At 46.1% G+C, this 53,700-nt stretch overlaps 2 protein-coding genes across 2 annotated transcripts; both read left to right on the forward strand.

The window, feature by feature from the left end:
* The first annotated feature begins 14,403 nt into the window (after nucleotides 1-14,403).
* ZNF544 (zinc finger protein 544) lies at nucleotides 14,404-26,106 on the forward strand. The gene is given in 6 exon segments (XM_032847635.1): nucleotides 14,404-14,605; nucleotides 18,209-18,300; nucleotides 18,884-19,010; nucleotides 19,321-19,404; nucleotides 23,993-25,055; nucleotides 25,057-26,106. Coding segments are annotated over 5 exon segments (2,208 nt in total). The 5' UTR covers nucleotides 14,404-14,605; nucleotides 18,209-18,267; the 3' UTR covers nucleotides 25,958-26,106.
* Nucleotides 26,107-37,763: 11,657 nt separating this feature from the next.
* On the forward strand, nucleotides 37,764-45,664 carry ZNF8 (zinc finger protein 8). The gene is made up of 4 exons (XM_032847660.1): nucleotides 37,764-37,957; nucleotides 42,022-42,148; nucleotides 42,443-42,538; nucleotides 43,897-45,664. The coding sequence occupies exons 1-4, from the start codon at nucleotides 37,892-37,894 to the stop codon at nucleotides 45,336-45,338; spliced, it is 1,731 nt and encodes a 576-aa protein (XP_032703551.1). The 5' UTR covers nucleotides 37,764-37,891; the 3' UTR covers nucleotides 45,339-45,664.
* Nucleotides 45,665-53,700: the final 8,036 nt, after the last annotated feature.

Raw genomic sequence — 53,700 nt, forward strand, 5'->3', positions numbered from 1 at the left:
CCAGTTTCTACATATGGGTGCTAATCTGCACCCTAAGGGATGGTATATCTCAGTGGAAAGCACTGGATCTGCGGGAGGGAATGGGGTAGACACTGAGCCGTGGATTGACAATCTGAAAGGAACTAGTGCTTTGGTTCAAGTGGAATGACTCTTAGTTCTCATAGAAATGCAGAGATTGGTTAGGGAGGAAGTCTAACAGTCAGAATGAGTGGGATGCTCAGACTTTTTTGGTGAGCCTGGGACAAGGACTGTTGTCTGCTAGAAAAGGGTACAAACATAACGTCTGGGGGAGAGGCAGCTGCACTTGCAGAAGTGGATGAGGTAGAATTATGAGTCATTTGAAGGCTGGAGAAAATGCTCCAGTTCACAAACTGAGACCTGGCTTTCCCCGGAGCCTTAGATCACAACATAGAAGCAACCGTATTACTCTTCAGAGCTGGCATTTAATGATAGCCAACAATCTGGACAACCATCAGAGCCCCTGCTTGGTTTTAGTATCTTCTTCGTGCCCCCAATAACCTGGACAGGTCGGCAGTATTCCTCCTGAATTGTGGGTGAACAGAAGGAAACTCAGCAAGTTGTTCAAAGGGATAGAAGTAGGAGTGGCAGACAGGGAGATCTACATGCTTTTGGTCACTTGCTCAACAAGCAGTCCTTAAATGCCTGGAAAAAAAACAATTCAAGGCCACATGAGGATCAGCCATCTGCCTCCAGGGACTTCAGTTATATTCAGAAAAATATGGCCAATGGAAGATCATAAAAGAGGGGCACCTCGGGGGCTCAGTTGGTTAAGTATCTGCCTTCGGCTCAGGTCATGACCACAGGGCCCTGGGATGGAGCCCCGCATGAGCTCACTGGTCATTGGGGAGCCTGCTTCTCCTTCTGCCTCCCCCCAACTCTCTTAAAAAAAAAAACATGGAGTGCCTGAGTGGCTTAATCACTTGGGCATCTGACTCTTGATTTTGGCTCAGGTCATGATCTCAGGGTCATGGGATTAAGCCCCAAGTCAGGCTCTGTATTCAGCATGCAGCATTCTTGAGATTCTCTTCCTCTCCCCTTGCCCTTGTCCCTGATGCTCGCACATGCATGTGCATACTGTCTCTCTCTTTCTCTCTCTTTCAAATAAATCAATAAATCTTTCAAAAAAATAATCAAAATGAGAACACAACAAAATAAATGGTGCACAGCTAAGCTGTATAACAGGAAAAATTAGGGCCTTGATTGTACTATTAAAGTAGTATTATCAAAAAGAAAGGAATCAATATTTTGCTTTAAGGAATTGGGAAAACAGTATAATAAAGTTTTTTCTATACAATAAACCAAATTGTTCAAGTTCATTGAGAATAAAGCCAAAGTTAGTGAAAAACAAAGGGAAAGGAAAGGTTAAGATGATAGACAAACCCCTCACAAGCCTGACTGAGAAAACAAAACTAGTATAAATGAGAAAAAAACGTAACCCAGGTAGAGAAAAGATTAAAGGAATTATATAAGACCTTACACAGAACTATATGAATATTTTCCTAATACAAATAATCAAAAGTGACCCAAGAAGCAGAAATAATTGTCATGGAAGTGACATGGACACAAAGCCCGGGAGACTATATAGCTGACTTTAAATCTAACATTAAGGAATAAACTATTCCAAATTGTTAAATAATTCCACATCAAAACAAAATGGACAGCTTCACAAAATATTAAATGAAGATAACATAATATCCACATCTGATAAGGATGGTATAAAAAAGAAATTTACCACCCAGAATCATCTATGAATATAAATACATAAGTTGAAAATAAAGTATCTTAAAAAGAGAGAAAAGAAGAATTTTTTTTTTAATTTTTTTTTTTAATTTTTATTTGTCAGAGAGAGAGAGAGACCACAAGTAGGCTGAGAGGCAGGCAGAGGCAGAGGGAGAAGCAGGTTCCCTGCCGAGCAAGGAGCCGGATGTGGGACTCGATCCCAGGGTGCTGGGATCATGACCTGAGCCGAAGGCAGCCGCTCAACCAACTGAGCCACCCAGGCGTCCCAGAAAAGAAGAATTTAATCAAACCCAGCAGTGTATCTAAAGAACGGCATTTTGACAATTTATTTCAAGAATACAAGAATGCTTCAGTTTCAGAAAATTTATCAATGAAGTTTATTCAACAGTCTAAAGAACTCATCCCCAAGAAAAACTATGAATAATCAACATGGGATGCCTTTCAGCTGACCTTCCCTAACTCTTAGACATTCTATAATGCATACTGGAGAGGGATCCCATGAATATCATGAATGTGGCAGAGCTTTTGGTAGGACATCTCAACTAATTAGACATCAGAAAACTCACACTGAAGGGAAATTATTCTGTTGTAATTAGTCTGGGAAATCTTTCAGTCACATCCTTTCTTTTTTAAAAAAGATTTATTGATTGATTCATTGATTGATTTGACAGAGATCACAAGTAGGCAGAGCGGCAGGCAGAGAGAGAGGAGGAAGCAGGCTCCCCACTGAGCAGAGAGCCCGATGCTGAGCCGGATCACAGGACCCTCAGATCATGACCTGAGCCGAAGGCAGAGGCTTAACCCACTGAGCCACCCAGGCACCCCCACATCCTTGATTTTAATATTTATCAAAGAAAGCATCACAGAGAGAAGCCTTATGAGTGTAGTCAATATAGGAAATCTTTTTCAGAGCTCTGGTTTATTTCACAGCAGAGAACTCACATTGTAGAGAAACCTTATGGATGTGATCAGTGTGGGAAATACTTCAGTCGGAGTTCTCACTTTGTTAGTCTTCAGAGAATTCATACTGGAGAGAAATGGCCTGTGTACCCTCAGTGCAGAAAATCTTTCCGCTGGAGTTCTTTACTTATTAGGCATAGAGAAAACACACTGGAGAGCAATCTCATGAGTGTCACAAATGTGAAAACTCTTTCAACTAGAATTCCAACTTTACTGAACATCAAAGAACTCATATTGTAGTCTATGTTCCCCAGTTACAGCTTTACCCCAGGGCCAGGGAGTGGGTGCACAGAATGGGATAAATCTAGTGTTGTAATACTGTAGCAAAATTAAAAAGTAGCCATTTGATGTTATACAGGATTTTTTAAAAGATTTTATTTATTTATTTGACAGAGATCAAAAGTAGGCAGGAAGGCAGGCCAAGAGAGGAGGAAGCAGGCTCCCTGCTGAGCAGAGAGTCTGATGTGGGCTCCATCCCAGGACCCTGGGATCCCGACCTGAGCTGAAGGCAGAGGCTTTAACCCACTGAGCCACCCAGGCACCCCTATACAGGATTTTTAAAAAATATGTTATTTATTTGAGAGGGAAAGAGAGCAAGCAAGAGCATAAGAGCAGGGGGAGGGAGAAGCAGACCCTCTCCTGAGCAGGGAACTCAGTGTGGGGCTTGATCCCAGGACATTGGGATCATGACCTGAGCCAAAGGCAGCTGCTTAACCAACTGAGACACCCAGGTGCCCCACAGAGTTGTTTTTTTTTTTTTAATATGATTTCCATTATCTTCATTACTTTATCTACCTGTGACAGGGCCATGGTACAAGACTAAGGTTTCATTGTCCTTCCATCTCAACTCTTTCTGAGTAGAAAGATTGGGGAAGAATGTCCAAGTTAAAATAAGTTGTTCTTGGGGATGAAAAGGTCAGGCCCTAAGATAACACATCCAGCTCTGGAGGGAAAATGGTAAAGTAACCAAGTCCAAGTCAGTAAGTAGAGAGGCAAGATGTTAGGGTAAGGAAAGCGACTTTATTCAGGAATCCAGAAGACTGAGAAGATAATAGCTATGTCCTAAAGAACCATCCTAGCATGAAATTTGAGCTGCGTTTGTAGCCCAGGCACCTGGGTGGTCCTAACAGAATAGGTTCAGCCACTCAACACTAACAAAATCCAAAGGCAGAGAGACAAGTGGTGGTGAAACAGGAAAGAGATTTATTCCAGTGAGGCCAACCCCAGGAAGACAGTGGACTAATATCTCAAAGACTATTTCCAAAGTGCTGAAAATACTTCCATATTTATAGAAGGAAAATGTGGGGCAAAGGTGGGTGGGTATGTGAAGGTAAACACTGAGGGTCAAATCAATCACTGTCTCAGAGTCAATCACAGGTGGGGTCTTGCTGGCTCAGGGTCAAGAGACAAGCTGTAAAGAACCCAACTAGAAAATTGGAGGTCAAAACAGAGGGACCTGAAGTCCTCTTTCTTTCTCTCTCTCTCTCTCTCTCTCTCTCTCTTTTTTTTATAGATTCTATTTATGTATTTGAGAGATTAATACAGAAATAGTGAGAGAAAAGACCACAAGTAGGTAGGAGAGGGAGAAGCAGTTTCCCCGCTGAGCAGGGAGCCTGATGCAGGGCTCCATCCCAGGACCCTGGGATTATGACCTGAGCTGAAGGCATATGCTTAACCATATGAGCCACCCAGGGTCCCCAGTCTTCTTTCATTTTTATGTTAGGAAGAGGGGGAGTTGGGAGGGGTTGGAATCAAGACGTGACTGATATCTGTGAATATTCAGGTGCCCAAGGGTCCAAGGAAGGTTGTGAAACTGTCACCTGCTGGACCACCCCCTGACCCCAAGATCTGACCTTTACTCCTTACCTGCTTGTATGTACGGACCTCTGTCCAACATTTTCCCCTTAGCTCTTCTTTCCAGCTTATCTCTTAACTCAGGCAAAAGACCCAAGCGGCATAGCATCCCATGGTGGAAACCAAAACCACTCCTCAAGCAATAACAAACCACTCTAAAAAATACAGTTTCTCAGGGCGCCTGGGTGGCTCAGTTGTTAAGCGTCTGCCTTTGGCTCAGGTCATGATCCCAGAGTCCTGGGATCGAGTCTCGCATTGGGCTCTCTGCTCGGCGGGAAGCCTGTTTCTCCCTCTCCAGCTTCCCCTGCTTGTGTTCACTCTCTTGCTGTCTCTCTCTGTCAAATAAATAAAATCTTAAAAAAAAAAGTCTCTCAGGTTGACAGGAGGAGGAGGAGCAGCAGTAGCGGCAGCTAGCACGATGGAGTTGAGACTCAGTGTGGCAAGGCAAGAAGCTCTGAGTTCAAATCCTGTCAGCAACACTTCCTAATTGGTTGATTTTGAACTTGCTCTCTCTAGATTCAGTCTCTCTGCATTTAGAATGAAGAAAATAAAAGCTACTTCACAAAGTATTGTGGATATCAAACTGTTTAGTGTGTGCATTTAGTATTTAAAAGAACACAGAGCTCTGCCAGCACTAACTTCACAGCTCTCTCAGATTTCTGCAGAGGGGCTTAACCCTGACTGCACACTGGACTCACTTGGAGCACTTGAAGAATACTCATGCTGGGACCCATGCCCAGAAAGCCCATATTGTTTACAAATTGTTGGATATTTTTGAAATTATTTATAAATTACATTTACAAATTGACCACAACCTTTGTGGATTAAAACAATACAAATTTGTTGGTGTGCCTGGGTGGCTCAGTCAGTTAAGCAGCTGCCATCGACTCAGGTCATGATCCTAGGATCCTGGGATTGAGCCCCATATCAGGCTCCTTGCTCAGCAGGGAGCCTCCTTCTCCCCTGCCTGCCGTTCCCCCCGCTTGTGCTTGCTCTCTGTCTGGCTTGCTCACTCTGTCAAATAAATAAATAAAATCTTTTTAAGAAATACAAATTTGTTATCACTCAGTTCTGGAGGTCAAAATTCTAAAATGGGGTTCATTGTGCTAAGATGAAGCTGTCAGCAGGATGGCATTCCTTCTGGAAGCTCTAGGACAGAAAGGTATTTCGCCTTTCCAGCTTCTAGAGCCTGCCTCCATCCCTTGACTTGTGGCCCCCATCAGTAATTGTATCAGTCCAGTCTCAGCTTCTGTTGTCACATCTGTTTCTCTCTCATTCTCCTGTCTCTTTCATTTTTAAGGACCTTTCATTTTTAAGGACCCTGTGATTGCATTGAGCCCACCAGAATAACCCAAGATGATTTCTCCATCTCAAGATGCAGAGCTTGATCATATCTGCCAAGGCCCTTTTGCCATCTATATAAGGTAACATATTTACAAATTCCAGGCGCTATGATAATGTATATCTTAGTAGGGAGGGGAGTGGAGGACATCATTCTGCCTATCACAGAAAGTTCCAGAGATACCACATTCCATCTGGAAGTACGTCTGGGGCAGCAGGGTCAAGGAAGGCATCCTGGCTAGAAGGTCTCTGCTGCCACTTCCCTTAATTCCAGCCCTTTTCCATGCTTACCTCTCCAGCTTTTCTTTGCCTGAAATCTTTCCAACAGGGTCCTTTTCTGCCTCAAATCAGCCACCATCAGTTTATATCTTTTGCTACCAAGGACAACCAAACTGATTAAATTGGAAGATGTGAAGAGGCATTTACTGTCCCATGTGGCATTGATTATCAGGTCCAGAAAGCACCAGAGGATTCTCCCCAACGCTAAGCTAATAGGATCCAGTTACTAGCTAAAATCAAATCCTCAGCAATAAGAAGCCCTCTGCTAGGTTCTGTACCTGCACTCTCAGGAACATCTTAGTTATTAACTTAAATGAGACACAGACTCTCAAACTCTGTTTAAGTCTAGCAGAAACCTAGAATCCCATCCCAGGCACAGTGCTGGAGGGGGTTGGGAGAGCTGGGGAAGAAGACATGGCAATAACTGTCTTTTGGGGCATAACAGTGTAAACCCTCCCAAGACTCTGCAGGTGTCAAATGAGAAAAAACCGGACTTAAAAGACTTTGTTGGGAAAAAACTACTGTAATAGAGAGGAAGCTCTGACCACAAGATCTGCCTCTCAAAGGTCAGGCAGAAAAAGGTTTTACTTTTTATAGAGTTATTAGAAAAAGAGAACAAACATTGGACAGTTGATCAAGGAACGTCTTCTCTCCTCCCTCTCCACCTTCTTCTCCTTCACCTCCTTCTCCCTCCTCCTTCTTTCCCTTATCCTTTTCCCTTTTGGTCAGCTGATTTTCCTGAGGGATGTCGTGGGGCTACTATTCTGCATTCTGATGCTGGCCCAAGCTGATGGCACCTCAGCTTTTAGAGGCTGTGGGGAGGAGAGATTAACTGAAGTTTGGTCATATTAAAGTCAGAAATATATACTTCTTACATTTTTTAAAAGATTTTATTTAGGGGCGCCTGTGGCTCAGTGGGTTAAGCCTCTGCCTTCGGCTCAGGTCATGATCCCAGGGTCCTGGGATCGAGCCCTGCATCGGGCTCTCTGCTCCGCAGGGAGCCTGCTTCCCCGTCTCTGTCTGCCTGCCTCTCTGCCTACTTGTTATCTCTCTCTCTCTCTGTGTCAAATAAAGTTTTTAAAAAGAAGCTAAAAACTCACAAAACAGGAAGAAAAATGATGATTGAGCAATGCCCTATAAGGGAGTGATGCCCCCTGGAGTTGTGTGAGGGGCTGTCCAATGGGGTAATTAATGTCAGGCAGAGTGTTTTGTTCTTGTTGCTGGGAACACATCCAAACCAGGAGGCCCAGTTGGGTCAAAGGAGAGCTGATCAGCAGCCTCCATCCAGTCCCAGGGTGGGATGCTCTGGGCTGCTTCTGCCTGTCATCTCCCCTCCTGTGTGTGAGGTGGAGTGGTTCCTGACAGGGGCACCAATGCTCAGCCTGAACACCCTGACTTTGAGGGCTCCAATTAAGGGCCCTTCCTGGCAGCAATGAGAAATTGAGGTTCCAGGAGAAGAGGAGACATGGCTGAGACCAAACCAGGAGTGGAAGAAATCCAGGATTTCTAAGTCAGTGTGGTCTAAAACTGACATACAGTGGGGAAAAACCCAAGCTCTGGAGTGAGACGGTCTCTGTTCTAATCTCAGCTTTTCCACTTATCAGCTGTGCCACCTCAAGCTAGTTATTTAACCTCTCCTGTGCCTCAGTTTTCCTAGCTATTCCACAGGGAAGTTTAAAATAGTGTCTATCTCACAGGATTGCTGAGAAAAGTACTGAGTTAATACATACGTGTGCTTTACAGGCTGACAGTAGGTCCTTAATCTATTACTATTGTTATTATGATTATTATTAGCTCCTTTTCCAACCCTCCAATTTATAAGCCCTAAGAATAATAAAAAAGTGAGAAGAGCCAGAATCACCCTGAAAAAGGACAATGAGAGAGGGTGAGCTCTACTAAATAGTAAGACATAAAGCATCTATAATTTTAAAATTGTTAATATAGGCACATGAATAGATCAACTCAACACAAAATCCAAAAATACTCAAATGCATGTGGAAATTTAGTGTATGATAAAAGGGGCACCCCCAAACAGTGAGGAAAATGTAAACTATTTAGTTAGTATAACTATGGAGCCATATAGCAAAAGATAAAATGAAAGTCATTCCTCACACCATACACTAGGTTGAAGTACTAACTATTCATCTAGTACTACACAAGTACTAGAAGATACATGGGTAAATTCCCCCATAACTTGAGAATATTTCTTGTCTGTGAATCAAAATCCAGAGGCAATAAAGGAAATAAACTTTTACATGGAAAAAAAACCCACCCACAACACTATTCGCAACATAAAGATTATAAACTGAAAAACTGCAATTTGTAATTTAAACCATTTAAAATATTGCCAATCAAGAACTTCTAAAAGCTAGAGTAAAAGACTAACAACCCTACAGAAAAATGGGCAAAATATGAACAAGAAATAAAATCGCTCTTAAACATATTAGAAGATGCTCATAATTAGAGAAATTCTTACTCATAAAAATATGCCAACCAAAACTACACTGAAATAATGTTTCTTACCTATCAGATTTGCAAAGAGTCAAAAGTTTGATGCCACATCCAGCTGATGAGATTGTATGCACTGCCATACATTGTTTGTGGGATGCAAAAAGGCACAACCCCAAAGGAGAGAAATTGGGCAAAATTACATATACATTTACCTTTGACCAACCAACTCCACTTCTACTCTATTCCAAATATACTGTTGCAGAAATAAAAAATGACCCAGACACGGGAGTATCCACTGCAGCACTATTTTTTTTAAAGATCTATTTATTGTATTTTAGAAGAGAAAGGGGGGGGGTCAGAGGGAGGGGAAGAGAATCTCAAGCAGACTCCTCCCTGAGCACAGAGCTCAATCATGATGTGAGCCAAAACTAGGAGTCTAGCTTAACCAACTAGCCAAGCAGTTGCCCCATGCAGCACTGTTTTTAGAGCAAAAAAGCTGGACACAGCTTATATGTCATCAATAGAGGACTGATGGAAGGAACTGCCATCCTGCTGCTCAACGGTGCCAAGGGCAACTGTCAGACAATGGTCTCCCCAGCCAGTTGGTTAGATGGAACAACAAAGCACATCACAGGACTATGCGTGGCATAGGACCTTTACCTAAGGAAGGGGATGTACTACACAAGCAAAATGTTATTTGCATATGGAAGGAGTGGGGAGCAGGGATGGGGAAGAAAAATAAAATGGAAGGATAACCCAAAACTTATATAAATGGTTACCAGTGGAGGAGAGCAGGAATAGAGGGACGAACAGGCATAGACTCTAGGCTTCTGAGTGTAAGTTGTTTTTGTAGTTTTTTCTTTGAAGCCATGAAAGTGTTCTGTATTAATATAAATTAGGTTTTTAAAATTTTTTTAAATTTTGATTTTTTAAAAGATTTTGAGAGAGAGAGAAAGAAAGAGAGAGCACAAGTCAGGAGAGGGGGGGAGGGATCGTGATGCCTGGCTTGATCCACGACCCCGGGATCACGACCTGAGCCGAAGGAAGACATGTAACCAACTGAGCCACCCAGGTGCCCCAAATTAGTTTTTTTTTAAGTGATCTCTAAAAATTTAAAGTCTTCAGTGAAAAGGTTACCACATTGATAATAATTATTTCCAGTAACTTTAGAGCGCAGTAATCTCACTGTGGAAATATAGTCTAAGGGCAAAAAGAATTGCAGAGAAATCTTGAATTCTCAGTAATAATATTGAAGATAATTTGAAACATAAACCAAGTAATTCTACTGATGTAATTAAGAACCAAGATTTCAGCAATAATAATTAGTCCTGTAATCCTAAATTTGAGCGAGAATACTATCAAGATTAATCCAAAATGTGTTTTCTCTTAAAAATATATATCCTAACTTTGTCCAGTGAAGAGGTTTGTAACAATAACTACCCTAGTAGTAATGGTACTCTTAGTGCCCAGATCTCTAAAACACACTTCCCGCTAAAAAATAACAAGGGTTCCTCAAGGATGTAAGTAATTCCAGGGCCAAGGCAGGAAATTTACAGAATGAGCCTTATAACAGCTTCACTGACTGGAAAGCAAAGAAGTTATCAAAACCTACTCAGATCATGTCAAAAGTACCCAGAAGACAGCTTGAAAGAGATGCTCGTGGCCACCATTTGGACAACCAGAGCATTAAATTATTCACTGCAACTGATTAAAACACACAGAATGTATTAAAAATCCATGTATATAAAACATACTCACTGGCTACCTTTGGAGATTGCTAGGACATCTGATTTCTCAAAGCAAAGGCAAAGAATGCCTTTATTTTTTTATCCTGCTTATCATGTTTTTCCTGAACTCTACCTCCACAGCGTAACCAAAAATTTAGTAAGGGAAAGTTTTTCCTTATGGAATAATTCCAGCAAAAAGATGCAAAAGAAATGATATAATTAGAAAACTACCATTTTATAATTCCTAATGAAATAATGGGTATAAGCAATGATGGCTAAAACTGTTCTGCAAAAAATGTTGGACAAATCTATGATAGATGAATCAGGCTGTCAACACTTCCTCAAAATAAACATTACAGAAGTGCACCAGACATTATGTACTTTCGCTTTCTTCCTTCATTTTCTCTTTTTCTTTTTGTTTAAAGATTTTATTTATTCATTTGAGAGAGAGACAAAGCATGAGCAGGGAGGAGTTGGAGGAGCAGGCCCCCTCCGAGTAGGGAGCCTGTCACAGGGCTCAATTCTAGGACCCCAGGATCATGACCTGAGCTAGAAAGCAGAGGCTTAACCGAATGAGCCACCCAGGTGCTCCTATGCACTTTCGGCTATGATGCAAAAGAACACACATACACCATTATGAAGGATTGTCAAATATACAAACTTGAATCTAAGCCTCTAGATCCAACTACCAGTTTACTGGAAAAACAAGGCAATGAGAAATGACATCATAAGGATACCATCACCAAAATCCAGAAGGTAGTAAATCCTATGGGAAAAATTTACCTGGTTTCAACAGAAACAAAAGGGAAAAGTACATGTCAGGGAAACCCATAAATTACAAGACTTAAGCACACATTAACCAAATGCAAAGTGTGAACCTTGTTCAGATCCTAATTTAAATAAATAAAATGTAAAAAAATGGACCCACATAAACACTGGATATTTGGTATTTAGGAATTATTGCTAATATTTTTAGATGTGTACTTAGTTATGTACTTAAAAATCATCTGTTTTCGGGCACCTTCGGCTCAGGTCATGATCTCAGGGTCCTGCGATCAAGCCCTGCATTGGGCTCTCTGCTCAGTGGGGAGCCTGCTTCCCCCCTTCTCTGCCTACTTGTGATCTGTCAAATAAATAAATGAAAAATCTTTAAAAAGAAAAGTCATCTTTTCCCCCACTGTATCTTCTTTTCCCCAATAGATGCTGGCACCCTTATGTACTGTTTTTTTTTTTTCAAGATTTTATTTATTCATTTGAGATAGAGCATGAGCAGGTGTTAGAGGGAGACACAGACTCCCGCTGATCAGGGGACCAAACTCAGCAATCTCAACATGGGGCTCCACACGGGACTCAATCCGAGTCCTGAGATCATGACCGGAGCAGAAGACAGATGCTTTAACCAGCTGAGCCACCGAGATGCCCCTTTATGTGCTGATTTTTTTTAAGATTTTTATTTATTTATTTGACAGACAGAGATCACAAGTAGGCAGACAGACTGGCAGAGAGAGGAGGAAGCAGGCTCCCCAGAGGAGGAAGGAGGAGGAGGCGGAAGGATAGGAGGAAGAGAGAAGGAAGCAGAGCCCCCGACACAGGGTTCCATCACAGGACCCTGGGATCACGACCTGAGCCAAAGGCAGAGGCTTTAACCCACTGATGCACCCAGGCGCCCCATTATGTACTGATTTTTAAGTAGCCTTAGTGAGACATAATTCACACATACCCACATAAATTGTACAACTCAATGGTTTTTAATATGTTTTACCATCACAACTTTGTATAACATTTTCATCAAACCCACAAGAAACTGATATCCATGTAGCAGTCCCTGATGTTTTCACTCAAACTTCCCCAGTGCTAGGCAACCACTATTTATTTTCTGTATGGATTTTCGTATTCTACCAAAAATCATTCTTGGGCTCCTGGTTGGCTCAGATGGTTAAGCATCTGCCTTGGGCTCAGGTCGTCATTTCTAGGTCCTGGGATGGAGCCCCCACATCGGGCTCCCAGCTCAGTGAGGCATCTGCTTATTCTTCTTTCTCTGCCTCTCCCCCTGCTGTGTTCTCCTTCTCTTTCAAATGAATAAAATCTTTTTTTCAAAAGTTAAAAATTATTCTTTTTTATAGATAGAATCTTAGATATTTATGAGTGACACTATATGGGATTTGCTTCAAAATAATGCAGCGGTGGCTGGGATCAAGTGGGGATAAGATTAAGTTTAAAAAGCCGAATGAGGACAGTAAATGAAGTTGGATAAATGCATGGAGGGAAGCATGGGTTTTCATCACACTATTCACTTTTTTACATTTGAAGTTTTCCATAATAAAAACAAGGTCATATATGATAGAAGGAAAAGTCCCCAGGGGGACACAGGCAATATTAGTTGATTCGGTGATGCAAGGAGGATGCCATTATTGACTCTGGTTTTTTCCATCTTTCTGCTCTGCCATTCTCAGCATGTCGACTTTGTTTGCCTCTTGGGCTGGCTTCCGGAAGGTGCTGACATGGCCATACCATTCTACACACTACACAGAGATAGCACTGCCCAGAGACAATGAAAGGGGACACACTAGTGTCTTACGTCCGTTTTTGAAAGAGGAACTTCCCCAGAAGCCCCCGGCAGCCGTGTCACTTCTCCTTGGCCAGAATGCCCTTGCCTAATTCAGCAAGCAAGAGGCGCGAGCCCACTCCACCAAGAGTCTCCCTTTGGAGCCAGATTCCAGACTTCCTGGAAGAATCTACAAATTGCAGGGTCGTGTTAACGAGCATGAAGGAGTCAAGTGAGAAGATGATGGCTGTTGGGTCAGCCTCTGTAAGATTCCAAGCAAGGAAGGCTGGTCACAGGAGCATCCCAGACACGAGGAAGTACCAGTGCAGGAGTTGACGAGGTTCGAGCAGAGCCAGAGTCGCGGCCGCCGGTCGCCCGGCCGGGGAAGGTGAGTGAGAGCCGCGGCTGGTCAGCCGGGGGCGGGTCTGACTCGACCCCAAGACGCGGTGAGACCGCACACACGGCCACCGATGGCCCCGCACCCTCTGCAGCCGCAGGGCCCAGTCAGGACTTGCTCACGAACTGCCAGCTTCCCTTTTTGCCCCGTCCCTCTCAGGGGCGACCTTTCTGCGGTCAAAGCCAAATATGCTCCCCTAAGCAATCCTAATCCTGGGAGGCCCGCCTAGAGTTAGCCGGTCCCCGGCTTCCACACTCGACCAAGACCGTCGACGTGCAGCGAGGCCGCCCCCTGCCTGCCTCGGAGCCTCCGCGGACAGCACAGGCCGCGGGCGGACTGCCTCGCTTTAGCGGGTTCCGGGTCGACGGCTGCTCCTTGCCCCCTTCAAGGCGTCCTCGTTCACTTCCGCGGCGGGTCGGCGGGCGAGGAAAGGGTGCGGCCAAGCGCAGTTCGGACGTCAGCCCAGGCGTCGATGCCGGTCGCAGACGTCCGCCACTGTGGCGTCGCGGCCTCGGTCGCCGGCCTCAGGGAATGCGTCGCGTCCGTGAGCCCGGGCAAGGGCAGAGGCACGCCACGGAACACGCCCAAGGGAAACAAGTGTCGAAACCATAACACGAGCCGCTGTAGAAGGGAAAAGGTAGCTTTTGCGCTTCTCTCAGGCCGCCACCCGGGCGCAGACAAGTCCCCGCCGCCGCAGGCGGGGAGCAACGGTCGCCGCCGCGCTGCCTTCTGGGACTTGCAGTTGTTGCGCGCGCACTTCCGCCGTCCACCGGAAGCGCCGCCATTGCCCCGCGAACTCAGGAGACCCTGAAATCCGGGACCCGCGCGGAGGCTGGGCTGTGGGCCGGGCGGGGCGGGATGGCGCCGCGTCTTGGGCGGTGCCGGGGGAGCGAGCGGGGCGGGTGGAGGGTCCTTCTGAGGGGCTGCGCAAGGGTCTGTCCGATGCGAGCCCCTCCGGCTGCAGAAAGCGGGAGGAAGCTGGTCCCGCGAGGACCCCTCCTGTAGCAGAGCGCGGCTGGGTGTGATCGTGTCTGAGGTTCTACTGCTCCGGGACAGAAGCTCTCCCGCTGCAGAGGAGGTCCGCTGTTGCGGGTTTCGGGCCGGCGTGTGGGCATCTGGGGCCTGCCCACCCAGACGCGTCTTTTTCCCCTCCCTGGGTTCGACAGGGCCGCCTACCGTGGAGGCGCTCGGTGCCGCAGGTGGTAACCCAGAGTCTCCGGGGCGAGCGAGGCTTGCTTTCCCCCCGGAGGCCGCCCCCGCCTCAGAGCTTGGACACGTTTTCTTCCACCGGTACGTGCTTTTGAACTCAGCTGGAAGACAAAGTGCATTGTTTTCCCAGTAAACAAAGAATGAGAGGAAGTCCAGGAAGAGCAGCAGCAGTCTCTGGGTCTGTGGTGTTGTGGCGCCTGCGTTGGTTGTGTCTGTTCATGCCCGGTGTTAGGGGCTGCGGGAGACGGGGCCTGGAGGTGTAAAGAGCCGGGACGTGAAACCGCCCTGTGCGTGAGGGTTTCGAAGTGGATGTCAGAGAGCCTCAGAGTAGGAGCATCTGGCTGTAGAAATAACTCGGCGCAGGAGAGAATGCGAAGTGGGAATAGCCGAGGAGGCCGCTGAGTTTCCATTTCTAGTGCGGAACCCGGGTGGAGGCCATGAAGAGAATTTCTGGTCACCCAGAGGTGTCGAGTTGAGGAATGTGTAGGATGTAGGGCTGGAAATAAAGGAGGAAGTAGCAGTGGCAGGGAGGTCTGGGCAGAACATGAAGCCGGGGGCAACACTTGAGACCCCATCCGACAGGCAGGGAAAGAGCAAACTGCCCTAGACCTGCAGCCCCAGAGAACCTGCCACACCAGCCCCCTCTCAGGTCCAGCATGAGGAATGGAAAGGGAATTTTCGATGTGACTAGATCTACCGTGTCATGTGTGTCCGCATGACATTAAGCTCTATAAATGCAACTCATTAATCCTCATAGTAGCATCATGACACCAGGCCTGCTGTTCTCCCACATGTCTACAGAGGAAGAATCTGAGGCCTAGAGAGGGTAAGGGGGTCTGCTTAGGGGCTAGGAACTACAGAGGCAAGTGGTGGAGCTGGGACTGCGAAAGCAGGCAATCTGATGGCAGAGTGGCATTCCCAGCCCTTGCCTCCAGTCAAGGAAGGAGAAGATGGGAGGATGGAAGTGATCACGGGTAATAGGAGACTGCCCAGGGGTGGGCAGTGGTACCAGAACAATATAAATGGATGCAGAACCTTGGTCAGCTTTCTTGGGTGTGGGGTGCATTTGTAGTGTGTGTGTTTAGGAGTGAGAGGGCAGAGAGAGGATGGACAGGGTGAAGTGGGGGAGACCGGAGTGCTGGCTACTCTGAGGGCCTACCTGTGAGGAACAGGAGCATGGAAGTAACTGGAAGGGAGGGCTGAGCACTGGGATGCAGGAGTTTACTTGATCAGAAGGAAAATCTCTCCCCTGAGAAGTTGAAGAGAGCCATTTGGGAGGGTGTGGGCTTAGGTGTGTGTGCCAGGAAGGTGGTGGAGTCTAGGGTCACTGATTGGAGTGAATTAAGAGGCAGTTTTATTTGCACAGATCAGATAATAGTGAGACGGCAGGAAGGGTGAGTGAGAGCATGGGCCAGTAGCTGTGGGGGCAATAGAGATGGTCTCATACCAGCTAGGACTCAAAAACCATCAGGGGCAGGCAGAGAGGGTGGCCAGTAGTCCGAGGCAGATTGCGCAGAGCTCCTAGGTAAGAGAGGCTGAGAGGTGGGTCCTTGATGGAGGATGCTAAGAAGGAGGGTGGTGGGGGGGTCTCTGGGTGGCTCAGTTGTTAAGCATCTTCCTTAGGTTCAGGTCATGATCCCACATCGGGCTCCCTGCTCAGTGGGAATTCTGCTTCTCCCTCTTCCACTTCCCCTACTTGTGTTCTCTCTCCTGCTATCTCTCTCTCTGTCTGTCAAATAAATAGATAAAATCTTAAAAAAGAAAAAGAAAAAAGGGGGCAGTCGGGTGGGCAGGGCTGTATATACAATTCAGCTTGACATTATATTTTAAATAAATTTATATAAATTTTATTTTGTATTCTGTCTTTTTGATCAGTCACATTCTAAATGTAGGTGGGCATTTCCCGTGTGGTTTTCTCATACTTCTTTGAGGTTACCAAGTTTTTGCTTTATATTTTTGCTATAGTATCTGTTAGGCAAATGAATAGTCAAGATTATTATGTCTTCCTACGGCCTAACTTTTATCCCTAAAAAATGTCGTTCTCTTAGTGATCTTGCACTAAAGTTTAGGCCACATCCTTTTTTTTTTTTTTTTAAAGATTTTATTTATTTATTTGACAGACAGAGATCACAAGTAGGCAGAGAGGCAGGCAGAGAGAAAGGAAGGGAAGCAGGCTCCCCGCCGAGCAGAGAACCCGACGCGGGCCTCGATCCCAGAACCCTGGGACCATGACCTGAGCCGAAGGCAGAGGCTTTAACCCACTGAGCCACCCAGGCGCCCCCCCCCCTTTTTTTTTTTTAACTATCCTTTTATCACCATCTTCATACTTTGAATTTTTTCCGTCTTTTGATGGTGGGGGATTTCTGCTCTCGTGCTCTTGATAATTCAGACCACTGTTGGACATTGCCAGGCTGCTTTGCATTTGTAACAATTCCCTTCTCCACCACACTTCCGTCTTCCCTTCTGGTGAGGCAGGGCAGCTTCCTGACTGTTTGTTCTCTTGTTTGTGCCTTCGCTATTCTGACCCTTTGCATTTATCTGTTGGTGACTTTTTAAAAGAAAATAATGAGTTAAGAAGGCCCTCCTAGAGGTTCTAAATGCTCAGCTTACACATTTCTCAGACCAAAGCACAGAGATCAAAGCAATAAATGAGAAAGGTAGCAGCAGAAAAGCTTGTGGCCTCCAGAGCTGTAGGAGACTAAATTTCTGCTGCTGTAAGGTGCCGAGCTACTTGTAGCAGCTACTTGTAGCAGTTCCGGCAGCCTCGGGAGGCGGTGTAGCAGGCAAGCAGCTTGCTCATCCGTAGAAGGGTTCTTCAGCAGATTTGTCAGCAAGTGGCGGAAAGGGGACTGTGGCTCTGGTTTAAGCTTACGGCCTTCACTCTGGCAAAGCCCAGCCTAGAACATAGTTCATGCTCTGCTGCTGTAGAAACCAGACCCCACATTCACCACTACTTTTCTTTCCTTTCCACTCATTCATAGAAATATCAGTGCTGCTTTTTGTCCCTGCAGTGTCTCTTACATTTTTAAAAAAATTTTAAAAGATTTTATTTATTTATATGAGGGAGAGAGAGATCGATCACAGGTAGGCAGAGAGGCAGGCAGAGAGAGGGGGGAAACAGGCTCCCTACTGAGCAGAGAGCCCAATGCAGGGCTTGATCCCAGGACCCTGGGATCATGACCTGAGCCGAAGGCAGAGGCTTAACCCACTGAGCCACCCAGGCGCCCCATCATTGGGATATTTTAAAATTGTCCAGTTGTCTTAACACTCTGCTCCGACCTCCCCTTATTTAGTCTCTTGAAATGACAGGAAAAACTGGCCGGTCTTTTATTTGGGTGTTGAGGGATGGATATGTATCCGTGGGATCACCGTTCAGATATACCCGCATGTGGCGGGGCATTTTCCTTGAGCCTGGGATAGCCCAGGTCCATCCCTAGACTCAGATCTGGGCAGGCTGGCCCATTCCACATCTGGAAAGCTGGCTTGGTTGCCACAGAGGACCTCAGAGCCTTGGACTTTTTAAGGTACTTGGTCAGAGCCCTGTCTCCCAACTCCCCATACCCTAAGGGAATGTTCCTCAAAAGGTACCGGCAGCCCTTTCCTTTGTCTGGGGTTGGGAGTGGGCTCAGTCTCATGGGCTTACTGAGGTGGGGCTGAATTCCTCATTGTTCCCTTCTTCACCAGCCCTGCCTTCTGAGGACCTCTGCTCTTTTCACCACAGCTTCTTCAGGTATGAGGAGGAGATGGAAGCACATTCTCACGAGGTCCCATCCCAGGTGAGTTAGGGACCTTTTTTAAACCCTCTCTTTGCCTCAGTCTTGTCAGCTGTAAAAATAGGTCTAGGAATACCATCCACCTTCTCAGTCCGGCACATGAGAGCACTGTAATGCTGCCCTGTGCCTTCATGTGAAAGCCAAAGGGTCTCTGTAGATAAAGCACCTGCCCTGTGTGGATGAGCCAGGACCTCCTAGGACCAGACCGAACATGAGTCTCCCACGCCTGGTCGCCTGGGACAGGTCTCTGGCTCAGACTCTGTCTGTGGCGGCTACGTGGCAGGATCTTGAGGATGGGCAGAACTAAGCCTCCATAACCCATTCAGCCACCCTGTGGATCTCTGAGTGGGGTTCCTGTTGTTTCCTACTACCAAAAATCAGAAGCACTAGTATGACCAGTGATAGATGAGCCCCTCAGAGAGAAGTGAAAACAGAATGAGCCTGATCCCAAAGGTGGGAACCCCATGAGTGCTCATTGATATCATCTAAAACACATGTCCTCTCCTTCCCAGTGCTGCCCCATCCCCCTGACCCAACCTCCGCACTGGGGAGGCAGAGCCCCATGGTAACATGGGTGATATTTCAGCCAGCTGTGAGCTTCAAGGACGTGGCTGTGACCTTCACGCAGGAGGAGTGGGGACAGCTGGATCTGGCCCAGAGGAGACTATACCGCACCATGACTCTGGAGACCTGCAGCCACCTGGTCTCTCTGGGTAAGGCGAGCTCTGCCCATCACAGCAGTTTTCTGCTTCAGGGACTCAAAGATCTGGCTCTTCTTATAGATGTGCCTGGGTTGAACCTGAGCATTCCAGAAATGGATTCCCTTGAGATACAGATCCTGGATATTGCCACTCATTCTGTCTATAATGAGCCAAGAGTTTTGCTGGGAGTTTCCTTGGGATGTGCAGGGCCCTCCTAATACTTCCACATCTGACCCTAGGGACTGAGGGCTAGGCCAGAGGACATGGTTCTCCTACTCTCTGAGCAGAGCACAAAGTCCTCTATTTTTTCCCCATTGACCAGGGCTTCTGCTTTCCAAACTGGATGTGATCAGCTGGATGGAGCAAGGACAAGACCCATGGAGGGCAGAACAGGGACCTCCCCAAGGTGAGAGCAGGCTAGTGACCTAGTGAGTTAACCTGGTGAAGTTGCTCTCCACAGGAGCCTGGGTCCAAGGAGGGAAGGAGGTACAGGGAGCTTTCTTGGGTGTTCTCTGCTGCTTCCTTGCATCCAAGGCAGCCACATTCTGACCCATGTAGGGCTGTCCCTGTATCCCCAATCCATGAAAAACACATGTCATTCTTGTCCCAACATTTCTCATGTGTGCGTTCATTTCTGTTCCCAACTTCCCTTTGATCTTCACCTCTCAGCTCCTTCATCTATTCCCAGGTGCTTGTGCCCCCTCTTTTCCTCGAGTCCCCCACCCTCACTTCCACCCGGGGCAGATGGATCTCTCCGTCATGCCTTGTCTTTACCCTGTAGTTGGGTGTCCATCCCTCCTCATGTTGGACATTCCTACAACTTCTAGATGATCCAGAGATGTGGTGAGAACTTCTGCATCCTAGGAAATGGCAACAACCTATTCCTTCCAGAAGGATTCCTACTAAATCAGTTCCTGGACTTGTTTTCCCACCTCTCCTCATCCCATCGGTCCACCTCCTTGTATGTCCCAGTGTCTAAGCCTGATTGGAACTCCTTTTTTTCTTTAATAGTGGTATCAAGATATAATTCACATGCCATATGATTCATTCATTTGAAGTATGCAAAGGATTGTAGTATGTTCACAGCATCTGCATCTATCACTATAATCAATTTTAGAACATGTTCATTACCCCAACTAATTGGGCTGCTTCTGATATTTGTTTTTGTCTTGTTTTTTGTTTTTTTTTTTTAAGATTTTATTTATTTATTTGACAGAGAGATCACAAGCAGGCAGAGAGGCAGGCAGAGAGAGAGGAGGAAGCAGGCTCCCTGCTGAGCAGAGAGCCCGATGCGGGGCTCGATCCCAGGACTCCGAGACCATGACCTGAGCCGAAGGCAGCGGCTTAACCCACTGAGCCACCCAGGCGCCCCTTGTTTTTGTCTTGTTTTAATTAATAGGTTTTATTTATTAGAGTTTTATGTTTACTGAAAGTTTAGCAGAAAGTACAGAGTTCCCATTTTATCACCCTTCCTCACCACATACACACACACTTTCCTCTATTATTAATATCCTGCATTCTGTGGTACATTTGTTACAATGGGAGCAGCTGTATTCACACATTACCAGTAGAGATCAGTTTACATTAGGTTCACTCTTGGTGTTGGACATTCTGCGGGTTTGGGTAAATGTATAATGCCACATCTCCATCTTTATGGTATCAAGCCAAGTAGTTCTACTGCCCTAAATATTTTCTGTGCTCCACCTGTTTTTCCCTCCCCCCACCCTAGCTCCTGGAAACCACTGGTTATTTTACTCTTTATAGTTTACCTTTTCCAGAATGTCCTGTAGTTGGAATCACACAGTAAGTGGCATTTTTTTTTTTAAAGATTTTATTTATTTGTTTGACACAGAGAGAGAGATCACAAGTAGGCAGAGCAGCAGGCAGAGAGAGGAGGAAGCAGGCTCCCTGCTGAGCAGACAGCCTGATGCAGGGCTCATTCCCAGGACCCTGAGACCATGACCTGAGCCGAAGGCAGAGGCTTAACCCACTGAACCACCCAGGAGCCCCAGTAAGTGGCCTTTCTTAACTGGCTGCTTTCAGTTAGCTGTAAACATCACGTGTGTCCTTCACACCACTTTGGACCTTCACAGTATCATCGAGACGTTCCCCTAGCCAGAGGTGTTGGGTTTATCTTGTGTTCTCCTGCTCTTTCTTACCTTGTAACTCTCACCTACAGCCTCTGTTACTTTTCCCTCTGAAGTGTCACCTGCTTTTACTTGTCCTTGGTCCTTCAAATGATGCCATTCTGAATTCAGTATGTGGACAGCATCTTTCTTCTCCTCAGTATGTGGACAGCATCTTTCTTCTCATCTATCATAGATACTTCTTTCTAGCTGACCCACACAGTCTGTTTTCCTCATTTTGCAATCTTGATGGAGACACTGTGTAAAATGTCTGGCCTCCTTTACCCAGTTTCCAATGACCAGGCACAACTCAGTCACATCTTAACCACCCTGAGACTTCTTTCCTTCTTCCGGTCTCAAAATACCCTTTTACTCCCTTTCACTGGGCCACTGTTTCATTTGAAAAAGTTCTCATCATCAGGGATTCCAAGACAAGACCAAAAAGGAACACAGCTGAGTCTTGGGAAGGAGAACATTGTTGGTTGTGGAGGGTGTTAGGCTTAGAGAAGGACTTTGTCCAAGAGGGAAATGCCCCCTGGAAGTCAAAGGAGGGCCACAGTGTAGTTAATACTTTGCCAAATGGAGGAGACTTGTCTCCTTAGCACTCCTGGAGAGTGAAGCATGGGGACTTGATCAGAGGCCTTGATAGTACTAGATGTGGGTGGCTACATGACGAAATGGGAAGAGTGACAAGTAAAGAGGGAATTTTGGAGGACCCAGGCAAGGTCCCAAGCTGGGAACCTACACCACTCATCAGAGACCCAATATTTCAACAGAGGGAGGAGTCTCCATTAGGACAGTAACAGGGGAGGCCATATCAATGGCACCATGTACTAACAGTGCACCACAGGCCAGGCACCTTGTGGGACTCATATAGCAGTTCATTTGTGCATCGAAGTAAACCTTGTAAGCTAAGGGTTTTTATTCCTGGCTTACTGTCGAGGAAAATGAACTTTAGAAGTTGCTAGTTAGTTAGGGGCGCCTGGGTGGCTCAGTGGGTTAAGCCTCTGCCTTCGGCTCGGGTCATGGTCTCAGCATTCTGGGATCAAGCCCCGCATCGGGCTTTCTGCTCAGTGGAGAGCCTGCTTCCTCCTTTCTCTCTGCCTGCCTCTCTGCCTGATCTCTCTCTCTCTCTGTGTCAAATAAATAAATAAAATCTTTAAAAAAAAAAAAAAGTTGCTAGTTAGGGGTGCCTGGGTGGCTCAGTTGGTTAAGTGTCTGTCTTCAGCTCAGGTCATGATCCCAGGGTCCTGGGATTGAACCCTGTGTGGGCTCCCTGCTCAGTGGGAAGGCTGCTTCTCCCTCTCCCACTCCCCCTGCTTATGTTTCCTCTCTTGCTGTGTCTCTCCATGTCAAATGAATAAATAAAATTTAAAAAAAAAAAAGAAGAAGAAGAAGTTGCTAGTTAGTGAAACTCAGTTGCAGCCCAGCCTAGCCAACTACTGCTTCAAGGACTACAGTGCTTTTCTGGGAAGTCTGTGGCATTGATTACAAAGTGGGTAGAGAGTTTTTCTTCTGTGGCTAGCCTGAAGAAATAGTTGAAATGGTGCGTTAAGAATATTAAGTCTGTGTTGGTGTTTGGGATCATTTCAAGATGCAGAATCAGAAAATAGATAGACTGGGTGCCTGGGTGTTTCAGACATTAAGCATCTGCCTTCAGCTCAAGTCATGATCCCAGTGTCCTGGGATCGAGCCCCACATCAAGCTCCATGCTTTGTGGGAAACCAGCTTTTCCCTCTCCTGCCTCCCCTGCTTGTGTTCCCTCTCTCGCTGTGTCTCTCTCTCTGTCAAATAAATAAATAAAATTTTCTTAAAAAGCGGGGAGGGGGCTGCACCTGGGTGGCTCAGTGAGTTGAACCTCTGCCTTCGGCTCAGGTAATGATCTCAGGGTCCTGGGATTGAGCCCCACATCAGGCTCTCTGCTCACCAGGGATCCTGCTTCCCTTTCTCTCTGCCTGCCTCTCTGCCTACTTGTGATCTCCCTCTCTGTCTATTAAATAAAGAGATAAAATCTTTAAAAAAAAGAAGAGATAGACTAAGATTCTGGGTCAGTAATCTAGGTTGAGGTACCAGTTAGTCTCTTTATTAATTTCCTGCGGCTGCTGTAACAGATTACCAGGTGAGGGGCTTAAAACAACACAAATTGATTCTCCCATGATTCTGGAGGCCAGAAACCTGAAATCAATACCATTGGTCTGAAATCAAGGTGTAGAGTCATGCACCCTTGGAAGGGTCCAGGAAGAAATCTCTTCCTTGTCTCACTCACCAGCTTCTGGTGGCTGCAGCATTCCTTGGTTTGTGCCCATATCACTTTAGTCTTTAAGGCCAGCATCTCTAAATCTCTTTGTTCCATGTTCCTATCACTTCTGTGTATATCATATCTCTACTTCCCCATTATAGGACACTTCTGGTCACAGTTAGGGCCTACACAGATACTCTCCCTAGCTCAAGTTCCTTAATTTATGCAAAGACCCTTTTTCCAAGTCAGGTACCATATTCATTGGCTTCACAGGCAATTATATTGTAGGTATCTTCTGTGGCTATGAAGGCTGTATATCCTTAGGCCCAATTCTTTCTGGATCTCTCCTTTAATCTTTACCCTCCCCTGCTTGTTCTTATTCCTCTTCTCCCTCTGCAGACCAGGACAGATTAGTCTTCCTGGGTTACCTCTTCATTATCTTTGTTTTTTATACGTTATCACCACTACCCTGTTTGCTGTTCCATCCCTTTTTTTTACATCCTGCATGAAATTACAGTGCATGGATTAGAAACAAACCCAGAGAACCTCTCATACTTGGTGGTCTCCTCCATCCCATCCTCCCCCTCTAATGCATCTTCAGTAATTCAGGTATATTGGATTTCTTTCAGATTGGAAGAATATATTTGAAAAGAAAGAGTCAGCTTCCAAAGAAGATTTTGCTGTGGAAGAACCATTCCACCACATAGAAATGAAACACTGCCTACAGGAGGAGGGCCCCTGGTTGGTGTCATTAGGAGAAAGGCAGGATTGGAAGAACCAGCTAAGGGAGCACCAGGAGGACTCCTGGAATCAAATGGTACTTACCACAGAGACACTGTTTGCTCAAGGGGACCATTGTGAGCATGACCTTGGGGGAGGTTACCTGGGTATAAGCCTTCTACCTCCAACATTACTCACAAGAACACATTTCTGTACCCTTGACTCACAGGTTAAAAAGTTGAAACAGAATTCAGTTTTCATGAATCATGAGAAAGGCCAGGCTGATCGGAAGGCTTATGAAAATCACCAAAGTGCTGGAGCCTTCTGTCAGAGCATTTATTTGAATAAACTTGGAAATGTTGAAATGAGAAATAAAAAACTTTGTGAATATACTGTCACTAGTGACTCTTTGAGCTACGGTACCTCCCTGCAATTTCATAATAGATTTTTCTCAGCAGAGAACAAAAATAACTGTCCAAACTATGGAAACATTATCAATCATAGCAAGACTCGGAATGAACACAAGCCAATGCATCTTAGAGAATGTCAGTATGAGTGTGATGACTGCCTCATACGAACCGAAATAAGTGATTGTAGAGAAGCACCATTTAGGTGTGGGGAGGAACATAATGCCTTCCACGCAGCCTCATCTTTTACTGACGGTGACATCATTCAGACTGGAAAGAGGCCACATGCATGTAGTCAGTGTGGAAAATCTTTCAGCTGTTGTTCTAAGCTTGTTGTACACCAGAGAACACACACTGGAGAAAAGCCCTATGAGTGTACTCAGTGTGGCAAGTCTTTCAGCCAGAGCTATGACCTTGTCGTACATCAGAGAACACACACTGGAGAAAAGCCCTATGAATGTAACCAGTGTGGGAAATCCTTCACCCAGAGTTCCAAACTTATTAGGCGTCAGCGAACTCACACTGGAGAAAAACCATATAAATGTCACGAATGTGGAAAATCTTTCAGGTGGAACTCTAACCTTATTTATTGTACATCAAAGAATTCATACTGGAGAGAAGCCTTATGAGTGTACTCATTGTGGAAAGTCCTTCAGTCAAAGCTCAGACTTCGTTGCACATAAAAGAACTCACACTGGAGAGAAACCCTGTGAATGTAACCAGTGTGGAAAGTCCTTCATTCGAAGCACTCAACTTATTAGGCATCTGCGAATTCACACTGGAGAGAAGCCATATAAATGCAATCAGTGTGATAAAGCTTTCAGTGGGGGCTCTCACCTTATTGAGCATCAGAGAACTCATACTGGAGAAAAACCTTTTGAATGTAATCAGTGTGGGAAAGCCTATACTGGGAGCTCTCACCTTCTTTCCCATCAGAGAATTCATTCTGGAGAGAAACCATATGAATGTAATAACTGTGGGAAATCTTTTCGGCAGCGATCACAGCTTGTTGTGCATCAGCGCACCCATACTGGAGAGAAACCTTACAAGTGCAGTCATTGTGAAAGAGCTTTCAGCCAGAGGTCTCCCCTCATTGTGCATCAAAGAACACACATTGGAGACAAGCCCTATCGGTGTAACGTGTGTGTGAAAGCCTTCAGTCAGAGGTCACGCCTTATTGAACATGAGAGAACACATACTGGAGAAAAACCCTATGAATGTATTGACTGTGGGAAAGCCTTTAATGATCGGTCAACACTTACGAAACACGAGAGAACACACACTGGCGAGAAACCTTATGCATGTAATCATTGTGAAAAGGCCTTTAGTCAGCGATGTCAACTTACTAGGCATCGGAGAATTCATACTGGAGAAAAACCCTATGAATGTAATGAATGTGGGAAGGTTTTCAGTTATAATACATCCCTTATTCAACATGAAAAAACTCATGGGAGAGAAGCTGAATAATCAAGATGGAGACACTCACTGCCAAACCTTTATTAGACATTAAGTAACAAAGGTGTGACACTCAGTGTGGTCTAATGACCATGGATTTCCTTGGAGTGTTCATTGAAACCGCACATTTCCAAGCTTACCTTGATCTACTAAATCAGAATCTCTGGGAAAAAAAAAAAAAAAAAGAATCTCTGGTGGTAAAACCCAGGAGCCTGCAATTCCTAAAAGCAGCACAAGTAATTTGTATGTACACTAACATGCATTTACGTCTGCATTTAGATGAGAAGCTGTGAACATAACACTGATTTGAAACTTTTGTCAGAGCTCTTAGCAGGAGTTAGGGAATTCAGTATGTAGCTATACCCATCAAATAATCTTTTCAGTGTAAGCAACCACCCAAACTTAATCAGACATTGTCCCTGTGACGCCTTCCTAGAGACAATGGACTGGAAGATATTCTCTTTTTTCTTTTATTTTTTGGACTGGAAGATATTCTTAATGCGAAGCCCCAAACAATCTAAGAAGAAATCTTTGCATGACGACGTTGGCATTAAGTGATGAAATATGAAGCTGGCCAATGTAAACCAGCAGTTAACAAACTGGAGGACTGAGGTTGGAAAGTCTTCTGAAATGGTTTTTATTGGAATTAAAAGTAGACTCTATATCAAGAACTCCATTGTGCTCTAATTTAACTTTGTTGTTCAGGTTGACTATAATCAGAGCTCACTGTATAGCAATATAGAAAATATTTATCAGGTGAAGTGAAAACAGGACCCAAAGTAGTATATAACACAAAATATTACAACCGCATGAAAACATGCACACGGATGGTTAAGAAGGTCAGCTCAGCAGCACGTTCAAAACAAAGGCTGAATCAACAATGGTGAAGAAAGTGGGAGAGGCCGTAACTGCAAATTTGAGCAAGGTGACAGCAGGTGTGAGAGCATGACCTGGAGATGCAGAGTGGAAAGGCTGAAGCCAGGATCATGTGAGGAGAGGGCTGCAGCAGTAGAGGCCACAGCCCCCAAGCAGAGCTGTACACCAAGAGGTGGGGGAGAAAAACAGGGTTATGTGAAGATCTGTGAAACTCCACATTTTCTCTCCTTTCTCCCCTACTTTTCTTGTCTTAAAGTGACTATCCGGCTGTGGGTAAGCAGAAAATAAAGTAGGAAGGAAGTTACATACTAAAATTGGTCTGGGGAACTAGGAAATTTGGTGGATTATGTTTCAAAACAAGGGCTTCATTGTTTGGGCATCATGAGAACCTTCACCCAAACAGCTGGTTCTTGCACTTTTCACCCTCTAGCAAAGCATGCCATTAAACTGGTCTCACCCACCTCTTTGAACTTCCCATCTTCAATAGCCTCTTCAATATGGATGGGAACCAAGGTGTGAAAGATGAAGAAAGCCTTCAACTTGAAAGAAAAAAATGTATGATAAAACAGAAGCCCCAAAGAGAACAGATATTTGGGGAACCAAGTAGTTAAAGTTTTATTCTAGGAGTGAGTCAAAAAGTAATTGCAAGTGAAAAAATAAATCCAAGATGCTTTTTTTTTTTAAAGATTGGGTTTTTTTAGAGAGAATAAGTGGGGGAGGGGCAGAGAGGACAGAAAATTTCAAGCAGACTCCATGTTGAACGCAGAGCCCAATGCCAGGCTGGATCTCATGACCCTGAGATCACAACTTGAGCCAAAGCCATGAGTCAGATGCTTAACTGAGCTACCCAGGCACCCCAAGAGCCATGTATTTGACCCTGATGATAATACTACTACTTAGAAGAAGCAGAGCACTCATGAAATTGGAGTAAGAGAGGGGGGATATACAATCAGATTGTTCTGATTGGCCCTTCATAACAGTATTTGCATAGATACAATATATACAGTAGGTACTGAGTTTTTGTTTTTGTTCTTTGCTTTTCCTAAGGAAGAAAGCCAGAGCTGTGACATGAGGATTTCGTAATGTCAAGAGCATGAGGGACGCCTGGGTGGCTGAGTGGATTAAAGCCTCTGCCTTCGGCTCAGGTCATGATCCCAGGGTCCTGGGATCGAGCCCCGCTTCGGGCTCTCTGCTCAGCAGGGAGCCTGCTTCCCTTCCTCTCTCTCTGGCTGCTTCTCTGCCTACCTGTGACCTCTGTCTGTCAAATAAATAAATAAAATCTTAAAAAAAAAAAAAGAGCATGAGATTCCCAGCACTTTCACCAACAGTAATGGTATAGTCTCTAGCTGTTGTAAAGTAGAAGAAGAAAGAGATAGTGGGGAAAAGAGTATCCCTGTATCCTTATCTTAGGAAGCGACCTCTTAAATATAATACGATACATAGGTTATTTTAGGAAACCAAAATTGGAGCATAGAATGGTAATATGACGAAATTAGAAGCAAATAGAGGAGCAAGAGTTGAGCCAAATCTACATTCCACATCAGAGCAGGAAGTCAGTAATTCTACAGACCATAGAAGATCAGAATTACAGACATGGCTTCAGGAAGAACCGGAATAGAAATGGTTAAGTCGTTGATGAGATGTGTGACTGTTGCATAGGTTGGGGAAGGAGATCACTGGTTTTCATTTTATACCTTCGGTAGTAACTCTTTCCCTGGTAGTTCACTACTTATTTGGGTAACATTATTTCCAGTGTGTACCTATAAGTGAGCAAAACAACAGTACATGAGGACATCTGCGGTTGATTTGTGGGATTATATACAATTTTCTTTCTTTTAATTCAGTGTTGCTATAATAGTAGATTGACAATGTAAAAAGCAAGACCAAAAAAAAAAAAAAAAGCTGTCAGACTTTTTTCTATCTGGCCAATTAGACTTTATTCAGAAGGGTAGGAAGGCTCCTTGACTTTTTAGAAGTCCCTGATATTAAAGATGGGTGCTTAGTCTTTTAAGACTTGATTTTCCAGAGGCCTTACTACCAGGAAGTCAGAAGTCCCCTGAGATGGGACCTGGAGAGGTGCTGGTATCCTGGAATGGAATGGGGCAAGACAGTTATGTGAATTTGCATAGCCAAGTACTGAATGTACTTCCCACAAGATCACTCTGGCAATTACCTGGTATCTGTCATAAAACCCTTTAAGTAGTATAGCTCTCATGGTTCATGAGACCCTGAGGCTGAGGTGAAACACGTCTTGTCTAGGGCAGCCCACACGTAACAGGTGGGGACTTTGCTTCCTGGTTGGATAGTTGCTTGTGTTGCCTGCACCAGTGTTACCATATAGCTCTCAAGAGACACCAGAGCCTGGAAGAAAGAACCTGCCCGACAGATCCCGCAAAGTGCGTGTTTTCTCTTTGTTGGTTTTGTTTAAATTTGTGACTTTTTTTTTTTTGTAAACCCTAAATGATACCTCATCTATTACATGTGACCCAGAACCTCCTTTTAATAAGAAACAGAGGGGCGCCTGGGTGGCTCAGTGGGTTAAAGCCTCTGCCTTCAGCTCAGGTCATGGTCTCAGGGTTCTGGGATCGAGCCCCGCATCGGGCTCTCTGCTCAGCGGGGAGCCTGCTTCCTCCTCTCTCTCTGCCTGCCTCTCTGCCTACTTGTGATCTCTCTGTCAAATAAATAAATAAAATCTTAAAAAAAAAAAGTTTAAAAAAAAATAAGAAACAGAAATCCATCCTCCCTCCCCCTTTCAGAATACAGATAACAATATAATCCACATAATTTTGAACAAATAGCAGTGGAACTGTTGGGGGCCCACAAGGCCCCCCCACATCCAGAGATTTCTAAATGAATTCTTGAGACTTAGCATATTGTACTCACAGCTAAGATTTATTAGAGTGATGTAGCAAGGATGGGAAAGCCAGGTGATGTCTGGGGGAATCTACATGTTGGCTTCCAATGCTGTCCCTGCCCTGAGAGGGTCATACAAAGCTCACTGAGGATTACACAAGTAGGTATTTCTGTCTGGCATGTACCAAATTCCAGACTCCCAGAGGAAAGCAGGTGCTCAGTGCAAATCACATTGTTTGCATAGTCTAGGCACAGTGAGACGTCCTTATCAGTTGGGTTACAGACCACACTCTAAATGCCAAGTTGCCAGATGCCAGCCAGAGGCCAGCCTTGCAAACAGTACCTTGGAACAGCTGAAGCCTCAGACCTGCTGTGTTAACCCTTATTGTGTAAGCTTTCATGCCTCGTCAAACATGAATATACTTAGCAGTTTTAACAGTACCTGTTCCATTAAACTGTTTGGACGGTGGCTCTGGCTGCCCAGGTGGGTGAAGCACATGGTTCATATAATTCCTTCTTGAGACTGGTTTTCAGAATCACACCTTTGTGCCTCCGAACTGAGGTTCCTTGCCACGATTCCCTTTTGTAGATGTGAATCCCACTTGGACTGCTCCAGGCTTAGCGTAAATGCCAGAGTACCCTGATAAGATAACAAAAAATGATGCTCTTTCTTTTTTTTCTCTTACAAATACCCTAAACATAAAATGTGAATTTGTGTGAACACTCCTTTAAAAAAAAAACACAAAAAACATAAGCTCTATGTCCAACATGGGGTTTGAACTCATAACTTGAGATCAAGAGTCAACTGAGCCAGCAAGGTGCTCCGGTGTATTAAACATTCTTAGTAATGTTCGGGTCAATTTTACTAGCTGGAACTTTTGTTGTATCTTGGTAGTTAATGAAGACAGCATGAGCAGAATAGTATTGACCTAAGATGACTCTGAGATCCACTAACTAATTGTACTTTTGTCTTTCTGGGGGCTGTGGAAGCTTCTGGTTTTCTTTCAATATCACCGGCTGTTAGCATCTTAGCTCTTAAGTGTATGATACTAAGGCTGTATGAATTTTGCCAACTGGCTGTCAAATGATGTGTTCTGTGTATATAACATTACCAATAATTATTTATACTGTTCATATTCATTAGTGTAAGAAATGTGATGGAGGAGTTTCTAGATATTTAGATCCTTGTTCCACCCTTTTTTTTTTTTAAGATTTTATTTATTTGTCAGTGCACAAGCAGGGGGAGCTGCGGGCAGAACAGGCAGAGGGAGAAGCAGGGTCCCCTCTGAGCAAGGAGCTCAACGTGGGATTCGATTCCAGGACCCTGGGATCATGACCCGAGCCAAAGGTAGGTGACTAACCAACAGAGCCACCCACGTGTCCCCTTGTTCCACTTTCAGGTTGTATATTCTGTTTTCATAATCTGCCCTCTTGGCCCAGTACTCCTGCCTGCCCTCCACGTAAGTATCAGCGCTGTTTCCTCCTCACCACCCCAGCTCACTATGCTCCTTTTCAGTCTTCAAATTCTCAGTGTGGAAATCTCAGGAAACAAACTGCCATGGAGATCATCATCATCTCAGCACCTGCATTTGTCACCTGCTCCCCTACCACTGAAGTGGGTGGTCGCAAATCTCACAGAGAGCAACTCAGCCCCATACAGTGATTGTTGCTACAGGGGGTAGAGAGAGTCAAGACAAGGAGACTTGGGTAACCAGCAACACCCACTATGGTTATGACGAGCTGGAAACACCCCCTACCCCACCCACCCAGCTACCAACCCCAGGGCACAGGGAGGCTGTTACTTCAACAGAACCTAGCCCATCCTGATATCACCTGACATAAAAAAATAGGTAGAACCCACCCACCCCACCTCTCACACACACAAAAATATCAGTTTATGAGGGTAGAGCTTTTATTTTCTTTGTTGCCAAACAGTTCCTGGCTGTAACAGCCAATCTTTGTTCAGTGAAGAAATGCTGGAGAATAGTTTTATTTTATATTGTTTTATTTTTACTTGAGCACTGGAGGTACAATGGAGGCAATAGAGAAGGGCAGATCTGGGGAGAAATTAGACAAGAGTAAAGACTCATTAGTCATATTCAGTGAGTTTTCCTTATTGAATGTGCTGTGTGACCTCGGGGGGGGGATTTATGCCCACCTCTCTGTCCCTCAATCCCCTCCCCTCAGATGAAGGATGTTCTCCAGGTCCCATCTCCTACTGCACAGGCTGGGACCAAGCTCCTGATTACCAGAGAAGAGGTTGACACATGAGATGTTAATCTTACTCTCTCAGGCGATGCGGATCAAGCAGTCATCATCCTCTGAAGGGGTTTTCAGGGACACAGAGTGTGTTACTGGTCAAGTCTAGGCTGGAACTAGGATCTCTGGAGGGGAAAAGGAAGCATCACTTCAAAGTGTAGAGCCATGCCCAACTGTGTTCTCAGACACAGGATGGGGCATGGAACATGTGGAAAGAAGCCTTTCAGTTAGAGAAGAGGTAATAGCTTGATGGTGACTTCTGTGTGTCCTGCACACATAGAAACCCTTTCCACTTAGCTGCGCTCAGAGAGTGGCAAGGGATCACCCTTTGCCTACTGCACATTGAGGCCACACATCTAGCCATCCTAGGTAGAAAACAGCTTGTGCATCAGTCCAAATTTGAGGATTGTACACCTGGCTGCTTCACAACAGTACCTTTTCCCTTGTAGGTCCGGGGATTCCAGTCACCCTGTATCGTGGCCTTGGAAATGCTCTGCACCAGTGGGGTTGCCTTCCCTAGCAATCTTCCTGGTGTTTGGCCACAGCTGTGCTAAGCTACCTAGGAAGATGCTCAAAGAAACCCAGTTGTGTAAAAGAGTGAAAAAATATTTACACATAATTTACTTGTGAATGCATAATACAGCTACAAAAGGACCTCCAAGAAACTAGAAATAGTAGTTGCTCATGAGGAGGAAGGTTGGTGGTGGAGTCAAGGAACAAAGGAAGATCTCATTAAATGCCCAATTGTACCTTCTGAATTTCAAGCCATGAGAATATATTACTTGTTAAAAAACATATTTTTTACATTTTAAAAAATATTTTATTTATTTGACACAGAGAGATCACTAGTAGGCAGAGAGGCAGGCAGAGAGAGAGGGGAAAGCAAGCTCCCCGCTGAGTGGGGAGCCTGATGTGGGGCTCAATCCCAGGACCCTGAGATCATGCCCGGAGCCGAAGGCAGAGGCTTAACCCACTGAGCCACACAGGCACCCTTATTTTTTACATTTTTTAAAATCAATGAGGGCCTGAACTAAAGCCCTTGTGGTGGAGATAGAAAGGAAGGAGCAGGACAGATTTTTAGAAGAGAAAAATCCATAAGCCAGAGATTCACATTTCTTTTTTTTTTTTTAGATTTTATTTATTTATTTGACAGAGATCACAAGTAGACAGAGAGGCAGGCAGAGATAGAGCAAGGGAAGCAGGCTCCCTGCTGAGCAGAGAGCCAGATGCCGGGCTTGATCCCAGGACCCTGGGATCATGACCTGAGCCGAAGGCAGAGGCTTTAACCCACTCAGCCACCCAGGCACCCCAGAGATTCACTTTTCTAATACTATGTACATCCTAAACATAGTGGTTTAAAACAATGATTTTGGGGCACCTAGGTGGCTCAGTCTTAACATGTCTGCCTTCGGCTCAGGTCATGAGGCCAGGGTCCTGCAATTGAGCCCCGCATTGGGCTCCCTGCTCAGCGGGGAGCCTGCTTCTCTCTCTCCCTCTGCTGCTCCCCCTGCTCATGCTCTCTTGCTCTAAAATTAAATAAATAAATAAATAAATAAATAAATAAATAAATAAATAAAACAAACAATGATTTCTTTCTCACCATTCTATTATGGATCAACCGACTTCTCACTTACTGGCCTCTTGTGCAGTGTCAGGTAGATACAGTGGGAGCTGGACTCAGATTATGATACAGACAACCGAGGTAGGCTGGGGTGACATGGAGGATTAAGGGTGGAGCGCAGGAAGAGTAGGTGGCCTTTGGACAGGTTAGATTGAGGTGCCCAAGGACATCAAGCTGGAGCTGCCCAGTTCAAAATGTTAGCGAAGGTAAGGATAAAACATCATATGTACCTGTATTTGTTTAAAGTTTACGAGGGAGCTATGAAAGTGTGTTCTTTGAACATCTAGAGTCTCACATTTTCTGTGATTTCTGCCTGAGACACTTTCCACCTAAATATCCCCATGGCTCCTGCCCTGATCTCCTTTAGGCCTCCTCCCACTTGTGGATTTTCCCTCTGTAGGGAATGGATTTTTCAAGCACATGGGGGAATGCTGTGAGAATGCTCTAAAGGGGTGTTATTTTGATTTTTATTCAAAGAGTTTATTTATTTGTCAGAGAAAGAGAGAGGGAAAGTACAAGCAGGGTGAGTGGCAGGCAGAGGGAGAAGCAGGTGCCCCACTGAGTCCTGGGACTCAATCCCAGGACCTTGGGATCATGACCTGAGCTGAAGGCAGCTGACAAAACAACCCAGGCACCCCGAGAACTCTTCGTATCTTAAAAATCACTGAGGACTGCAAACAGTTTTTTTGTTTATGGAGGTTCTATCTATCAATATTTGTCATATTAAGAATTAAAACCAAAAGATTATACTTTAATTCTTAAAAATCCATTTAAAAAATAAAAATAAATTAAAAAAATAAATCCATTATATGTTAACACATGAGATAGGCTGAATTGTGTCCCCTGGAAATTAATATATTTAATCCTAATCCCATACCTCAGACTGTGACCTTATTTTGACAGGTCTCTACATAGGTAATTAAGTCAGACTGAGGTCACTATGGTGAACCCGGCTCCAAAATGACTGGTTACTTTATAAAAAGAGGAAAATTGGAGACAGACATGCACACAGGGAGACATCCACGGGAAGATGAAAGGCAGCATCTACAGGCCAAGGGATACCAAAGACTGCCAGGAAACCCCAGAAGCTGAGAAAAGACGAACAGAGCAGTCTCTCTCTCAGGCCCTCTGAACAACCAAACCATATAAAAATCTTGATCTTGGACTTCTAGCCTCCATAACTGAGACAAAAAATTTTTGTTCTTTAAGTCACCCTGCTTGTGGTACTTTAAAAAAAATTTTTTTTGAAGATTTTATTTATTTATTTAACAGAGACAGTCAAAGAGGGAATACAAGCAGGGGGAGTGGGAGAGGGAGAAGCAGGCTTCCTGCTGAGCAAGGAGCCCAACAAGGCTTGATCCCAGCACATGACCTGAGCAGAAGGCGGGCACTTAAAGACTGAGTCAGCCACGCACCCCCGTGGTGCTTTGTTATAGCAACCCAAACAAATGACTACATTTTGTTTCATTTAAACAAAAAACCCCACAAAATCCTACTTTATGGAAAATAACTACATTTTCCAAAACAAATACATATTAGTGAAAAGAGTAGCATTGCATTATATTTTGCAAATCTCTTTAATGTCTGGCTTGATGGAAAGCAGCTGGTTTCCAAAGCTGCCTGTGCTCTTGAGAATGGCAGAACTCAGTCCAAACTGCTACTGTACATTTGTGAGAGAATGGAAGTGGGAGGGAAAAGCTATTATTGTGCACTTAGTTTTTTTTTTTAATTAAAGATTTTATTTATTCATTTGACACAGAGAAAGATCACAAGTAGGCAGAGAGGCAGGCAGAGAGAGGCAGAAGCAGGCTCCCTGCTGAGCAGAGAGCCCGATGTGGGGCTCAATCCCAGGACCTGGAGATCATGACCTGGGCTGAAGGCAGAGGCTTAACCCACTGAGCCACCCAGGTGCCCATATGCACTTAGTTTTGAACTCACCAACTCAGAGGAAGGGTCTCAGGAAACTCCAGGTGTCCCTGGCCCACAATTTGAGAACGACTACAATACACAAAACCCCTATAATATAATCAAGGAGAAAACAAAACTACAAGTAGTAGAAAATTCAAAATTAAAACGACAGGGAAACATCATGCATTGAAGATTCAGCACCATGAGAACCAGGAGGAAAGTTGAGTCCACACAAATACATGGCGCTGCTCCCAATAAGATAATAGACCCAACGGCCCCCACCTTTCCCATCCTTTGGGGGTCTGGGGCTAATGATGGGCCCATAATCAAAGGAGCGAGACTGATACAAAGCAAAGGTCAAGCAAAGCTTTATTTTGCACCAAGCATCGATAATCAAACTGACCGATCGGGGCCGCCTCTTACAGAGAGAGCGACCCCTTTCAGCCTTACAGATGAACTTTCAAAGGGCAAAGGCCATGTGGTTGAGCCTGGCCACACACAGGTGGCCAATGAGATTGTAAAACACAGAGAAAGTTGCACAGTCATGCTAGGTCACACATGGGGGACTAATTGAATTACAATTTACCCTAGAGTAGATATTTGAACTAGCCTATCACCTTGGTCAGAATTGGTCCCCAAAAGGCGGGGCCCACACTCCTTGGTAGCTAGGGAGACAGTATGGGCGCTCCACTAATTGAATGTCTCCACTTGGCCTGACCGCCCTTGTATTTGGGCTCTGTTGCCTGGGACTGGTTTCCGGGACTTGCTTCTAAGTAAGGGCAGGGGGGGGGGGGTCAGTTTAAGTTTTACTGTATAAACAACAAAATCACTGTTTTACCGGATGGAATCGCTCTGGCTAAATAGGCCCTTACACTAAGGGGAAGGCAACAGTTCCTCTGGGACCTTCTCCGCACCCCCAGAAAGGAATACTGCTAGGAAATTGTGTTGGTACCCAGTAGCGGCCAAATTCAGTCTCCTGGAGCCTGCCCGATTCATGGTTCCCACAGCAGCCACTGCCGCCTGCTCAAGTGAGTGAAGATGCCTGAAAAATTCGCATCCTGGTACTGCTGCCCTTGTCGCGATGTGTCCTGGGTGGAGTGGCAGGAGAGGAGGTCCAGCAGAGAGCAGACTGGTCGCTGTCCTGGGGGCGCAGGGGTCGGTGGCCAGTTGAGAGAGAGATGCGGGGAGGAGAGGACAGAGATGGGAGAGAGTGTGAACTTTGCCAGCCGCTCCATCCCAGCCGGTGACCACTGTCGCTTGCCCTTTTACCCTGTTCCTGCTTTGTTGTCCGTCCCTCCCCACTGGGCCTTTTCCATTCCTAGAATGTTCCTAGAACACAATGCTCAAATGTTTGCTCTGGTTCGACTGCAACCTGGTGAACGTCTGCCTTTTTTTTTTTTTTTTAAGATGTATTTATTTATTTATTTGACAGACAGAGATCACAAGTACGCAGAGAGGCAGGCAGAGAGAGAGGAGGAAGCAGGCTCCCTGCTGAGCAGAGAGCCCGATGTGGGGCTCGATCCCAGACCCCTGGGATCATGACCTGGGCCAAAGGCTGAGGCTTTAACCCACTGAGCCACCCAGGCGCCCGAACGTCTGCTTTTTTCTCTCTTCTTTATTAGTAACAAATTCAATGGGCTCTAAGGACCCGCAGAAATGACGCATCTCAGAGGGAACGCCCCGAATCGAGAGAACGCGGTCGGCTTTCAGAAACCGCCCCCCCCATGATATTACCAAATCGCTTAAATATTCGTGTGGTTCTGGTGCGCAGAAAGAGGTTCTAGGTACAACGGCGGTATATGCTCGGAAGAGCAAAGCACCGCCCGCCAGGACGCTCGGGCCCCGGTTTCAACGCAGCGCAGCCCCACCAGCGAGGACAGACGGGCATCCTCAAGCGGGGCCTCCGCAGCAAAGCCTGGGAGCGCGGCCGGCCTCAGGGCAGTCACGGCGCCCGGGCGCGCGCAGACGCGACCCCCCAGCGGCTAGGCTGGGAGGACGATCCCCCCAAGACCCGGGTCCCTCGGCAGCCCTTCGCTCCCCTCCGCGGGGCACGGAGACGCCCAGCCGCCCAACACCATGCCGTGCGCCGCAGCCCACAGCCGCCGGCGGCAGCCAGCCGCCACCACCGACCCAACACCGCCTCGCCGCGGTCTGTGGCAGGAGCGCCCCCAGTGGCCGGAGGCCTAACCGATGGACTGTCCCATTGGCCCGAAGCCAAAAGGCTCTCATTGGTGGGAGGCTCGACGAACAAAGGTTTTCATTGGTAGGGCCATGAGGCGCGCCGCACTGTCTTCTGGGAGTTGTAGTCGCAGCGTCACCAGTGCGGCCGCCATTGTCCGGCGGGCGGCGAGTGGAGTGGTCCTTGAGGCCGGGGCGGCTCCCGGGTTTACGGCCACTTTGGGCTCCGGTGCTCGACCTGTCGGTCCAGAATGAACCCCGAAGAGGAAGCGACAGAACTGGCGATGGCTACGGGGCTGCCAGCGGAGTGGCTTCAGGTAACAATTATAATAACAACGATGGCAGCGGGCCGAGCGTCTCCCGCAGGTATCGACCCTTTAACCCCCAGCGCAGGGTGAGCAAGGCCCGGGCCTTACCCTCTACATAGGAGGACACTGAGGCGCAGTCCGGGGCGCGCCCACTGTCCCTGCTAGGAAGGGTGGAGCTGGGATTCGAACGCGGGCCCTTTGGTCCCCGACTGCGCATGCTCCGCTGCTACTCCGGTTTCCCGGTTCTGGGATTGCGCTTGGGTTCGTTCCCTAGGACAGGGGGGCCCGGCTCCCGCCGGTGGCCTTCCCCGCGTCCGAGGGCGACTGCTGCGTGAGGGGTGACGGTCCCTAGTGTCAGCACAGCGCGCAGACGGCAGGCATGAGACACGTCGGGATGCTCCAATTCCTGAACACGCACCGGGAGCCCTGTTCGCGAGGCCCCGTCCCAGCCTGAGGGGAAGGACGGTCCCCACGCAGCGGATTGGCGGGAGCGACGTCCCCGCGGGGGCTGTGGAGGAACCGCAGCGGTGGGCGGTCCGCGCTTGCAAGGCCATCGGGGAAGCTGCCTGGTTGAGAGCTCCAGCATTTCTAGACAAAGTGGCCGCTGCCTGTGTTCTCCATAAAGTGCTGTCTCCACGCGGCAGAAACCGAAGATAATTCATAGCTCCACAAAGATGTGTACCTCCAAAGATGTGAAGCGCCACATCTTTGACGTCCTGCACTTACTGTCTGCCGCTCGTTGCTGCTGACGAGTATTTGCATGATTTCGGATTTAGTATGCCACGCCAGACTATTGCTAACCTTGGCTTTGCATGTTTTCCGATGTGCGTTCTTGCAGATCGCCATGAGGTGCACCCACGCTTCAGTTTGCCTTTGCTCTGGATGGGTGGACAGGGAATGAGCAGTGTCAGAGTAAAACAGCTGGATAGTGCTTAAAGCAATAAAAAGAGATTTTATTCAGAAACTGTTGGCATGCGGGAAAGAGACTTCAGTATAGAACTGGGCTCAAATTCCAAATACAAGGAGGGGAAGTGGGAATTTATACCTGGGGTCTGGGATGGGTGTAGTTCTTGCTAAACTGACCTAACAGGATCCTTTATTATTATTATTATTATTATTATTATTATTAAGATTTTATTTATTTTATTTTAAAGATTTTATTTATTTATGACAGAGAGATAGTGAGAGAGGGAGCACAAGCAGGGAATCTGGAGAGGGAGAAGCCCCACATGGGGCTCAATTCCAGGACGCTGGGGTTATAACCCAAGCCTAGGGCAGATCCCTAACAACTGAGCCATCCAGGTGTCCCAAGATTTTATTTATTTTAGAGAGAGCATGAGCAGGGCAGGGGTTGGGGAGAGAATCTCCAGCAGACTCTGCACTGAGCACGGAGCCCAATGTAGGGCTTTGTCTCATGACCCTGAGATCATGACCTGAGCTGAAACCAAGAGTAAGATGCTTAACTGACTGAGCCACCGAAGTGCCCCATGACCTAAGAGGATTCTTGTCGAAGGAAGCCAGTTGATCAGATACTACCTGGAGGATTTTGGGGGATGAGGACTTGGAAAAGACATGGAGAGTGATCAGATATGGTGGGTGGGTATTCTGACTAAACCAACTCTATATGAATCTGGGTGATGCAAAATGGACACAGAGCCCAGAGGTCAGGGCCTAGTTGAGAAGAGGGTTTGGAGGAAAGAGTCTTTGTCAGCAGCAAGAGAACATGTATAAGTTATCTTTTGCTGTGTAACAACCCCAAAACTTAGTGGCCTAAAACAACACTAAATATTACTTCAGTTTCTGATGATAAACGTCCTCAAATGATTTAGCTGCTGGTTCTGGCCTGGGTGCATGAGGTTATGATTAAGGTGTCAGTCTGGACTGTTGTCATCTGGAACTTGACTGGGGCTAGAGGATCCATCTCCAGGACGCCTCACTCACATGACAGTTAGCAGTTCCTTCTCATGTGGGCCTCTCTGTGGTGCTGCTTGGCATGAAAGACTTATGTGATGCTATTGAGAGGTCTTATGGCCTGGACAGGTCAGTACACAGTGGACCTGGTGCCCAGGCTGTCACTGAGAACCCGTGCAGACGGGGAGACAGGAGGCACAGGGAGCATGTGTCAAGGTTTGAGGACCTTCTGAGTGGGAGGTGATAACATGGGGACATGAACAGAGACCTCTGTTCCTAACCAAAGGGTTCTTCATACTTCTGCACAAGTTTAATCAGCCATATGCCACCTATACTATAATTTCTTTAATATTTTAAAATATACTTGTGTTTTTCTTAAAGGAAACTACCCTGGGGTGCCTGGGTGGCTCAGTGGGTTAAAGCCTCTGCCTTCGGCTGGGGTCATGATCCCAGGGTCCTGGGATTGAGCCCCGAATCGGGCTCTGCTCAGCGGGGAGCCTGCTTCCCACTCTCTCTGCCTGCCTCTCTGCCTACTTGTGTTCTGTCAAATAAATAAGTAAATAAATCTTTAAAAAATTTTTATTAAAAAAAAAGAAACTACTCCTTTATAATTGAGGTATTTATAACTGATTTTGATTCGCATTTCCCTGGTGGCTAATGATGCTGAGCATCTTTTCATGGGCTTCTTTGGTGTTTGTATATTTTATATTTTCTCTGAAGAAATAACCTATTTAGATCCTTTGCCCATTTTAATCGGGTTGTTATTATTGAGTTGTAAGAGGTATATTTTCTGGGGGCGCCTGGGTGGCTCAGTGGGTTAAAGCCTCTGCCTTCAGCTCGGGTCATGATCCCAGGGTCCTGGGATCGAGCCCCACATCGGGCTCTCTGCTCAGCGGGAAGCCTGCTTCCTCCTCTCTCTCTCTCTGCCTGCCTCTCTGACTACTTGTGATCTCTCTCTGTCAAATAAATAACTAAATAAAAATCTTTAAAAAAAAAAAATAAAAGAGGTATATTTTCTGGATACAAGTCATTTACTAGGTGTATGATTTGCTGTTGCAAATGCGGATGTCTTTTCACTTTTTTTTTTTCTTCCACTTTCTTGATAGTGTCCTTTGGAGGACAAAAGTTTTTAACTTTAATGAATTCCAACTTACTTATTTTTTCTTTCCTTGCTTATGCTTTTGCTGTCATATCTAGGAATCCTTTGTCAATCCCAAATCCTGAAGATTTATTACTATGTTTTCTTATAAGAGTTTAATAGTCTTAGCTCTTATGTTTTATCTTTTATCCATTTTGAGTTAACTTTTTATATGGTGTGAGGTAGGGGACCAACTTTATTCTTTTGCATGTTGTCCTGTAGAAAGTGTTTTACAACGCTTGTTCCCTATCACAGCCCCCAAAGCATGATTCTTTGTAGACAGGGAAACAAAGTAGAAATGTGAACCTGCATATACTTCTTCTTTTTTTTTTTTTTAAAGATTTTATTTATTTATTTGACAGACAGAGATCACAAGCAGGCAGAGAGGCAGGCAGCGAGAGAGGAGGAAGCAGGCTCCCTGCTGAGCAGAGAGCCCGATGCGGGGCCCGATCCCAGGACCCCGAGATCATGACCAGACCCGAAGGCAGCAGCCTAACCCACTGAGCCACCCAGGCGCCCCCTGCGTATACTTCTTAAGGAGGAAGTGGCAGAGTCAAAACTCAGATCCAGAAATACCTAGCTTTTGACAGCAGCCACACCCAGCCCATGGAAGGGTTTGATTTGTGGGATGTGTTTTATTTATTTATTTATTTTAAAGATTTTATTTATTTGACAGAGAGAGAGAGTGAGATCACAAGTAGGCAGAGAGGCAGAGAGAGAGGGGGAAGCAGGCTCCCTGCCAAGCAGAGAGCCCGATGCGGGGCTTGATCCCAGGACCCTGAGACCATGACCTGAGCCGAAGGCAGAGGCTTATTAACCCACCGAGCCACCCAGGCGCCCCGGTTAGCTTTGATCTTGCTTGGATACTTTCACATGCCCCCAGTGAGACCTAAGTCGCATTCTCAGAACATACAGTCTCTCAGGACACTGGCCCGTCTGTCCTCTGCATCCTCATTCCTCCTCCTCTTCCTGGGAGCACTGATGGAGACAGTTGAGCTGTTCAGGAGTGTGTGTGATGTTTCAGGAGCCGGTGACCTTTCGGGATGTGGCGGTGGACTTCACCCAGGAAGAATGGGGACAGCTGGGGCCTGCCCAGAGGACTCTGTACCGTGACGTGATGCTGGAGACCTTTGGGCATCTGCTCTCTGTGGGTAAGGCCTGCTTCCCCAGCTGATTGCTGCACTGACTTATGCTTCAGGGGGTATAGGTCACAGGGCTTCTAGTATGAGGATTTGACCTTGGGCTGGGGATCAGGGATCTTGCCTTCTCACTCCCTGTGGAACAAATGAGCAGAAGGATTTCTGCACTCTTCTGTCCCAATGTAAAGTTTTCACCTTATTGTGAGATGTCCTCGTGCCCTATTAGGAGTCTAGGGCTGCATCCTGAGCTGGTTCTTTCTCTCTTTTTAGCAGACTCACATATCCTGTTTCTTTCCCTTTTTCCAGGACCTGAGCTTCCAAAACCTGAAGTCATTTCCCAGCTGGAGCAAGGGGCTGAGCTGTGGGCAACAGAGAGAGGAATTGCCCAGGGTTACTGTCCAGGTGAGATCTGCCAAATGGCAACCCCTAATGGGAGCAGCCCAGGAGGAGACTGCAGATGTGCTGGTTGGAAAGGGTGGTGTGTCAAGGTCCCCAGCACCACCCAAAGATCCAGTGAAAGAACCTAAAGGAAAGTTAGCAGGAAGAAAAGGCTGATGGGGTGAAGTCCAGAAGCAGCCAAGACTCCAGAGTCCTCTCCCAGTGGAGGCACATGCAACATGCTTAACTCCCCCAGCCATGAGCTGTGACAACACATGAGAAATCTTAGCTGCCAGGGAAGCTTGTTAGACACTCAATGCCAGATGGTTTCATTGGGGGCTAGCCATAGGCATCCTGTGTCTGGCACAGACCAAGATGCTAGACTTCTAGGAGAAAGCAGCTGTTCACCATAAAACATACTATTGGCACAGTTTGGGCACAGTGAGCTACTCTTATCAGTTAGAGTGGTGGGAACTCCCCTGACACACAAATTTCCACACCTAGCCCAGGGCCAATCTTAAAAGCTGGCCTTTCTAAGGATGGCAGCCTCAGGCCTGCTCAGTTAGCTCTTTTCTGAACAGAGGTCTGCACACTGCTCCTGTACTCTCTGTTTCCTCACCTATGCTCCCCATCTGCCTCTTCTCCAGTGGTCAGAATCCCTCCCCTTCCTCCCTCTCATCTTCCCTCTCAGCAGCCATCTGAGCATGCCCTTTCCATAGGATCATTTCTTTTTCCTTTTCCTTTTTTTCTTTCTTTAAGATGCTATTTTAAAGTAATCTCTACACCCATCATGGGGCTTGAGCTCACAACCCCAAGATCAAGAGTTACATGGTCTACTGACTGAGCCAGCCAGGCGCCCGGCCACAGGATCTTTTCTAATGTGTGAGCTTGCCCTCCATCTTCTCTGTTTTATTCTTTCATGTCCATATTCTATAAACCTGTTCTCCACACCCTTCTGTTTTCTTAACAAAAAGGATTGTGTTCCTCTGTAAATCTCTGAAAACTGGGCTAGAGCAGCTCAAAAACAGAAACTTTTTTTTTTCTACAAAGCAACTGCTGCTGCCTCTGGTTCAACATTCCAGTGGTGCCAGGGCTGATGGTTCTGATTCTTCTGGCTTTTCGTTGGGTTGTGGCATGGCTGCAGCAGCTCTGCCATCACATCAATGCTTCAGGCAGAGGAAGAGAGAAGCAAAAAGAATAGTGCCAGTTACGTTGTCCCCTTCTATCAGAATACCAGATTTCATCCATTGGGGTCTCCTTGGTCAGGACTGTGTCACATTCATCTACCCTTCTTCAGCAATAGGGAGGCTAGAAAGGAGGGCCTGACACCCTCTCTGTGTTTTTTCCATCAACTCCCTCAGAGCTCTTTGGTATTCTTTTAGGCCAGGAGTCTGGACCTGAAAGCCACGCGCCACCCAAGGAGCATGGCCTTCCTGAGATGGAGCCATCCCGTGTCACCGAAAGGGAAGGCTTCCTGAGGGATGCTTCCTGTCCCACCATATTAGGGGAAGACTGGAAATGTGAGGGCCAGGTGAAGTTGCCTGAGAAAGAACAGGATAATTTGAGGCAGTTGGAATTTAGCCTTGAGGAAGCACCAATTCAAGATAAAAGCTATGAAAGTCTCAGACTTGGGGAAAATGGTGTCCTGAACTCAAACCTAAATGCATCCCCAGAGGTTTCTGGGCGAGAATATCTCTGTGCTTACAACTCACAGGTTATAAACTCGGAACATAACTCAAGTTTAATCAGTCAGCAGACTGGGTCCTCAGGAAAAGAGCCGTGTGACAGCAGTGACTGTAGCAAAACTTCTGGTCAAGCCATTCCAGTTACGGAACTCACACGAAGCCAGGTACAGGATAAACCCTACAAATGTACAGACTGCGGGAAGTCATTTAACCACAATGCACATCTCACAGTGCATAAGAGGATTCACACGGGAGAACGGCCTTATATGTGCAAAGAATGTGGGAAAGCCTTCAGCCAGAACTCCTCCCTGGTTCAGCATGAGCGAATCCACACAGGAGACAAGCCCTATAAGTGTGCCGAGTGTGGGAAGTCTTTCTGCCATAGCACACATCTTACAGTCCACCGGAGAATTCACACCGGAGAGAAACCTTATGAATGTCAGGACTGTGGGCGGGCCTTCAACCAGAATTCATCCCTGGGCCGGCACAAGCGGACACACACTGGAGAGAAGCCATACACGTGTAGCGTGTGTGGGAAATCCTTCTCACGGACCACTTGCCTGTTCCTGCATCTGAGGACACACACAGAGGAGAGGCCCTATGAGTGCAACCACTGTGGGAAGGGCTTCAGACACAGCTCCTCTCTGGCCCAGCATCAGCGGAAGCATGCTGGGGAGAAGCCCTACGAGTGCCGCCAGCGGCTAATCTTTGAGCAGACTCCAGGTCTAACAAAGCATGAATGGACAGAAGCCCTCGGCTGTGACCCACCTTTGAATCCAGAGGAGAGCGCTCACCGGAGCGACAGGCCTTTCAAGTGTAATCATTGTGGGAAATGTTTTATTCAGAGCTCGCACCTCATCCGACACCAGATAACTCATACCAGAGAGGAGCCCCAGGGACGGAACCGGCGACGGCTTGAGCAGTCCTTTAGCCGGAGCTCTCACCCTGGCCGCCATCAGCACACACACTCAAATGAGAACCCTGGGGGCGGAACAAAGGCAGGACAGCCTGCGAACCGGGCACTTGCATTGTTTGACATCCATGAAATCATGCAAGAGAAAAACCCAGTTCACGTTATTGGGGTTGAAGAGTCTTCCATGGGTGCTTCCGTGTTATTCGACATTAGAGACTCCTCATAGGAGAGGAGCTCTACGGATGACTTTTGAACCACAGGTACAAAACTGTGGTAAGTCCACACAGTGCATTCATCTAAAGGGGTCTGGGGGTAGAAATGTCTAAGGTGACCTCTGATTTCTTAAGAAAATGGTGCTTTGCAAATACCTGAGTTTGATGGTTCTCAAATCTGTCAAGCCCAGTGCCCCCTTTAACCATAGATGTTTTCTGCTGTCCCCTCTATTACTCCGAAATGAATTCACAGGTAATGTAACCTACACATGTGTACTGTAAAAAATCGATCTACAGTTCCTTTTTGTAGAGCATAATTAAAACAAAAGTAATTATGGTAGAGTAACGTGTACTAAGTGGGTGCAGTATCTTTCCATGTGACTGTGTGGGCCATTATGCCTGTACATCTGGGGTGTTGGCTGTTGTCATCTGGTATATGGGATATAATGTTGGCCATGGAAATACCTTGACAGGCATTCCTGTATGGGATGTGATTTTCTTTCTTTTTTTTTTTTTTTGACAGACAGATCACAAGTAGGCAGAGAGGCAGTCAGAGAGAGAGAGGTGGAGGAGGCAGGCTCCCTGCTGAGCAGAGAGCCCGATGCGGGACTCGATCCCAGGACCCTGGGATCATGACCTGAGCCGAAGGCAGAGGCTTTAACCACTGAGCCACCCAGGCGCCCGGGATGTGATTTTCTTAAGTGGTGACTAACTCTTGCAAAAGTGGAACAAAACAAAATGCCACTGTATTTCTGGAAAATTCTGTAGAAAATTCTAAGCATGCAGGAGTTAATACGTGAAGTTGACTTAGGATCTCATTTCAAACTGGTTGTTTCACACATATACATACAGGGTCTGCAGGGGCCTGTTCTGCATGTCACAGTCATTAGAGCACATGTGGCCCCCATGTACATGTTGGCTGCATTCATGGCCAGATCAGTGACCAAAAAGCCCCCGTGAAATTCTACTACATTCCCTGGTGGTGTCACAGCTCCTACTGAAAGCCATTGCCTTGAAACTGTCAGTGTTACTTAAGCCAGAGGTTCTCAGTTGGGGTAGATTTGTCCTCCAGGAGACATTTGGTGATGTCAGAGACTTTTTGGTTATCCTAACTGGCAGAACAGAGGGGTGCCACTTAGCAGCTAGTGGGTAGAGAATGCTGCTCAACATCGTGTATTGCCCAAGACAGGCCCCCAACAAAGAATTATCTAGCCACAGATATGCCAAGGTGGAGAAACCATACCCAGCACTACAACCAATTTTTTGCAGACTCTAAATTGATGAAGGCTCTACTAACAATCCCATGTCTTCGATTTTAACAAGTGATATTATTAATTGATTTATACACAAATGTTTCCTAGTAATTTTTTTGACTGTTTTGCCACATTCCTAATTGGTGTGAGAAAAGGAAGAGAATCTACTTACTTTTTTTTTTTTTTTAAGATTTTATTTATTGGACTGAGAGAGATCATAAGTAGGCAGAGAGGCAGGCAGAGACAGTGGGGGAAGTAGGCTTCCCACTGAGCAGAGAGCCCCATGTGGGGGCTCGATCCCAGGACCCTAAGATCATGACCTGAGCTGAAGGCAGAGGCTCAACCCACTGAGCCACCCAGGCCTCCCGAGAATCTCCTTTTCTGAGTAATCTAAATTTTAGCATTTTACTGTGGACATTGTAAAACATGGATAAGCCCCACTTTTGACCATTCCTCCTGCCTGCCGTGTGGGGTACAGATTTGGGAGTGTTCCACCTATCATTGCCCTCTGGCGAGGGGACACCCAGCAGTAACTTCATGGCTCTAGACAGCTCTAGAAGCCAGTCTTGCAGTTGCCCCTTTCCTTCCACCTTGGTCCCCAAAATGGCAACTCCTGAAGGGTCATGTTTCCACAGCCTCAGTATTTGCTGGGTGGGCTGAGGTTACAGTGGCCTCAGTGGGTAAGGTGGAAACAAGCTTGTCACTTGCCTTCCTCTCCAAACAGAGATCTTTACAAATTTTCTATTTCTCATTTCAGGTTACATTTTCTAGGCATAATATTCCTACTCATTTCCATACAGATATCTTGAAACAGTCAAGTAAACTCGTCAGGGGAGGTTACTGTAAACTACAGAATACCTAGTTTTATCAGTTTGTAAAAGTGATGTAAGTTCTTCACTGCAAATGTGGAAAATGCACAAAAGTAAAATTTAATTCCTCATACTTCTGCCCAGAGATGGTCACTACCATTAAGATTTTGTTAATTTTGGGGTGCCTGGGTGGCTCAGTGGGTTAAAGCCTCTGCCTTTGGCTCGGGTCATGGTCCCAGGGTTCTGGGATCGAGCCCCGCATCGGGCTCTCTGCTCAGTGGGGAGCCTGCTTCCTTCTCTTTCTCTCTGCCTGCCTGTCTGCCTACTCATGATCTTTGTCTGTCAAATAAATAAATAAAATCTTAAAAAAAAAAAAAAGATTTTGTTAATTTTCCTGTAACTTTTTCTTAAAAATACACACATATACATATAGTGTACACTAGATCTTATACACAAAAAAATACAAAAAAAGTATTGTTGTGTTTAGAAAATTGGAATCCTTTCTAGTTCTCTTGTAACACATGCTTCTCAACTATATTTTGAGCATTTTCCTCTGACAATTTCACGTAGCTTTCATTAAAAAAAAATTTTTTTTTAAGATTTTATTTATTTATTTGACAGATCACAAGTAGGCAGAGAGGCAGGCAGAGTCAGGTGGGGGAAGCAGGCTCCTTGCAGAGCAGAGAGCCCAATGCGGGGCTCAATCCCAGGACCCTGAGATCATGACCTGAACCAAAGGCAGAGGCCTTAACCCACTGAGCCACCCAGGCACCCCTTCATGTAGCTTTTAAATTACCTTTCAGGAAGATTGTAGCAGTGTGACCACCCAGCATTTTATCAGCCTTGACTTTTATCCAAAAGGGGGGCGGGGTTCCTACACATTTCCAGGGAGGGTATAAATTGATACAGCCTCTGTGAAGTACTATTTATTACTTGCTATCCAAGATTACAAACACACAACTCTTTGTCTCCGTAAACCTGTTGCTAGGAGTTAATCCAACAGGTTTATTTGTATGTTGTAGACTGTTTGAACATGGTCTCACTGTGGTATTGATTTCAGAAGTGAAAATTTGTAAACAAACTCAGTGTCCACCATAGGGAACTGCGTTAGTGTTTTATGCTGGAATGGAGAACTACACAGCTTTAAAATTGGGGACTGTCTTTATGTAATCTTAAGGGAAAGAGCTCCAAGATACACTGTTAAATGAAAAGGTGTAATAAGTGCAAAGTATGTTTCCATTTATGTAAAAAAAATTTGCTTATACACACACACACACACACACACACACCCCTAAGGGTACAAAGTAACCAGGCATACTAGTTGCTCTTGGGGAGGAGAACTGGGGGGAAAGGGATGAGGAATAATTTTCACTCTATATCTTTTGATATTTTGGGAATTTTGAAACATGTGAAAGTATTACCAGTTCCTAAAATAAATTAAAAAATCTCAACTCTTGCAAATTAAAGTAAGTTTGATCATTGGCTTCATTTTCTGTTGCACCTACACACACACACAAAATCCTTAGCCACACTAAACTACACACCAACTCAATGCACACATGTCTGAGCATTGAAATAATGGAACCAGTTAGGTGTAAATAGCTTTGACTCCATGAATTTTCCTGCAAGCTATAAACTAGCACCTAAATTTTAGTAGCACATAAATTTTCAAGTTATTATTAAATTCCCTGTACCAGCCCAGATTTTGAGAGCCCACTCATGAACGAGCCAAGTTGCCCATTTTCTTGTACATCTTCAGCAATATTCAAGTTGTTTGTGCAAAAGGTAACTGGGAAGGAATCTGCGTCCAGTCTGAAAAACAGTCTCCCATAGGTCTCTTGTAAGGAGAGCCAAAGTGAACATCTTTCAGATGTTCTAAGTTGTTCAACGTGGTAATCACTAGTCACATGTAGCTATTTAAATGTAATTTTAAATTCACCCAAAATTAAAATTGAGTTCCTCAATCACATCAACCGCATTTCAACTGCTCACTAGTTACAAACAGAACATCTCCCTCATCTCTAGAAAGTTGTTTTGCATAATGCTGTTCGAAGGTAAGTGGCTGATGGGATATTTTTAAATCTCTTGTGATCAACTGATCAGTGAGAAGGGTAGAGAAGGCCAGACTGCACATCAGGGGTCAGCAGAGTAGCAGTGCGTGGTTTTTTATCTGGGCTTGGATAAAAGAGGAAAAAAAAAGGTAGGTAGGACGTCACTGGGAGAAATTAGCATACAGACCACGGAGTCGGTAATCGTGAGTTTCAGTGTCCTTTCTTGGGTAGGCGGAACAATGCTCCAGTTCTTTGCGAACATCTGCTGAAACTTCACAGGGAAGCAGAGTTCACTGGAGAAAATTCCTCAAACTATGTAGACATGTATGGATTACGTGCATTTGCGAAAACAAAAAAAGGACGCCGTATATGAAAAAACAAATAGCCTACGCGAGTGGGTGTCCGTTGGGTCCCACACGCCAGCGGCGCAGAACAACCACGTTCCCACGATCCCTCACCGGCGCCGTCGCCGTTTAGACTTCATTTCCCAGAAGGCCATTCATCCCGCCCCCGGCCATCCAGCCTGCAGCGTGCCCTCTGGAAGATAAAGTCTCGAACTCGGCGTTCGGGCCATCGGCGGAAAAGCGGACCGGAAGTGGCTTTGGCGCGTGTGCGCACTCCGGCGGCTGGCGGTGCCGAGCCGCTCTATGAGGGGCGGTGCTGGTGAGTCCGCGGTTTCGGCCTGAGGGCTTTTGTGAGTGTGAGGGGCGACGAGGTCCGTCTGTGCACGCGGTGGTAGTGAACTGTGTAGCTGGGCGGGTCCCGGAGGGCATCGCGGACCCGGGGATGGGTCGCGGGGACGCCGTTGGGGGATGGGGGAGAAAGGAGGGGCCGTGGGCGCGAGCGCATGCGGAAGGCTGCGAAGTAGAGACCTGCGCGTGCCCATGAGACCTCAGCTGTGTATGGCCAAATGTGGCACTGCACGTGTGCGTGTCAGAGAGGAGAGGTGTTTGGTATGTGAGGTACGACCTGCGTGTGGATATGAGACCTCAGGTATGTGTGGGAACCCAGGGCGTCAGTGTTTATGTGTGCAGGTGTAACCCTAGGTGTGTGCGTGTGGCCAAGTGTGTCACCGCGTGTGCGTTTCAGAGGGGAAGGGTGTCTTGCTGGTGAGACACCACTTGTGTGTGCAGATGAGACCTCAGGTATGTGTGGGTGGTCAGGTGTGTCACCATGCATGTTTGTGGGGAAGGGACGCTTTGTATGTATGACACCCCCTTTGTGTCTGCAGGTGTGACCTCACGTGTGTGCCTGTGGCCTGTACCCCTTAGCCATCACTCCCATTCCTCTTTTCTCCAGCCTCTGACAACCATTAATCTACTTTCTGTTAATCTGTCTCTGTTCTGGATATGCGATATAAATGGGATCATAACAGTATGTGGCTTTTTTGTGTCTGGCTTCTTTCACTAAGCAAAATGTTTTTCAAATCCATGTTGTGCCATATATCAGTATTTCATTAAATTTTTAAAAATTTTAATAGCTGAATAATAATCCATTGTGTAGCTATACCACAGTTTGTTTACCCAAATAATGGTACTGTGAACATAGAGATTTTTGTGTGGACATATGTTTTCCATTTGGAGGAAGGAGGCAGTTGGGTCTTTCCAGGAATGGTCATGTGTATGGCCACATGTGCTCCCTGGTGCCTTGGCTCATCCAGCAGTATTTCATTTTCCAGAATCCCAGCCCTGAATCCTGAAGTGAAAGCCAGGAGTCTGACCGCTGTATGGGAGTAGATGGGAGGAGGCAGTAGCTCTGGGAACTGGAATCCATCTCTGCAAGACTCACCCACAACCTGGGATCTCTGTCTGGGACTAAGACCACATGCTGCTTATCCTGTAGCTGCTGAAGTCAAGCAGCCAAGAGACAGAGCAGAGTAGCAGGCAATGGAGCCTGAGGAGGCAGGTGAGGCACATGTCAAGGTGGTGGTCACAGGGCTGGACATTTTCAGAAACCAGATTTTCCCTCAGAATATTCCCTGCTGCCCTCACTCTACTGCCCTGCCATCCTCAGCCTAGTCCAGACGACCACCTCTTCACGGGTCTCCTGCCTCCCCTTCCTTCCTCTGTTGCCCTCTGCACTGTACCAGAGAGGTTTTTAAACCCTGAATGGTGAGGCCACCTCTCCCTTAAGCCTTCTATCCCTGCCTGGTTGTCACAGCAGCGTTGGCAAACTCTCCCTGTAAATACCAGGTAGCTAACATTTCAGCTTTGTAGGCCAAGAGGCAAAACCCAAGATGTCAGGTAGGTACTTAATCTAACAAGAGAGAAAACACATACCCACGTGTTTTTTTCCCCTGATGAAATCCAGAACTTTATCAAATACTGAAATCTGAATTTCATGTAACATTAATCTTCTGATGATTTTTCCCTCCCAACCACTTAAAAATGGAAAAACTCTTCTTAGCTCACAGTCTGTACAGAAATGGGCTGTGGGACTGACTTGCTAAACCCTGATGTGACCAAATCCACACTCTTCCCATGCCTTCTGGGCCCTGCATAACCTGATTCCTGCCTGTTTCCAGGGCTCACCCTTTGCCCACCCTCTGGGCACTGAATAGCATTTAAACGTAAATTTAAACATTTAAACTATAAATTTCATAGTGTGGTGCACAGTCCATGGCATATTTGTTAAATGAATGAGTGAACAGTCACCTTTCTGCAAAAGATACTATTACTCAGTTTTACAGATAGAAAACCCAGGCCTTAGGTGAACTCAGTAACCCAAGATCACCCAGCAGAGAGTGGTGAGATGGATTTGATCTTAGGTCTGACAGATTCCACTTATCCCTCATGTTCACTCTTTCCAGTCTAGGAATGACACTGGGAGGAAGGGGTGGGCACGCGGTACATCAGGGCCTCACGTGAGCCCTTCACTCCTGGGAGTCTCACAGGACTTGAATTCAGGATGGCTGGGACTATTGCTTTTCCCTCAGAGCACTTTCCTATCTGTATCTCACTTTGTCCCCAGACAGTCCCTGTAGAGGCATCCTGACAGGAGTCTGCTGCCAGTGCTGTCCGTAAACCTGAAAGCATAGGGCAGAGACTACAAACTGTTACACAGCATATAATTTACTTTGTGTGAAGTTCAAGAGTAGGAACAAGTTGTGTGTTGCCAGAAATCCCGGCAGCAGTCACTCGGGCCAGGGAGAGCCTTTCCCGGAAAGGATGCACGTCAGGAGCTGTCCACGGTGCTGAACGTCCTAGTGTGAGCTGTCCGAATGGTAACTAAGAGCCCCATGGAGATATTAAAATGTAAATCAGGTGGCTCAGTGGGTTGAAGCCTCTGCCTTCTGCTCAGGTCATGATCCCAGGGTTGAGATGGGGTTGAGCCCCACATCAGACTCTCTGTTCAGCAGGGAGCCTGCATCCTCCTCTCTCTCTGCCTACTTGTGATCTCTGTCAAATAAATAAATAAAATATTTTTAAAAATGTAAATCAGTTAAACTTCAAATTACACATCCAGGGGGCGCCTGGGTGGCTCAGTGGGTTAAACCTCTACCTTCAGCTCAGGTCATGATCTCAAGGTCCTAGGATCCTGAGCCCCACATCGGGCTCTCTGCTTGGCAGGGAGCCTGCTTCCTCCTCTCTCTCTGCCTGCCTCTCTGCCTACTTGTGATCTCTCTGTCAAATAAATAAATAAAGTCTTAAAAAAAAAAATTACACACCCAGTTTCTCAGTCACACCACCTGTGTTTCTACCATTCGGTAGCCACTTGGAGCTGATGGCTGATCAATTAGACAGTATAGCTCCAGAACATTTCCATCCTCACAGAAAGTTCTAGAGCTTGATCTGGACAGTGGCTATACAGGTGTGTGGATTGGTCAAAACCCATTCAACTATGGGGCGCCTGGGTGGCTCAGTGGGTTAAGCCTCTGCCTTTGGCTCAGGTCATGATCTCAGGATCTTGGGATCTAGTCCCGCATTGGGTTCTCTGCTCGGTGGGGGGCCTGCTTCCCCCTCTCTCTGCCTGCCTCTCTGCCTACTTGTGATCTCTCTCTCTGTCAAATAAATAAATAAAATCTTAAGAAAAAAAACCTCATTCAACTGAGCACTCATGAATCTACTAAAAGCATATCTTTTTGAAACCACAGACTCAGGTATCACTGTGTGGGTTCAGATCCTCACCCATCACTTGCTTTGTATCTTTGATTTAACCTCTTTCTGACCCCCTGTCCCTTCCTGTAGAACAGTGATGATAGTACCTCTTTTTCCTCACATTAGGGCACTTGGCCAGAATTGCACAGCCAACCCTTGAGAAGTT

Source organism: Lontra canadensis, unplaced genomic scaffold (genome assembly GCF_010015895.1).
Source record: "Lontra canadensis isolate GAN:19392208 unplaced genomic scaffold, GSC_riverotter_1.0 scaffold191, whole genome shotgun sequence".
Classification (NCBI taxonomy): Eukaryota; Metazoa; Chordata; class Mammalia; order Carnivora; family Mustelidae; genus Lontra; species Lontra canadensis.

Excerpts from the sequence above, each read along its gene's own strand:
- ZNF8 (XM_032847660.1), top strand. The coding sequence starts at position 37,892 with ATGAACCCCGAAGAGGAAGCGACAGAACTGGCGATGGCTACGGGGCTG. Across the intron at positions 37,958-42,021 it reads TGCCAGCGGAGTGGCTTCAG|GAGCCGGTGACCTTTCGGGA; the intron begins GTAACAATTATA and ends GTGATGTTTCAG. Across the intron at positions 42,539-43,896 it reads TGCCCAGGGTTACTGTCCAG|GCCAGGAGTCTGGACCTGAA; the intron begins GTGAGATCTGCC and ends GTATTCTTTTAG.